At 44.0% G+C, this 72,089-nt stretch overlaps 1 protein-coding gene across 2 annotated transcripts; it reads right to left on the bottom strand.

Moving 5' to 3' along the window:
- Positions 1-13,620: 13,620 nt before the first annotated feature.
- LOC147607938 (vesicle-associated protein 1-2-like) lies at positions 13,621-62,721 on the bottom strand. 2 transcript variants are annotated; one of them, XM_086789597.1, is made up of 9 exons: positions 62,564-62,721; positions 62,162-62,326; positions 62,000-62,070; positions 60,827-60,908; positions 60,607-60,722; positions 16,281-16,433; positions 16,077-16,115; positions 15,885-15,962; positions 13,621-14,253 (listed from the first exon to the last, which is right to left on the bottom strand). In XM_086789597.1, exons 2-9 carry the CDS (start codon positions 62,208-62,210, stop codon positions 14,119-14,121), a joined length of 723 nt encoding a protein of 240 aa, XP_086645723.1. In that variant the 5' UTR covers positions 62,211-62,326; positions 62,564-62,721; the 3' UTR covers positions 13,621-14,118. The 2 variants fall into 2 exon arrangements, with proteins under 2 accessions (XP_086645723.1, XP_086645724.1); XM_086789598.1 differs by having other exon boundaries at positions 62,162-62,347; positions 62,564-62,709.
- Positions 62,722-72,089: the final 9,368 nt, after the last annotated feature.

Here is a 72,089-nt window from a genome sequence, read left to right as displayed (position 1 = left end):
TTTGTTGGCAAATTTTACAATCTGACAGGGACAGAGATGACATGGAACTTTTTTGGATCAGGTCATGGTTGGAAAGGGGGAACATGATGGCATTGGCGCTATGGTGAAGAGGGCCCTAACACATGAGCACCTTAAGACAGATGGTGTGATTCTTAGGCAAGCTGCAGATGTTGTTGAATTTTTTACAAAAACAATGTCACGTGGTGCATCGAGCTCCTATGCTTAGTCAACGAAAGCAGGCCCTAACATAAACATGACTTTTTGGATAATAAAGCCCAAAGATGCAGACAGGTCAAAAGTGTGGGGATGTGAGATTGTTAACGGGTCTCAATCGTTGCATAGCATTTATGAGTTTTCACATCATGATGCTACTCAATTGAAGACCAAGCGGCTATCATGTTTTTGCAATGCTTACATTAGAAGGAAGTGGAGGTCTTGCTACAACAAGGCCTATGTTAATTATATCATAGATTTGGTTGATGGCATGAATAGGTACCCCTCCCCTAGCAACACCTCGGTGATATGTGACCCTATACCTTTTCACAAAAGGCCATTCAAATCCATCACTAACAAAAGCAGGTCTTTGTATGTAGAGGAGGCACTGTAAGGTCATGTTGCTGCTCATGCACAGTGTCATCAGTCTGTTGTGTGTCATTCACCTAGTCATCTTGCTGCTCATGCATAGTAGCCTCTACATGCCGCCCTTGCTCATCCACCTGGTCACGTGACATGTGAGATATCATCTTGCGCACTAGCCTCGACATGCTCTTACTCATCAAACTGGTCACTAACCTTTGAGATATCATCATGCACAATAGCCTCTCCAATGACATGGGCCTGCGCGGGGAAGTCATTACATGTTGCATTTGAACATTAGAATTAGCAGGCTCCATATGGCAATCCTCATTCAAGTCAGGGCTCTTGCTCATCCACCTGGTCACTAACATGTGAGATATCATCTTGCACAGTAGCCTCAACATGCTCTTGCTCATCAAACTGGTCACTAACCTTTGAGATATCATCCTGCACAGTAGCCTCTCCAATGACATGGGACCGTGGGAAAGTCGTAGGGAAAGTCGTAGCATGTGCTAGCATCTGAACATTAGAGTCAGCAGGCTCCATATGGCAATCCTCATTCAAGTTAGGGGTGTCCTTCACTGTAGCCTCTACATGCTCTTGCTCATCCACCTGGTCACTAACATGTGACATATCATCTTGCACAGTAGCCTCGACATGCTCTTGCTCATCAAACTGGTCACTAACCTTTGAGATATCATCCTGCACAGTAGCCTCACCAATGACATGGGCCCACGGGGAAGTCATAGCATGTGCTAACATGTGAACATTAGAGTCAACAAGCTTCACATGGAAATCCTCATTCAAGTTAGGGGTGTCCTTCACACTGCAATCCACATTGAGGTCAATGGCATCCTTGCCAATACCAACATCCACATTCATATCAATGACATCCTTGGCCACAGCCGCACATCCAGAAAACCATTCATACATGCATCGAACTGTACATCAGTTATTTTACCTATAAGAGCATCCACAAGTGCATCAACATGCAAAAAAGCAGTAGCCATATCAACACCATCAAAAACATATGCATCAAACTTGATGTCATCAATAGATTTGTTGCCTGCATTCTGTGCATTTTGACATCCTACATTGTCACATGTGTCATCGGCTGGTATAGCCTCCTTGGAGGCGTTTGCCTACATGGGAACATTAACTTTACTACTTGCATCTGACACATTAACTTAAGTACTTGGAACCTTAGAACTTGTAGTAGGTATGGCCTCCTTGGAGGCATCTTTCAAAGTAGCCTTCTTGTCCGTGGCTTTTACAGGAGTAGCCATAACATTGGAGCCACTTGAACGGGATCTTTGCCCATATTTAGGCATAGGGGGAACACCTACAACATGCACAGGAGGTAAGCATACACCCACACATCACTGCATTCTACTCAAATACTTAAATTGCAAGTTGCAAGGAGGAGCAAAAAACATCAAAGGAATATACACTTGCACAAAAAAATGGAATACCAAATCAAACAAACTCATTCAAATTATGGCAATGCCTTTGGGCTACAAGAAGACAAATGAAGGCCTTTGGGCTACAAGAAGACAAATGAATGGATGTCAAATGGCTAAGGAGCCTCATTTGACATCTCATTAGAATACAACTTTTGCTTTGCAGAGGGCTTTTTTTTCGGTAGTTGATAAGAGGGACATCAAGTTCATCACCACCTAGGGTCTTTGAGGTTAACCGTTTGCCGGCGTGCCGCTTTGGGGTAGGCTTCACTAGCTTCGGGGTCACTCTTCTCTCCGGCTCACATGCATCCTCTGCTAACAGCTGATCAACTACATTATTGCCCATTGTAGATTTAGCTTCACTTGCCAGCTACATATATGGCATAAATGGGTCATCCACAGTTGTTGAAGAACTATGACTTGGTTCCATGGTGTAGGCGTACGCTTCTGTAATGAGCTCCTGTGGAGAGCAACACTCCTATTTACATTGTGTGTGCTTGTTATCCATGCTGATACAGTAAAAGAGACATGTCTTTATCACCAAACTACCTGCTTGTCGGTGTCATGGTCTGCTTGTCGGTCATGGTCTGCTTGGGATAAACCCAGCTCACGGATCAACGCAAAATATTTGAAACATTATGGCAATAGAGATGGTTTGACCACTTCCTATTGAGCGAACCTTGAGGCTCCTAGTCTTGGTCTCACTCCTTCACTAGAGTTGCGTCCAAAGATAGGGTGTTTGAACACCTTCTTCATAAAATTTAGGGTGTTATTAATTAATAAATCCAATTAGTGAATCCGGAGCTCGAAGAACTATGATGGCTCTTATTTCCAAGGGTTCTGTTATTCCTCCACTCACTTATAGGTTTCATTCTCCTCGTTTTGCCAAAGGAATCTAGCTTTCTTAATAGGGGAGCACTCTACTAAGTACTTTCTTAGATTGAAGGCTTGGTGGTTTTGAGAAAATATGGTTTCATGCATGACAGTTGACTAAACTATCATTTCCAATAAGTAGTCCAGATCAAGTTCGCATTAAAGGTCCATAGTACTTTTGTGAAAATGGTTTCATACACTTTTTTGTTTGGTTACTATACTCACATCTACAAGCTAACATGTCCAAGTTCACGCCTCTAGGCTCACGTTTGCAGGTTCACAAATGTAGGTTCACGTATTTAGGCTCATGTGTCCAATTTCATGCATCTAGACTCACACCTCTAGGCTTAGTATGTACGCTCACACCTCTAGGCTCACGTTTGCAAGCTCATATGTCCAGTTTCACACATTTACTCACGCCTTTAGGCTCACATCTACAGGCTCACATATCTAGGTTCACACCTCTAGACTCATGTCTATATGCTCATGTCTTTTTTATATGAAATCAGCTCACATACTTTTCTTACATGAAATACGCCTACCTAGGGCACGAAAATCTACAAAATAGGTACATGACAAGATTGGTGTACACTTATTAGTGGATAATAAGTGTGCTTTAATTTTCCCATAATGACAAAGAATAAGAATTTTTCTCGAAATTTGTAGCTAATCTCACATCTATGACTTGAATTCAAAGTAGGTGTGTCCATACTAGTCTTTATGGTAGTAATAATTAGGCCGTACAATATCAGGTATACCTACCTATAAACTCATCTCCAAGCTCACGTGTCTAGACTCACGGCTCACGTGTCCAAGCTAATGGCCCACGCCTCCAAGATCACGTGTAGTACAGGCCCATGTCTCATGTCCAAGCTCATGACTCAAATCTCTAACCTCACATTTTTTGACTCACACCTTTTTGCGTGGGAATGTGGTCTCATGTCTCCTACCAGATAGTTGGCTTCGCCTAGTTTTTTGTGATTTTTTAAGATTTTTTGGACCTAATGAGATATGATTAATGGTCCTAATCTTAGTGAAAAGTAACGAAACATTTTATTATTATTTTTTGGTGCATTTGCATGCTACTAAGCTATCATTTCAATAAAGCATGAAAAAAATATGAAAAAACTTAAGATATATGAGCAAAAATTGACTATCCCACTCTAATCAAACCTGATGGAGCTCAATTCTCATGTTTTCGAAGTGGATTCCGCTCCTTATCACAATTTCTAAGCTAATCCTTAGATCAAAACAATGAAATCTAAATAAATCAAAATAAAAAGCAACAAAGCCAAGTCCAAGGCTTCATTCAGAGAGGGTGACCTCTTAATCAACATTAGACAATATTGGGTAATCCCAATAGCTATAAACGAAATAAACTAAGCTAAGCCCTAGGCTAGTCCTTAGCAATGGCGTTAAATATGTTCAAGTCAAGAGCTTACCTTCGCCTCGCCAAAGCATGTGTCATTGGGTCTTACCTTCGAGCCACAAATGCATATTTCCCCGATATGGGTGCACTAGCTCCCCTAACACATTTTCACTACATTCACACCGGAATGCTCCTTTGCCAAGGGTGAAGGGAGAGCTCTCTATGCCTAGATGGAGGCAACAAGAGATGGTTCTCTCTCATAAAATATGGGGAAAGAAGAAGCTAATAGAAGAGGAGAACCTACAATCAAACATATTCAAACAAGCATCCATCTAGCATGTAAGAATCCAATAGCATGTAAGTAAGCAAGAAGAGGAAAGAAGGGGATCATAAGAAAACAATTACAAGGGAATGATTGTGTATAGCTTATTGTAAGGAAAGAAGGGGATCAAATGTAAGACAAATATTGCAAAGGAATGATTGTGTATAGCTTATTGTGACAAGTGACTTATATATAAATAACTAGTTTTCACATGGCCAATCTTAAAAATGATCCAACCAGTCGCGTAAGCAAGTATATACACTAAGCCCTATCAATATGACCATTCACTACAGCATTAATTGATGTCGGTTAAAATGTTTATATGCAATGACTCTATAAGAGGAGTCTTTTGTATTACCTACCCCATCTCGATAGATGTCCTTCTATAAACTGTGAGAATTCTAATAAATGTGCTTCTAACACCATCCTTATTTCCATGTTATTAAGCAATTGGAATCAATTTTTTTCTAGTAGTCTTACATCATTCCATAAAGTCATCCATGTTTCTTCATAGCTATATTGACAATAAGTCATCAACATATTAGTGATATGCATTTAAGTAGTATTGATAACATCGATACATGTGTTCCTACTTGCACTCTTCCAAAACAAGACTTGGTGGTGGAATGAGCACTCTAAATTCAAAAAAGAAAGGTAGAGCAAGGGGAGACAAAGGATATTGTAAGGTACCATTCCAATCAAAAAAAAACTCTCATCGCATGAAAAGAAAAAAGGCAAAGGGAGGAGGAGAAAGCAAAAGTACTTGGTTTGGAGATGTTGGCTCAAGAATAGCCATCATTTAAACTTTTGAATGTAAGTATTAATACTTGATTTTTAGGTAGGTTCTTTTTTTTTCTGAGAAAATATCCTTTCATTAGTTATAAAAAAACGCCCGCTGGGCTACAAAAACTCTCCTGCTCATAAGAAGGTAGAGCAGAGATCCAATCAAGGCAGCTAGGGAGACTCTCCCTAGGTGCAAAAAAGTACAAATATCAGTACAAATAACTGAGAGGCTATATCATACCATAGGAGGGAGGAAAATCCAAACAGGTGGCCTATAATGCCAGCGGGGGGTACCCGCGTGTAGGGTATAGAAGGGGCCGCTACGCCAAGTGGTGTGAAAGGCCTGGCGCCGCAAGATCACCACATCCGAATGCGGTCATACTGTCCTCGCAGGGTGTGGATCAACTCCTGCCAAATCCCCCGAACAATCTCTACTGGTGGCTCCAGTCTCCCCTCAAAGGCCCTGAAACACTGGGCCCTCCAAGTGAACCAGATGGTGAGGCTACTGAGGAGCTCCCATCATAGATCACTCTCCTGTGTCCAGCCGGCGGCGGCGGACGAGAAATCCGGTGAAGGAACAAGGCGAGGCTGGCCCCTAATGAATCTGATGGGTGGCCTGGCCGTCCTGCTCCGTCTCGTATCCCAGAGCAGGCCCTGACAAAGTCGACCAAGCAGCGGCACCCCACGTATACATGCCCTCTGGAGAGAGGGGGGCCAAAATGCGGAGCATCCGCAGCCAAATTTGCTGCGCCTATGGACAGTCCCATAGCCAGTGTCTCTGTGTCTCCAATGGGTGGCCGCATCGGACGCAGGCCACTGGAAGACCACTGTAGACAAGCCAGGTGCCAACTCCAGAGCCCCTGTGGGCAACCAGCCACCACTGGAAAGTCGAGATCCTGCGTGCCTGTCGACTAGCCCAGAGCCTGGTCCAAAAATCCTCCAGGAACTCCTGTGAGAGTCCCTGTAGCCGCCAATGCTCCGATGCAGCTGGAGAGACCATCCTCCTCGCATACAAAAAATATGCCTCCCCAACCGAACAGTGTACTGGAAAAAGGTGATCTCTGTGGCCTCGGGGACGCATAAATAGAGCATAAAAAAGGCAGGCGTCAATCCGTCCTGCCCAGGGCAACTATGGCACGGAAGGACCCTCAAAGCCTCAACAAGCTCATCCTCTGAAAGAGGCTCACCCAGAACTGTGCGCATACGATCTGTGACCCTCCTCTGCACATGGGACCACATAGTCTGTCTGCAAGCATCACGTGCCTCCGTGGCTGGCTCCGCTGAAAGCAAGTCTCTATAGAACTCAGTGGGCAATGGCTTTGATCTCCCCGAGCTCAGTGGCTAATGATCCGTCCTGCCTCCTGAGCTGGCGTACTCCTGCTCAAGCATGGCGGGGTCCGGTAATCTCAAAGAACTCCCCAGTCACTCTATCACCAAGCTGCGTCCATTGAGAGGCCTGGCGATGATAGTAGAACTCATGTCTCTGCTCCTCTGCCTCTCTAACCTCCTGGCGTGCCTGGCTCAACTGGGACGCCACCCACTCACATGTAGGAGGCTACTCCTGAAGGCGCTGGAGCGAAGCAAGGCTACGTCTCAAGCGATGCTCCTGCTCTCGTGTCTCTCCCAGCCGTGTCAAGGCTACAGTGTGCAAAAAAGAGCTGAGCTCGATGAGCCCCTAGGCACACTGGCCTGCTGCATCTAGGTCAGAGCTCTGGCTATCATGCCAGATCCTCTCAATGTCCTCATAAAGACTGGGATCTGTAAGTATCCTCTCTGGGATCCTCAACTCTGCAAGCTGGTCTCCCGTGCCCTCTCCTCAAGAGTCAAAATAATTGGCGCATGGTCTGAAAAAGAGGTGCCAGAGCGAGAATGCCAACGGAGCCCCCACGCTCCCCGAACCTGGCGCATGGCCTGAAAAAGAGGTGCCAGCGAGAATGCCAACAGAGCCCCCACGCTCCCCGAACCTGTCGCCCACATAAAGCGATCAATCCGTGATAGATTAGTTCCTCCCTGCTGTCGGCGATCCGACTGAGAAAAACTAAGACTGTCTCCTGAGAGTGGGAGAAAGCCTCATGCTGCCATGCATCAGTGATCCGCAGTGTCATGCAAAATCACTCCCAAGCTACAAGCTCCGTGCCGTGCACTGTAACATGATGGCCTCCCACCCTATCAGCTGGGTCCTCAAGCATGTTGAAGTCACCCCCGACACACCAATGTGCGACCTCGGGTAATGCATCTGTAACAAGGGTCTAGAACTCTGCTCTGGCACTAGCATGGTTGGGCGCAGACATTGAGCACGCCAAAGAGCTCATCGTGCATCCTCAGAATAACATACTGTGCTCTACCAGGCACAATGACCCCATGATCCACAATGGCCTGCTGCCGTACATACTCCTCCCTGCCCACTCAAGGGGGCAAACCCTACATACCAAAATGTGTCCCATCTACCAGGCATCATCGAACCATATCTCCAAATCTTGCTCTCACTCAAATGGTGCTCCTGCATCATCAGAATATCAATACTACCCCCAACCAGGCATCTCTATGGCTCCTGCCTCAAGCAACCACGATAACGTACATAGCGTGCGCCGCCAAGGCCCTGTACATTCCATGAGATGATCCTCATGGATGACCAGCTGAGGTGGAGGTTGTCTCAGCCATACAGCGGGCCTTCACAAGCGGCTTGGATGGAGAATATTCTGCATCCGAGCGGCTACGAATCTGCCCACCCGGTGTGCTGCAAGAATCTCGAATCAGGCGCCAGTGACTGTGTCCCATGGCAACTGCCTCCTCCCGCTCAGAGAGAGAAACCTCGTGTATGCATATATATCCAGGGTCGCGTGCTAGGTCTGCCACAATGCGAACCACCAAATGTCGAATCGCGAAGGCATCCACACTCCCGGTATCAAAGAAATGAGCCAACTCCCAGAGTCGGCCTATCATGTCTGTCATCTCCATATCGCTCACATGGTGAGAAAACTCAACTGCTTGAGTCTTCAAAATGCTAAGAGCGAGATCCAGAGTCCACTCCTGGTCGCTAGGGCCACAGAGAGGGAAGGAGAAGGCCACCGCTGAATCAAGTGTCTCCTCCCCTCGGGCCGGAGGTATCACCACATGAACTCTGATGGGTGCTGGCTCATGGGGGCCCTCCGCTCCAAAAAGCCGTGTGAAGGAGTAGTCAAAAGCCTCCAAGCGCTGTCTAGTGTCGTGACTACTCAGCTGACTGCGGATAGAGGATATCCGTGAAGCCCGAATCGGCATGGTAGGTCTCCTCTGCGGTGCTCGAGCAAGGTCGGTGCTGAGTGCCCACCGCCGGACTATAGGTGAGCGCCAGGGTGCTGCCAGGGAGCTGAGGCGAGCGGAGGGGGAGGAGGGGGGGAGAGGGGGTTGGAGAAAGAGCCGCTGATAAAACGGGAGCGGGAACAGGAGGAGGCGAAGATGGAAGCGAGGCGGGAGGGGGGGAGGGGGGAGGGGGGTGGGGGCGAAGGAGGGGATGCTGGCATCTCCTGATCCTCAGTCTGCACTGGGGTCTCCTCCTGAGGGGAGCAAAGCTGTTCCTCACTGGAACCCGGTGATGCTGAGACTGTGGGCGGTGCTGCATCGATCTCTGGGCATGCTACTGTGGCTCTCTCCCTCTACGGCGCCCCTGTCCAGGCTACCACTCCGAGGTCTCTGTGGGCTGAGTAGGTGTCCCGGAGGCTGCCTGTCGAGCCGCATCTGTGGGCGGGCCATCGGGGGCCTGCTGTCTGCTGTGGTGAAGGTCGGGGTCTCCTGCGAGGGCAGGCCTTCGCCATGTGGCCGATCTGCCTACATATAAAACACTGATTCGGGAGCCTCGAAAACTCCACTCTCTGTGATCGATCCATCCCCCCCTATTCTAGGTAGCTAAATGACCTTCGGAAGGGAGGAGATGTGAGGAACCAAAACTCTGACCGAAGGCAGGCCAGCTGCTCTAGCCACCACTGAAGCTAGTGTGGGGCCAGTCTCAAGCACCGAGCCCAACCAATGCTCCTATCCTAGAAAGGAGCGGAAGGTACTCGCATCGGAGTCCAAGGAAGCAAACTGTGACATGGAAAAGGCGCTCTCCCTTCTCGGCCGGCTGCTGGGTCGAAGCCATGCTGCCACGGTCTGAAGAATGCCCGAGCTCCCCTGATGTCAAGGGGACTCATGGCTAGGACCTGGGCCACGCTCTGGGCTGTCTCGAACTCAATCTGGTAGTGTTCGCGGCGGCCCAGTAACTGAACGTCCAGGATCTTGCCCACATCTGCAAGAAGGCGAGCCTGGAGAAGATCCTGGACCTTCCCTCTGCTGGGGCGAGTACCGACTATACGGCAGATGGTGGAATGTGCCTGGAGGCGTTCCACCTCTGCGGGCGGCAAGGCTCGCTTCCTCTTCTGGCGAAAGAGAAAGCCTGATGGGGGTATCCTCAGGGGCGGGCGAGGGGGCTGCAGAAGAGTCCCTTTGAGGTGGGGCGGGAGGAGCCTCCATTAGTGTCTGAAGCTTAGTCAAAGGCGAAGCGAATGCGGAGTGTCCTGCAAGAACCGAGCTGCGCACAAAAGGCGGAGCGAGGGGCGAAGGGGAAAGGCGGAAGACAGAGGGAGAGGGGGGAAACAGAGGGGAAGGGGAAAGGCGGAAGACAGAGGGAGAGGGGGGAAACAGAGGGGAAGGGGTTGAAAACAGAGGGGGGTGGAAGGAAACGCGAAAAGGGGTGGGGGAGGGGCGTAAGGCAAAGGCGATGAAAGGGCAGGGGGTGGAGAAAACGCAAAAAGGGGGGTGCGGGGGAGAGGGCGGAGGCAAGTGGAGGGGGTGGGTCGCGAAGGAAGGGGAGGCGCAGGGGGGCACAGGGAGGCACAGGGGGACGCGAAGGAGGCAGAGCAGGGGGCGGCGAGCGCGAAAGAGCAAGGGCGGGGGCGCGAGAAGACCATGCGGGGGGAGCAAATGTGAGGGCGGAGAGGACGAGGCAGGCGAGGGGAAGCAGACGCGAGGGCGGGGAGGGGGGTGTGCGTGCAGGCGGCGGCAGCACGAGCAGGGGGGAGCGAAAGCTTCAGCGAGCAGTTAGCTTGCAAGAGTTATGCGGTCAATGTATGTAACATAATACCTGCAACCTGCAATTGTCAGAGTCTTCCAAATTAATTTTAGATGATGTTCATCACATAAATTCATTGTCACATACTATCCTCAATAAAAAGTGTTCTTCCAAATGGAAGAATGGCACATTCCCTATGCTATGACTATACTTTTAAGAGGAGGCTTGTTCTTCTAAATGGGAGAATGGCACAATCCCTATGACTATACTTTTAAGGGAGAATGGCACATTCCCCTTGTGACTATACTTGTAAGGGGAGACATGTGCTACCATGTTCAAGTTCAATTCAATAGCTTACCTTAGCCTTGCCAAAGCATATGTCATTGGGTCTTGCCTTTAAGCCACAAATGTAAGTTCCAAATGTGGGTGTGCTAGCTCATCCATCAAACCCTCACTGTTGTTAAACCAAAATTCTCCTTTACCGATTCCCCCTCGTCTTGCTTGAGGTTATAGATTTGTGTGATGGGGCTATAGTGTCTAGACTTGTAGAGATGGTCATGAAGCCCCTTGCTATTTAGACCGATCACGTGACAAATCATCCAGTCTTTCGCGGGTGCTACATCTAATGTAGAGATACTTGGTTCTAGCAATGCAATCCCGCATTATTTCTCCCTCCTCTTACTTGAGGTTATAGATCTATGCCATGAGACTCCATCTGACTCCACGAGGTGAGAATCCCATAATGAAAGTGTGTCTCAAGACCTCGTATAGCTGGCCTTTTTAAGCAAGTTTATTAACCTTAACCATTGGCCCACTTTATCTTCAAGGTAGACCGAATGAGTAGACCTTGTGGGATCATCAATCCATCCCATAGCCTCACAAATTTAATCGAATTTATCTAGATATTAAATGGAATCTCCAATTCCATCAAATTTGGTCATCATCCTTGATATGTGAATTGTCTTGGTTTTGCCCAACTCTGAGCCTCTAAGTGTTAGGTTGGCTGCAACCCCCCTTCCCATTTCAAACGCCATTCTTTAGCATGTCTTTTATGTATTCAGGTGGCAGGGGAACATAAGGAGGTGGCTGCATGAACTCTTTTGCATTTTAGGGTATAGGATCTCTTACCCATGGGGTTGGGCTGTGTAGTTTCCAATATCACTTGCCATATAATGTCGACCTAGATTTAAGGCTGTAGTCTCACGGCCAAGAACACGTTATTATGTGAATGCCCTTATGAATCCCTTTGGTTTGAGATAGTCCCAGACATTTACTCATTACCCTTCCCTATCATGTTCATGTTCCTCATTCAAACGACGAAGAACTATGACTTGGTTCCATGGTGTAGGCGTACGCTTCTGTAAATGAGCTCCTGTGGAGAGCAACACTCCTATTTACATTGTGTGTGTTTGTTATCCATGCTGATACAGTAAAAGAGACATGTCTTTATCACCAAACTGCCTGCTTGTCAGTCATGGTCTGCTTGTCGGTCATGGTCTGCTTGGGATAAACCCAACTCAGGGATCAACGGGAAATATTTGAAACATTATGGCAATAGAGATGGTTTGACCACTTCCTATTGAGCGAACCTTGAGGCTCCTAGTCTTGGTCTCACTCCTTCACTAGAGTTGCGTCCAAAGATAGGGTGTTTGAACACCTTCTTCATGAAATTTAGGGTGTTATTAATTAATAAATCCAATTAGTGAATCCGGAGCTCGAAGAACTGTGATGGCTCTTATTTCCAAGGGTTCTGTATTGATAACATCGATACATGTGTTCTACTTGCACTCTTCCAAAAAAAGACTTGGTGGTTGAATGAGCACTCTAAATTCAAAAGAGAAAGAGAGAGCAAGGGGAGAAAGGATATCGTAAGGTACCATTCCAATCAAAAAAAAAACTCTCATCGCATGGAAAGAAAAAATCAAAGGGAGGAGGAGAAAGCAAAAGTACTTAGTTTGGAGACGTTGGCTCAAGAATAGCCATCATTTAAACTTTTAATGTAATAGCCATGCTTGATGCACTAATTCCAAGTCAAGTAGTTTTGTTGTGTTTTCCCATTTTCTTTTCATTTGATGATAGCTATACTTGAATCGTGTAACATACAAGTAGGGCTTATAACCCTCAATGGATAGATGAGGGTTTGATAGGGTGAGTTCCTTTGTACAAAAGACAAGCAAGTTAACCAAGGTATCTCACTATACATAATAAAACTGTCAAAGTGCAATCATAGATGTAATCTAGACCAAGGGATCATTAGGAGACTTGAGAGCATTAAGTCCTGGAGTGTCATTGAAGAGATAAGGAGCCATCAACAGACTTGAGACCATTAGGTAAGGCCTAGAGAGTCGTCTAATCAAAATGGCTTGGAGGTTTTCTGGAGAGACTTGAGACCATGGTGCTTTCTTAAGTTAACATAGGCAACATGGCTTAGCATGATACCAAATAGGGCTTCATGAAAAACTCGTGTGTTGTGATAAGTCAAGCAATGAGCTGACCAACATCATCCAAACCACAGTCCAATCTCTTGATTGTCATAGTAGCTGAGCTCATTAAGTGTTGATTAAAACTACATGAAAAAATTTTAAATTGATGTTAAACCTAGGTAATAGAGGATCATGTTGTGTGTCGTCAATATATACATGTAAACATAACAATTAAATTCAGAATTATCTAGTTTACATATCGTTAGACCACTTGTTTTGGAGTTTGTCTTCATTCTTCAAAAGTACCTTTACATTTTTAAACAGATTCACAGAATACCATGTGAGGGTGTTCCTGAAATTGTCAATGAAACACTAGAGTAGTTTATTACCATTTTAATCAAACATCTTTATGGCAATATTGTAAAACAAGTTTCTAGACTCTTGTAAGAGGTCCAAAATTAAGATAAATTTGATGAAAGTAAACCATGAGGCCACATCTTGAATCAAAAATCAACCCATCTCTTCTTGGGCTATACCTCAATAGTAATCCTATGCCCGAAGTAGATAGCCACCTCAATGAACATATTCTGGGAGCAGGTAACTCAAAACCTTTCAAATTGATTGACTCCATGCTTAATATATTGGCAAGAATGCAAACTAGCTACCCAAGTAACAAGATGCTTAATTACCATACAAAAATTTCTAATATAACCCTTCTGTAATTGGCTTTACCTCATGCCAATATGGTCCAAACGTTGCATATATTTCAACCGAGTGCTAATAATGCTGTGAACAACAAAAGCATTCCATTATTCCATCAACAGACTGCCGAAGTTGACTAAGAGTTACTTCAACTTTGCAACCAAAACATCATACCTTCTAACTGCTAATCAATGTAACGTCACACACTTCCTACTTTTTGACAAGTGACCTCGGAGTATGCTTTACACACAATATTGAGAAAAGACTAGATAAAGGCCATATTAGTCACCTCTTCCCACATGAGAAGTGGATCAGTACTATCCTTACCTCACCCTCATCAATTCATCACTTTATGGTTCAAGTACAAATAACCACAACACTTCAGACTGCCCAGCAAAAACCATCTTAATGATCAGACTCCACCAATTGAAAGACTCTTGTCCATCTACACGAGTGTCACACCCAAATCTAAGGAGTAAGCTCGTTTTGACTAGATCTAAACTGCTGCAGCAGCAAAATCCCAACATGCTTAGTAGTAGTGCAAGAATCATAGCTATCACTTCAAAAACTCATGGTGTATATGACTAAGGGCGCAGAATGTAGCCCACTATAATCCCCAACAAACCAACAGCCAAAACAAATAAGAATGAGAAGCCTGATGCTGTTTTCGGCTGCAATGCTGTCTGATTTCTCCCTCCAGACTTTGCTGCTATTGATGTCTGTGATTTCACCCAAAACAACCCAATCAGAAGATTGCATTTAAACCAAAAAAGGACACAAAGAAAATCAAGCTTCAATTGTGTTTTGAATACACTACCATTCGCTAATCGCAGCAAGCAATTAATTTAGAGACAAAGGCAGTAAATGGAACTTAGAAGGTTGGGATGGGATGCGCAAAGGAGGAAGAGGGGGCGGGGGGGGGAGGGGGGGTATTCCCAAATTTCTACTAGCAAGCATCAACAGGAAAAGGAAACCCTAAATCCTGAGGGAACGTGATCAAAAAGCATCCTCTGGGCCGGTGAGAACATGTCTTGACTCTCACCAGGATGTCTGACGATAGGTCTCTTGGTCTAAGGTCTTGGACGTGCAGTGCCAATCTTTAGAACGAGCATTTACACAACTCGAAATTGTCATCAACTTATGCACTGGTCGTGACTATTACAGACAACTCTCAAAGTGTTCCAACACTGCAACTGGTGTTGTTCTTGTCATGTTTGGGTAAGCTCTCGACCATCTTCTCCAAGCATGCCTGTAATTGTCACGTAAACATCTGGATGATTTGCTCCATTGCCATGACAAAAGTATGTTTCAGGTGATATCTTTGTTCTAAATCTCTTAACAAAGGAATATATATACATAAACCAATGGAAAGTTCAGGCTATTTCCCAAACTAAACAAAACTACAGCACAATCTTGACTCCATGAGAGTCTACTCACAGAGCTTCAAAACAAGACCTCCAACGTGCATAGCACAACATGCCTTCATGTTGCTCATCCATGCATCCACAAGACCTCCGAGTTTTTCAGCCACCTACTACAGGGCTCAAAAGAAGTAAGGTGTTATCAAGATAGCAATGGCGTGCTTCTCAGGCCAAGAGTTGCAAGCTACTCAACAAGTACCTGATAACAAAACAACCAATTCATATCCCTAGAGGTGGTGGAAATATTAATACGGGCCCTACCACTACCTTGCCTAGAGCCAGAGGCAAGTACCACATCTTGCACAAGACTGCCAAACATCAACAAACTTACAAAACCCTAAAAAAAGGACAAAAGCGTCTGCCCCTTGCGCCCTGAATCTACTTCAGCCATGCCTTCCCAAATATGATCGGCCCTAGTGTAACTTCCTGGGCACTAGAAAAACCCTATTTGCAACTAGGGTAGGGTCTGCAAGGTACAGTTCAGAGACTATCCCCAGCCAAAACCCCCTTGAAGCTTGCTGAGTGGTCTAAGAGACATTCCCTTAGAAACCCAAAGAGCAGATTCTGGCCCTCAAGAGCAGCACAAGGACCGCAATTAGTCACAAAACCCATCACAAACACAACAGGCAAAAAAATTTGCAAACTACGAGCGGAGCCAAGCACAACAGAAGGAATGAACCTAAGGGAGGGAGAAATCAGAGGGAGGGCTGGGAAACAGGAAACCCTAAGAGGGTGGCACCCCCTGTGCAATACTGTAGTTATTTACAGTATTATTATCCATTTACTTTTATTATCCGATATTAAAGTGACTCTTCTATCAAGTAAATAGCTTAATAAAAACCTTCCTCTTCCTCCTTGTGCACATTAAGTCTTAACTAGCAACCCCAACAATTCTACTCATATAAACTAGCAGAACATCATTCCCTTACTAGTTCTTCGTGCAGTTGTTGAGTCTTCTGTAAAGCAGCTTTCTTCTCCTCACTCAATCTTGCAACCTGTGCTCGTGTCTGGCAAAAAGAAACACCAAAATGAATCAAAGAAACAGCTATTTTTTAAGGTTACCAAATGCTGTACGAGTCATTGCTATAACAGAACTTCAGATAAAAGCTTGCAACTCTCACCTCAGCAAGCTTTAGCTTCAGATCACCCGTATCTCTTCCCTGCCAGCATTAGACCTTTGAGGATTAGGATAATAAATATTCAGCCTCTTCCGTTACTTCAATTGTTTGGAACAAGCCAGCTGAGCTTTGTGGAGGAAAGCCTAATTCTGCCAAACATACTTTCATGCCCAAGAAAGACCCCTTGTAAGAAGGTTTGCATCTTACAGAATCATAGAAGCTTCGATCACCATTGTCTAGGCTTCCAGGTGAAACACCCTCTTCTGCTGCTTCAGGAACAGGAGAAGGAGGCTGAGGTGGTGAGACATACACGACCTTCAATTTTGTCTCTGAAACTTCTTTTCCGGGTTCTTTGTTGAACTGTTCAAAAATGCAATGCAAATACAAACACATCAATTGTGTATAATGATCCAATAGTGGACTTTTTTCTGAAATACTAACTGTATCAACCCAAAGAGAGAGAGAGAGAGAGAGAGAGAGAGAGAGAGAGAGAGAGAAGTGTATAAAAAGCTTTCCCAAATTGAGTTCACATGTCAGACATATAGAAACAAGAAGAAAACAAAACTATTTTTGCACAAATGAGATGACAAATAGCCAAATATTCGCTTTTGGTATATACCGTCATAAGGCCAGATGAATCTGAACTTACGAATAATTTTAAAAGAAAGAAGAGAATCACCAAAAACAAACAAAATTTTAAAAAATATATAATATTATTATTATTAAATTAAATTAAAATAGAGACACCCAAGATATAATAATAATAATAACTTGCAAAAATAGACAAATACATAACTAAATCACACACGCCCATATACACACAAAAAAATTCTTTATTGAACCACAACAAAAGAATTTCTAACAATTTAATAACTAATTAGCAAAAACAAACTTTAAATGACTAATTCACTAAAACAAAACCAAGGTTGTTAAAGGCGTCAGAGGCGTTTGGTACGAGGCGCGTATGGTACGCGCCTCGGAAGACTCGTTATTTTTAGAGTCGTTAGAGGTGTGTTATATATATATATATATATATATATATATATATATATATATATATATATATATATATATATATATATATATATATATATATAGTGTGTGTGTGTGTGATAGATAGATATAATATATATAGTGGAAGTTGAGAGAGAGAGAGAGAGAGAGAGAGAGAAATGAAAAATGAAATGAAATGTTATATTAACGTCTTCAAAAGGCCATAGTGACCTATGAGACCAAAAAGTTACATCATGGTGGATCTGATACAATGTCTGGATAAAAAACCAAAAAATGAAAAATAAAGATGATACTACTGGCACCTAGAAAATGAAACTGGAACTGGAAGGTAAACAGAAACCCTTATAGGGTGTGAATATAGTGAGGGGGGGGGTACACTATGGAGGTGAGAGAGAGAGAGAGAGAGAGAGAGAGAGAGAGAGAGAGAGACTAGAGTGTGTATGTATGAGCCTTGAGGGAGGGAGAGAGAGGGTGTGTATGAGAGGGAGAGAGAGAGTGTGTGTGAAAGAAAGAAAGCTGTATTAAACGTCTGCAAAAGGCCAAAATGACCTAAGAGACCAAAATAGTCCATCATCATCATCATCATCATCTGGATACATCATCATCAAGATTCAAGGGTACAAAGTAAAATGAAATGAACTGAAATGAACCGGTAGAGTATAGAGAGAGCTCCAAAAGTGGGTATTAAAAACATCATCATCCTAGTGTGTTTGAAGTTTGAACTTTGAACTTTGGGTCTTGAGAAAGGCTTAAGGGAGGGAGGGAGAGAATGAGGGAGAGAAGAGAGAAGAGAGAGGGGCTGCCTTGGGCCCTTAAAGCCCCCATCTAAAGACTCAAACCAGCAAAATTTTAAAAATATATATTTTTATTATTTTTTATTTTTTTGTGGACACCTCGCACCTCGATCAAGCAGTCGTACGCCTCTAACCATTAGAGACGCGCCTCGTAACAACTATGAACAAAACAAGTAAAGACAAGAATACAAAAAGTGCGAACTTTACCTCAAAGATTGTCCAATCATGAAGTATAAGATCATCAACTTCATCATGCATAGCATGGACTAGGTGCTACGACATCCCTGCTCACGTCATCGACGCCCCAAAGTAGGTGCAAGTTTACATATAAAAAATTTGTCCCAACCAAGAGGACACAATTTTTCTACAGAGACCAACGAGCTAAGTTTCTATCACTTCTTCGGAGGTGAAGGGCAGACTCAGCCATGATGAAGACTAGCACTTACAACTAGACTAGCAAAAACAAATCACTTTCCTATTAAAGCAATGATTAAGCAAGACTAGAAGCAATTATAAATAACAACTAAGAGCTAAAATGATCTAAACAAAAAATGGACTTTTAAGCTCCCCATTTTTGTGAAACTTATTACTTATAATCTTAAACATTCCAAAAGCAAAAATCTCAAAGGTATATCTACTTCGATTCAAAAAGCAACAAACTTCGTTTAAAACCTTTTTAAAGCAATAATCCTTTTGCACAAGCTCGAGTAATAAAAGCAAACTTGTTTGAACAAATACGAGAGAATCTAAATAACTGAGAAGAGACAACACCACATTTAGTTATTTTAGAAATATTAGAAGTGAAGTGAGGCATTCTTATGATATTTAAGTTGGAATACTCGGGTTGTAAACGTTTATCATATATATCTACATCTAAACCAACACAAGATTGAGAAATCTTAGGGTCCAAAAAAGAACAATGGTCATTATTTGCAGTGCAGTAAAGTTCACAAAACTCTTTGGGATAAATTCCTCCACCTAGAGAGATAGGATTTAAATACATAAATTCTTGGAAATCAAGAATATTGGGAACAAAAAGATCATCAACAAAACGTCTCACTTGACAAAGATTGTGGAGAAAGACAAGACACGTATCAACGGAAACTAAGCGTTCCAAAAATTCAAATTCATATGTAAAAAGATAAAAGTTGGTAAGAAAAACGGCACAATTAGTACCCATAGGAATACCAATGGTTTGTTTAAATAAGGAATCGCCTAAGGTTATATATAGGTTATCTAGGAGAAAATTTAACCGTAACTTATTACCGTGCACTTCTGGTTTCTGAAACACAAACTGGCTACAGACTGTTGGCTGTGAGCTACCACCCAAGACAGTGGAGATAATAGAGATAATGTCTGCAATGCCTAAGCTGAGAGAGAATCAAAGTGTGCCAAGATGGGTCTTGTTTTGGAGAAGTAACCAGCCCCAAATCCTGCATCAGGCAGCCTGGCCAAACAGGTTAGGCACCAGCTCACTTGAGCACCCCCCTTCCTTACAGACATCATTTTTGGCTGCACACTTGGCTACCAGTATTTTCACATCTATTGTCAGGACTCACCATGTCCGCCTGCATGGTGCCCTACCATTTGCCAAATGCTTTATGCTCTATGGATCCGGAGAAGATTGAGGCCATTATTTTATGGCCAATATCGGAAAATATACACCGGCTTCGTGAATATCTCGGCCTTAAAACCTTTTATCGGTGTTTTGTGGAGCTGCAAGCATTATGCCCGGGGGACCAATCCTCTGACAGATGCTACATAGGAGGATCGTGTATTTTGTTGGACTCCAGTTGAGCAGGCCTAAGCTCAAGATTATTATGTCATATGCTACTGTTCTCTGGCTGCCGGATTTGGAATACTCCGGGATGTGAACAAGGGTGTCCCTGGATCATAGACAAAGCTGCATTTACTCCCACACACTTCAACTAGAACCCCAGAAATCACTAATCTTGTGCAAAAACAGAAAAGCCCCAAATTTTGATGTGCTTGATGGCTTTAATTTGAGCTTAACAGCAGAGATTTTAGAAAAGCCCTAATTTTAGTATTCAAGAATGCTTTACTTACAGCTATAAACCCAAATCTTTGGAAAAGCCCCAAATGTATGCTTTGTACCTTTTCTCTCTGATATGCACTTTGTAGCCTGTACGTGTTTGTGAGGATGACTAGCTACTACCAGAAGCTGCCAGCCAGCCAGCAAACCAACTCTATAGCCTGCACATACCACCGCTTCTGCTGTGCAAAGACAACTGCCACCTGTACAGCCTGGAACTGTTCGCCTCCCAAGCCACGTCCGGCTATGCGTCTGCGTTTAGCATTGACCATCTATGGGTCTACTCAAGACCACCAGTGGAGAGTGTTTGTCTAGGGACCTGGCCGACAAACCAGTCCAGAAGTGCTTCAAGGACCTATAAATAGCAAAAGTCTGGCCTCATTGTATTCGTTCAGTCCTTTAGGGGCTGAGTCAGTCGGATAGGTCCTGACATTGAGCGGCCGCACGATCTGTTTATTATACCTTCACGCTGCCCTGGCTATGCTTCACCTGCAACAGCGGATGCCGATACAGCACATCAGGTTGTATAGCCAACACTGACTACTTGAAGTCTGCACGCTGCCTTGCAATTACTTGCACACAGCCAATCAAAGTTATAGCTGCCTTGTGTCGTGTCAAGCTCTAATACCATATGTTAGTGTGTACAGGCCTTTGAGTGCAGTGATGGTGACGACCAGGCAGCAGTGATGATGATGGATAGGGATGAGAGAAAATGTGCAGAGACAGAAGATTATTAACATGGGATTAAGGGGTTAAGAGCAAGTTTAATATGGGGAATATCAGAAGACTAACGTGTACAAGAGTTGTGGAGTAAAGCACGATTTATCATTAAAGTGATAATCTCTTATGAAGAGATTTAAGCCATTACATAATTTTGGCAAGTATATGCCACATGTATACAAACAATTATAGCAAGTAAATGCTCTCTAGCAACGTGTACTCTTTCTACATATAAAGTGAGCTTATGTGTAGAACCTCCTAAATAGTGCTAGACTAAGGTCTGAGGACCTTTTATTAAACCATAGGTGAAGCTTATCGGCAGCTTTCCTGGTGTCTGGCAGAACCGTATATACTGATGCACATCCTGCTTCATGCAAGGCCAAAAGGAAAGACGAGATAACTTTTCCATGTCAGGATAAATGTGTAGTGGTGTAGTGTGCACATAAACACGCATAAAATATTGTAATACGTGCTAGGTGCACGTTGTACTAGAGTTTCAATGGGGGGACACTTCTATGGACTTTGTGGTTGCATTGACAAAGAGCCACAGGTTCCAAAATGACATCCTTACAGTTGTTGATCAATTAAGTAAGAAGACCCACCTTATTCCTTAACAGTCAAATGCAGATGCTCAAGAGTTGGCCATGCTTTTCATCGGGAGGTGTTCCACTTACAAGTTGCTTCCAAACTAGCTCCAAAGAATAAAAGTCCATTCAAGATTATCAAGAAGGTCAATGATGTGGTCTTCAAGTTGGGAGTTACCGACCCATTGGAGGATGCACCCAATGTCCCATTGGAGCAACCTTGTGGAGTGCCATGGGCAGGAGTTGAGCACTCCACCAGATGAGGATGAACCCGAGTTGGTGGATGATGGAGGATTACAGAAGGTCTTGGTACCTAAGCCACAAAATGTTGACAATAAAGTAACATTGATATCTACCACAACGCACACTTTTAGAACCTTCCTATGCAAGCGTGAAAAGTCCACACCCAAGCTTACTCTAGACAAGAAAACCGAGAGTAAGAGCTGGTCGCTTGTCGCAAGCTAATATATTAGCAAAAGGTCGCTGTTTCTAGTGCCATATAGTGGTACACAACATCAAAACTTGTCCCAAGAAGCCACCCCCAACGACTGCCCTTGCCTCCACACCTACTGTGGTTAGTCAAAGCCCACACGTCTCACGATTTGGTCCTTATCCCTGGGCTCTCTAGACAGCATCAATGAGACTAGATATCCTAAGACGTTGTACAAGCTAAGATTTCCATTGCATTAAAAGTGCTTTGCATGGGAGCATGCGCAAATACATACTTATGACCACGCAAGGTTTTTGCAATAGTCCAACAGAGAGCACCCTCTATGTGAAAGAGGATCATGGCACTTTAATTATGGTCATTCTTTATGTGGATGACATGTTGCTAACTGGGAATGATATGGAGAAAATTACAGCATTCAAAGCTGAATTGCAAACATCATTTGAGATGACAAATTTAGGATTGTTGCATTATTATTTGGGCATACAATTTGTGCTGACAGATATTGGGATTTATGTACAGCAATCAAAGTACATTCAAAAGCTGTTGCACAAATTTGGGTTTTAAGATTGTAAGCCCATCTCTACTTTGATGAAGCCAGGGCTAAAATTGAGCATGTATGATGTTGGAGAGCCTTTTGATAGGAGTGTTTACAGCCAAGCTGTGGGCTGCCTCATATACTTATGCAACACACACCCGGATATTCAGTTTGGGGTTTCCTAGTGTTCCACAGCCCAAGTACAAAGCATTGGCAAGTAGTGAAGTAGATCTTCCGCTATCTTCAGGGCTCCCTGGATCTTGCTTTGGTATATCCCAAGGGAGGCAACTTGCAGTTACTTGCTTATAGTGATTCCGACTGGGTTGATGACTATGATACACGACAATCCACCGATGGGAATTGTTTCTTTTTGGGGCATTCATGCATATCATGGTTGAGTAAAAAGCAACCCACTGTTCCCACATCTACTTGTGAGGCTGAGTACAAGGCAACCTTTACAGCCACAGTAGATTGTGTATGGCTGAGGAGATTGATGGCTCGTCTTCGTGAGTGTCAGCAGACACCCACCACCATACTCACTAAGAGTCAGAGTGCTATAGCTGTGGCAAAAAACACAATGTTTCATGCACGTACTAAGCACATGAGATTCATTATCATTATGTCAGGGAGAGGATTCATGCAAAGGAGATCTCATTATCTTACTACTCTACACAGGACAATGTTGCAGATCTGTTCATGAAGGCGTTGCCTCGGGAGAAGTTTGAAGCTTTCCGCAAAGCTTTAGGCTTACTCTCCTCCAGAGAGTGACCTGTTGCCAACCTTGTACAAGTTCACATTGCCACTACAGGGGGGGATTTATTGGCATATATGCTATGAGTAGTGCCACATGTGAGCTAACCAAGGGCACTTTTCTCCCTTTGGGTTTTTCCCCTTGGATATCTGGTGTGAAAGGACACCACTACTTTTATTGTATTTTGATATTATGGAGTTAACTCCCTAGCTCCACACATTCCAATGCAATCCATTGTGTGAGCATCAATCACCATCCACTGTGTACTTGCTTGTTGCTGTTGATTTAGTGTGTGTGTGTGTCTGTGTGGAACCCTAACCCTAATCCGTGCCAACATATCGTTGATTATTTAATGGACACACTAGGTTTAATACTAGATATCCTCACCTTTCACATCCCACCCAAACCCTTGGGGGCTGATCATGTTTGCCTAACCTTCTCCATAATCGACTCCTTCCCAAAGAAGCCCTACCCTAAGCCCATTAGTCACTATACCAAAGTCCATTTTCATCATGATGCAGATGTGGTTTATGGCTCCAACCTTTACTATCACCTCTCAAACATAGACCTCTCAGCCCCCTTGTCCCACACCATCTCACAACTTACAGATATTTTCCATGAATCAGCCCAAATCTCCTTCTATAACATGCGGAAGCTCTGGGTAGAGTCTTCTTTCAACCCCAAGCACTGCATAGAAACTCTTGATGCAAGAACAATCAACATAGACAGAAGAGAGAGAGAGAGAGAGAGTTGTGTATTCAGTATATTCATATGGTACAGCAAAATACAATGTTCTGCGGCCTTTGGCCTTCCAAAAGGATAATCAAAACACTTTCTATGACCTAACTCCATAGGGGAGTGAGATATCTAACAATGAGAAGTGTGATGTCTTTTATAGGCCTTGGAGGAATAAATCAACTCGCCGACCTACCATCAGCCAGTTCCATGGACATGAATAAATCTATATACTGCTGACTCCATCAGATAAACGCTAAACTGCTAACTAACAGGGCTTGGTCCATTGCACATGCCTAGTGTATTATGAGATTAGAGGGAGATTCCTTTTTCAAGAGGGGATTGGACCATTCACGAGAGTTCTAGACTATCCAAATCAGAGGTGTTTGGGGCTTTACCTACTAGAGATCAAGTGGCACAGAGACCATTTACTTAACATGAGACAGAGGCAACCCACATACACATCCTAGTTACCCATCATGAGCATCTTTGCACCCACCTCCACCTAGCGCCAAAGAGAGACACCTGGGATGACCAGCCGGTGAGACAGACAAGGCGGAGTATGCAAGCCCTAAGGTTTCCTAGTGTTTCCCTGGAGGGAGCTACTCAGATTCGGAGATCCAAACGGCTGCGACCGAGAGTACCATTCCCTTGCCAGCTCCAGCTTCGGGAGATCCTTCAACGATATCGGAGGGCGCCAACCCAAATTGTGGACATAAGACCGTTCTACCGATTGGCAAGAAGTGTGAGTTCTACAAAGGATGGATTCATGGAGATCTCGGGTTACATTCAAAAGCACACGTCACATGCTATGCGTATCATGATTGGCCAGTTCAGGGTATCCTCACACTGCCTCACAATAGAGACTGGTAGAGTCGACAATAACCCACAAGAGGAGAGAATATGCAAAGCATGCAACACGGGGGCTGTAGAGGATGAGACTCGTCATACGTTTAGCTGTCCAACTTACTATGAGATATGGGGGGGATTCCTTTGCCTTTTTCAAGAGGAATTCTAGCCACTCGCATGAGTGATATAATATGAGGTCAGAGATGCATGGGCATGTACTTGATGGAGCTCAAACAACACAGGGATGTAGTGTTGAGGCAACACCATGAGAGATAGGCCCATCCCTAACAGGACACCTGCCACAAAGCCATCACAGATTTCTTTGTGATACACGCATCCACATTAATCCACCACCCACTAGCCTTTGCTCCAATTTCAAAGCCCAACCCACGCTCCAGCTCCACACCCCAGAGGAGTTCTTAGCGAGAGTCTGATCCATTCTACAAGCCTGACACCCTAACCCAAAGCAGCAGGACCCTCCACCACGCAAAGACAAATTCGTCGAGAGGTTCTCCGCCGACAATGACATGCTCCCATCAAAGAGGTCTGACCCTCTTTCTACCCTGAGATTGGAACTCGATGAGGAGGTAGTATATCCATGGTACCATTGTATTACTTACAATCTCATAGACCCTTGGGGACTTCTGTAATCATCCCTTGGGGACCTCCTATGCCTGACAGAGGATGGGTTTATCATCCGTCCACGCTACATGGACATACACCTATCCTTTGGGGTGAGATGTGTGATCGGCCAGATCCGCACCTCGTCCCACCAGCTGAGAGTGGAGACTGCCAGATATGGGCCTAGGGTGGCCGCACCAGAGGACAAGATATGCCAGCCCTGTCACACAGAGCCCGAGTCAGAGGACCATTACATATGCCGATGCCCCGTGTACTATGAGATTCGGGGGAGGTTCCAGTGCCTCTTTTGAGCTGGGTTCATACCACTTTCTGGGATCATGGACTTCCCGGATCAGAGATGCCTGGGACTTTTTCTTCTAGAGCTCCGTAGACACAAGGAGTCCTTAGTGAGATTCGGATCAGTTGTACTTGTTCGAGGACCAACACAAAGAGCTCTCACTGACTTCTTCCATACCAGCTTTACGAGGGCCGATCCACCCATCATACCCAGACCACAGGCTAGTGTAGGAGCTCGGCCGAGAGGTGTGACACTCGACAGAGCCATTGAGTTATGCAAAGCTCGACGCCCCAGACCCCATGGCTCTCGCCCACGGCCACGCCACCACAAGAAGATCTCGGCCATCATCGCAGGACCTTCTCGTGCCAAATCAGTTTTACCACCTTGAGAACCATGTCACAGCGGCCCATGAGGGATGTATTAGGGTGATATGAGAGCTCTCTGCTCAAGTACCTAGATCAGATTTTAAAGTTCTAGATTTTTGTTATCTTTCTTTATTACAATTTTGTACCCAGGATCATGTACCTCATGGATATGATGTAACCTTTTGGTCTCATAGGTCATTTTGGCCTTTTGAAGACGTTAATACAACTCTCTCTCTCTCTCTCTCTCTCTCTCTCTCTCTCTCTCTCTCTCACACACACACACACACACACACACAAATTTGCATTGAAGTAGAGTAGCATTCAATTTGCCAATTGACAAGTAAGATCCTTGAGCTTCCGCATGTAGCATTTAATTCATTCGATATTCATTCTAAATGATTATTTTTCCTCTTCCATTGGCATGACTATGTGTGACGCAACATTTGGACGTCCATTCCAATCACTTATGACACAGATAATTTCATGAGTCTAATCACCACATTCTACCAAGAGGTGTTGAAGGTATTAAAGATCACTAACCCCAAGTCTTGGATATAACAAGAGATCACGCCCCCCAGGTATCTTTATTACCAACAGAAGTATGTATATGTACAAGATGCGGGTGCCCGGAGAGTACACACTCATCCAGCCGACACCAGATTTATCCAACTGTGAAAACATAGGTAAACACATTACCTGCAACTCCTCGGTCACCAACCACTCCTGTTGCAACACCCTCGGTCACCAACCAAGGTTGAGCGATCACCAACCGCTCGTGTAGAAATACCCTTGGTCACCAACCAGGGTAGAGTGATCACCAACCACTCCTATACTTTGATAGAGCGGTCACCAACCCTCTAACAAAGTGCTGTCCCAAACCTGCAAAACAGTAACCAACCATGGTTTTGGCTCACCGGCCATCCACAAGTTCCACCAGATCACATGCCCAGACCCGGTACTTGTCTAGGGACATGTTTGCTCAAGTTTCGTCGCGAGAAACCTCCTGCAAAGCTGTAAAAACAGCCAATAATGGCCCTTACAACAGTCGGCCAGATCCTGTTGAGGCTCTGTTCACTCCGTCCAAGCCCTGTTCTCAGCAGAGTAGCACAAAAACAGTCCCAACAGCCATGCGCCAGCTTCTCGAAACAAATCCAACAGCCTGCAGCCCTGTAGATGCAGTCGGCCAGCCCTGTAGAGAGAGAGAGAAAGAGAGAGAAATACCAGCCAACCAACCCCGGGACTCTTGCTCTTGGCATGTACTCCACCTGTAGCTCATGCAAATGAGTAAACTTGCTGTTTTTCCTGTCCAAACAGCTCCTAACAGCCCACGTTTTTCAGATGAGTGCTCTACAAGTCAAGGCTTCCCACTTTGGCCCTCCCACACCCAGAATAGCAACTCGAGGAGCTATTTGGGAGTGCTCGGGTGCCCATCTCTCATAATTGGCCTTGGTTCATTAAAAATAGTCGAGCCTAATGTGAACTCACTTATAAAATTAAGTGAATGTGAACCCTGCACCCAATAAACCTTATTAACATGAAATAATGAATAAATTGGGTTAAGTGTGCACACTTACCACATGCAAAACACATAAGGAAACCATATAAGTCCCAAACAGGTGTGCACATGCGTATCCACGGTTGTCCAGGCGTCCCCGGTGCCCATGGACATTCAGAGGCAAAATACCAAGAAATGTCCAAGCATCAAAAACAAGTCATCCATGCATGTGCAACTCACATACATATGCTGGAGCACAAACGTAGTGGATGAAATCTCCCAACTTACATCTTGTACATCCAACTAGCCCGTTCACAGGCGTTGTCCACACAGGACCAAAGAGTACTCACCAGGGTAACCACCCTTCCATGAGTCCAGAGTCACTCACCAGGGTTACCACCCTTCCATGAGTTCATAAATTGTCACGTAGGCTGTAACGCCTGTGACCGACGGCAGACCGGATGGCCAGACGGGGCTTTAGCATCAACGACTCGGCTAGAGCGTCGAGGACATGGCCATCCGGGGTTCAGTGGGAGAGGACGCCCATGCGGAGTCATGGGCGGCCAGGCTAGTGTGGACGGCAGGCCACACTATATAGCCTGGGGGATGAGGGTCAATCCTCATTCTTTCTCTATGGCTGGGTGGTGAGCCACAAGCCGTCCCCTCCTGTGGTAGCACCTGTAGTGGTGTTATGATGATCTAACATTGGTATCAGAGCGTCAGTTCCATTTAGTCAAGGTCCGTGCGTGACCGGGGACCGGAGCCCACTCAATGGTTTTCAACCATTCAATAAAAATCTTATCCTCATCTCCACAATTGAGTGTGTGGAGGGAGGCGGCCATAGCTAGAAGGAAGGGTTCTCTCTCTCTCTCTCTCTCTCTCTCTCTCTCTCTCTCTCTCTCTCTCTCTCTCTCTCTCTCCGTTGCACACACCTAAGCTCTCCATTGCAAGTTTCTTTTTTTTTTTTGCTTGGAGCTTGTCTGCGAACGAAGAGTTTTTCGTCTGGTGTAGAGAGAGAGGTCGACTGTGAAGAGAGAGAGGCGACTGGAGCTTTTCGGCTGGTGTAGAGAGAGAGGTCAGCTGTGAAGAGAGAGAGGCGGTTGTCTGGTGCTGTCTGGCGTGTGGAGGGAACCGGCGGCCTGCCCAGTGGGAGGCCTGCCTAGTGCTGCCGACGGCCAGCCCACAGGCGGCCAGCCAGGCCAACGCAGCCAGCAGCCAACCCACAAGCGGCCAGCCAGGCCAACGCCGGCGGCCAGCCCACAAGCGGCCAGCCAGGCCAGCGCAGCCGGCGGCCAGCCAAACTAGTGCTGGCAGCCAGTCCACAGGCGGCCATCCAATTTTTATTTTTATTTTTTTATTATTATTTTTTTTTGAAAAAAAAATTCAAACAAACACCTGTCTCCCGACAGTGGAGGGATAATCCGGGGTGGTTCAGGCAGAGTTGCAGTCACCTCTCTCTCGGATCGGAGCATCCCGGAGTAGCGACACTTGTAGAGGCTCGCAGCGCAACACAAATCGACAGCCGACGACAGTCGCGCAGGCGACCATAAGGGGTGTGACTATTCTCTCTCCACCACTGCTCATTTTATTAGAGTTTTTTTTTTGTAATTTTCGAGTTCTCGCATTTTTATTTGTGCAAGAATTAAAATATATCAGCTAGGCGTAGTGTGTCCCCACCGCCTTCTACTTCTCTAGGGTTTTCAGGTCTCTTGTCCTCGGTCGCGGGTTTGACCCCAACCGAATTGTCAGGCCACCCCGCCTTAGGACCCAGCGAGCCTGCAGCGGCCGCAATAGCATATGACCCCTTTCTGGCCGATGAGCCAGATGACATGAACACCGACGTCGCCGAGGGGACCGAGGAGGACCTCTTGGAATATGACGACAACGATTATGACCTATTGGACTCTGCCGACGTCCTGACAGAGACGGAGCCCCCTAGTGGACTTTTTAAATATCTTAATCCAAAACTGAACAATATGGGTAAAGTCCAGGCTGACTTAGTCACGATGCTACAGAGCATCTCCACACGGTTAGATGCACTGACAGCCGCCTCGGCTAGTACTCCGACTCCTCGTGATAGACGAGCTCCTACGACACGGGTGAGCGTAGCCTCGCCAGTGGTTGCAGGAGTACAGGCCGATGCGCCTGCGCGGCCGTTCGTAGAGACAGCTTCGTCGTTATTGAAAGACTTGAAGCCGCCTAGTTTTGGTGGCGAGGAGAAGGAGAGAAACAAGGACTCGGTCAACATGTTTCTAGCGAAGTGGTCAAACTTGCACGCCCTGCGACAACAGCCTAGCCGGGTGCAGCCCGTAGTCCAACAAAGCGTACAAGTGGTGGATGAGTTTGACAACTCGTCCTGCCACTTGGACGGAGTTTGAAACGATGTTTCGAAAAGAGTTCTTGCCTGTTAATGAGGCGGAGAGAAGCTGGGAGTTATGGGACAAGTGCTCGATGGAGAACAAATCCCTGACTCAGTACATCTCAGACGATAGGAAGATAGTACTCAAGCTAAAGAAGATCGATGCATTCCAGACATTGCGAGGCTTTAAAAGAGGCCTCAAAGATGATTACCTTGAGTACGTAGAGCCCTTACAGCCTAAAGACTTAGCAGAGGCAATTAAGTATGCGCAGATATTTGATGACATCAAACGCCGTAGTGCGCGTGGTGGTTCGAGCAGGGTCGAGGGTAGTGAGAAGAGGAGGTCAGGCCTTAAAAGAAAAGGGTTCCACAGTGATAAGCAGGGGGATAGGATGGACCAAGGAGGACAGAATGGTCATTGGTCTAAAAAACCACGACCATCCAGGAAGAAAAGAGACAACGAAGTCCAAAAAAAAAGAGGAGTATATTAAAGCGCGAAAGGAAAATCGCTGCTTTAATTGCAACGATGTAGGGCACACGAAGGCCGAGTGTCCAAAGCTTAAAGCCAGCACGAGCGGCAACGAGCCCAAAAGAGATGGTAAATCCTCTAGGCAGTTGCATACAGTGCAGAGACTCCCTCTCAGTTCCACAGAGTTCAGAGAGGTGACAATGTGTCATTGTGATGAGCATCACGCTTGTTCGGTGACACCAGCGATGTGGCAGCCTACTGTAGGTCCGCATGACATGGTGCGCATGTATGGCACCATAGGTGGCCGTAGAGTCACAGTTTTTATCGATGATGGAGCTAGCCACAACTTCTTCAACTACTCATTAGTCAAGAAGTTGGGGTTGACTGAGACCCAGAGCGATCATGAGTATACTGTTGGCCTAGCCAACGGGTATGACAAAACGGTATGGAATACCGTAGTATTGGGATCCCATTATCTATGCAGGACTACGAGGCTCCGCTTGACTTTCAGGTCATGCACTTAGCCAGAGCATACGTATATCTAGGCAGGGAGTGGCTGTATGGCTTGGGCCCTAGTCTAGCTCGGAGTTACCTACATAATACGCTACGTTTGAGCATGGAGGTAGAGTCATAACCCTGCAGGGCGACCGTACTATCCCCGCCACACCACTTATTTCCTCCATGGAGCTGTGCACAGCGGTCCGCAGAGGCCAGATAGCAAAGGTTATGCTTGTTACCCTCTTTTAAATTCTGTTTCCGTAGATGAAACTGTAGATGATGTTTGCGTAGACAAACAAGGAAAACAAAATAGCCTTGGACGAGACCCACTGTTTGAAAACCTTGTTTGACATGCATGCGATTCAAACAAGAAAAAATCCAAGGTAAAAGAGACATTAAAGAAAAAGTACATAGATACTTTAATGAATTTATTAGAGGAATTTCAAGATGTTTTTCCTGATGATTTGCCAGATGGCTTACCACCATCTAGAGAAGTAGACCATGGCATCGAAGTTATGTCAGGATCAAAACCTATAAGCAAACCTGCTTATAGATTAAGCCACTCCGAGGCACAGGAGGTGAAAAAATAATTGACGGAATATTTGAACAAAGGCTTTATTCGGCCTAGTTCAAGTCCGTGGGCATCGCCTATTCTTCTGGTAAAGAAGAAAGACGGATCTATGCGAATGTGCATAGACTATAGGGCTCTTAATCAGATAACGATTAAGAACAAGTATCCCATGCCACGCATGGATGAGTTGTTTGATCAACTCTATAAATCGAGATACTTTACAAAAGTAGACCTGAGATCAGGGTATCATCAAGTTAGAATTAACGCAGAAGATGTTGCGAAGACAGCATTTAGGACCCGTTTCGAGCATTTTGAGTTTTTGGTTATGCCATTTGGACTAACCAATGCTCCAGCGACGTTTATGACGCTGATGGACAGCATTTTACATCCATATCTGGGAAAATTCGTAGTAGTTTTCCTAGATGATATTCTTGTGTACAGTAAGACACAAAAAGAACACAGAGCATTTGCGTCTAGTGTTCGAGTTGTTGCGAGAGCACAAACTATTTGCAAAGAAGAGCAAATGTGAATTTTTTGAAACAGAAATTCACTACCTTGGCCATATTATATCCGCCGATGGTACGCGGATGGAGCTAGAAAAAGTAGAGTGAATGGGAGAGTTAATTAGGGTTAGAGTTCATGTGTATGAGACATACACAGAGAAGAGAGGGAGAGAGACAGAGAGTTGTGGGGATAAGTCAACTCATGGGAATTGAGTGTGTGACTCCCCTATCACACATGTATATTGCACTAGTACACATAGTGCACTTAGTACATTAAAAGTACTAAGTGTACTATGTACTATAACTTATGGGCTAGTACACACTATAAGGGTGGGCGTAATGCCTTTACCCCAACAACCTCCCACTTAAAGGCAAAGTGCCCTTAAATGAAGGAAAAGAAAAATCAGCATGTACATGATAATATACAAGGCCATATCAAGGCTAAAACTGGCCTCATCCAATGCCCATCAAGTGTTTGCAATGAGCAAACCACTCCGGAGGCAAACTCTTTGTCAACAGATCAGTCGGGTTGTCATCCGTATGAATCTTAACAAGCTGAATTTGCTTGTTCTCTATCACCTCTCTGATGAAGTGATACTTCACATCCACATGCTTCGTCTTTGCATGAAAGACAGGGTTCTTTGCCAACTGGATGGCACTCTGACTGTCACAATGCAACAATGGAATATCCCCTGTATAGCCCAAATCAACCACTAACCGAGATAGCCATAATGCCTCCTTGCAAGCCTCTGTGGCTGCAATATACTCGGTCTCTGTAGTAGATAAGGCAGTGCACTTCTGCATCCTGGATATCCATGACACAGCACCTCCTGTGAATGTAAACACATAACCGGTAGTAGACTTCCGGTTATCTGGATGACCGGCATAATCCGAATCCGTGTAACCATGCACTAATGCATCCTGTTTGCCAAAACAAATGCACATATCCTGTGTGCCCTTCAGGTATCTCATGACACCTTTCATTGCTTCCCAATGCTTCTTGCCAGGGTTGGCCATGTATCTAGAAACCACTACCACTGCAAATGCAATGTCCGGCCTAGTAGCAACCATGGCATACATGAGACTGTCACAAGCTGAAGCATACGGAATCTTGGCCATATCAGCCCTGCCACTATCTGACTGTGGGCTGTCCATAGCACTGAGTTTCACATATGGAGGCAAAGGAGTACTAGTCTTCTTCCCCCCGTCCATATTGAACCTCTGCAAAACTTTGCCAATGTATTCCTTCTGAGACAAATACAACACATGCTGATTTCTGTCCCAAAGTATCCGCATACCCAAAATGTAATTTGCATCACCCAAATCCTTCATATCAAAGGTTTGATGCAGCCTCTTCTTCAAGGCATCCATCTCTTTACGAGATTTTCCAGCAATCAACATATCATTAACATACAAGATGAGGATCAATAGACTGCCATCCAAAGCTTTCTTGGTGTACAAGCAGTGATCTATGTCACTTCTCCTGAAATTCTGGGATTTCATGAATGTATCAAATTTGTGATACCATTCCCTTGGTGCCTGTTTGAGCCCATAAAGACTCTTTTTCAGCTTGCATACAAGCTTCTCCTTTCCACTCACTGCATAACCCTCTGGCTGTTGCATATATATCTCCTCATGGAGATCACCGTGAAGAAAAGCAGTCTTCACATCCATCTGAATCAAATCCAGATCATCATGAGCAACCAAAGCTAATACAGCTCTAAGTGTGGTCATTTTGACCACTGGAGAGAAGATCTCATCAAAGTCCACACCATATTCCTGCTTGAAGCCCTTAGCCACTAACCTAGCTTTGTACCTTGGCTTTGCATCAGGTGCAACTTTGAGCCTGTATACCCACTTGCATGGAAAAACCTTCTTGCCTGCAGGCAAATGCACCAACTTCCATGTTCCATTTTTGTGCAGAGAATCCATCTCTGACTTCATGGCACGCTCCCAAAGAGCCTTGTCTGCCCTCTGTAAAGCCTCCTTATAACATGAGGGCTCCCCACAGTCAGTGAGCATCAAGTAGTCAACCCCTGGAACAAACCTGTCAGGGGCTCTGGAGGGTCTTGTGGACCTCCGTACCCAATGACCATCATTTGCAGGTTGCTGTCCAGCCTGCATATCACCCATTAGTGGCTCTTGTTCCATGCCATAAGGCTGAAATATCATGCCCGGTATCTCCTCTAACTGTGGAATATCCATAGGGATATCTTCTGCCATCTCTAGCTGTCTATTTGGACCATTTTCAGCACCATTTAAGGGCTGGTTTTGCTGCTGTAATGGCTGATTTACAACCCTTGGTTGTTGTCCATGATGTCCATCATCATCAAAGATGACTCTGCCAGGCTCCTGTTGCCTTGCAGGCTCCTTATACATGCATGTTTCATCAAAAATGACATCATTGCTGCGTATAATCTTTCTATTCACGGGATCCCAAAGTCTATACCCCATTTCACACCTGTCACCATATCCTAGGAATATGCATTTGTGAGACTTAGGATCAAGTTTGGTGCGCATTTCCCTGCGTATGTGCACGTACGCAACACAACCAAACACTCTCAAGTGCTTGTATGACGGAGGCTTCCCTGTCCATACTTCCTCTGGCACTTTCCCACCAAGTCTCGTGTTAGGTGACCTGTTTATAAGGTGAACGGCTGTCATAACAGCTTCAGCCCAAAAACCATGAGGTAATGCAGCATGTGACAACATAGAACGGACCTTCTCCTGAATGGTCCTGTTCATCCTCTCTGCTGTCCCGTTTTGTGGAGGATCATAAGGAGTAGAGAGCTCCCTTTTGATGCCTTTAGCATCACAAAAGTCCTGAAACTGTTTCGACATATACTCTCCACCATTGTCGGAACGCAAAGCCTTCAGTGTTTTGCCAGTTTGATTCTCAACAAGAGCAACAAACTTCTCAAACACTGAGAATGTATCACTCTTCAAACGAAGAGGATAAACCCACACCTTTCGTGACATCTGTATGCACAAGCTCTAACTGAGCATCTTTCTGTCCAAGAGCTTTCTTGTGGGGGCACTGGAGTTGCCTGCCATATATACAATGCTCACAAAACTGAAAACTTGAAAACTTTAGAGAAGGCAAGTAACCCAAACGAGACAATTGCTCCATTCCTTTGACACTCATGTGTCCCAACCGGCTATGCCACATAGAGATTTCCGGCAGCTCGGTTGCATTTACATTAGCATGGTGACAAACACCTGCATGCATGAAGTAAAGAGTGTCCACCTTAGAGCCTCTGGCAACAACCAGTGAGCCCTTACTAATCTTCCACTTTCCACGACCAAATGTGGTAACATAATCAGCATCATCAAGCTGTCCAGTAGAAAGCAGGTTCTTCTTGATCTCAGGCACATGCCTGACATCATGGAGCATAAGCTGTGAGCCATCTGAAAACACAAGCCTCACATCACCTCTGCCAAGAATCTTGCATGCATGGTTATCACCCAAATAAACTAGTCCTTCATTGCCAGCAGTATACCTGACAAACAAGTCTCTGCAACCTGTGACATGAAAGGAGGCACCTGAATCAATGATCCATGAGTGCATACCATGACCATCTCCTGTAAGAAGTGAATGGGCATCAAGTGAAGACGTGAATAGGACCTCATCCTCACTGTCACCTGCATGTGACACATTGACTTCTTCAATCTTGACTCCACTTTTGCCCTTTGGCTTTACATCTTTGGCTTCATCTTTGTCTTTGTCTTTGCCTTTTCCCTTTTCTTTTTGATCATTCTTCCATTTGTAGCATTGCTTTTTGATGTGTCCCTTCTTGCCACAATAATGGCATTCCAAGTCCTTTTTGGAGCGGGACTTGCTCCTTCCCCGTTCTTGGCTTTTACCCCTTTGCTGGGATCTCCCACGTGCATTCATTGCATTGGACTTTCCAACACAATTGTTTTTCCTGATCATCTCTTCTTGAAGAAGAGCACCCTCAACATCTGCATATGACAGCATAGCATTCGAATTGCTAGTGGCTGTCCTGAATGTGTCCCAACTCTCTGGCAAAGTGCATAAGAGAAAAGTGGCTTTGAACTCATCGTCCATTGCCAACTTTTGATTAATGACTTGGCTGACAATACCATTAAACTCATTTAGATGGGCTGTCATAGACGCCCCTTCCTTCATCTGAAGACCTATGAGTTTCTTCAACCAATACACTTTGCTTGAGGCACTTTGCTGAGCATACAAGTCCTGCAATCTATGCCACATTCCCCAAGCTGTCTTCTCTTCACGAATGCTGAAAAGTAAAGAGTCTGACAGAGACAACATGATAGTAGATCTTGCCAGCTCATCCATATCTTCCCACTCTTCAGCAGTAAGAGAAGCGGGCTTTACACCCCTTTCTTTGATAGGCTTGTTCTGCTTCTTCTGGAGCAACACATTATAGCACTGGGTTTGCCAAATATCATAGTTATGTGAGCCTTCAAGCTTCTTGATGTGAAGCAATGAAGAGCTCTCACCTGTGGTTGCCATAGCAATATGCAACCTGTCAATGCCTGACTCCCTGCAAGTGTGCAAACACTGCACCAAAAGCACACAAAGTGCTCACAGTTGTTCTCCCAAGCTTTATCTCCCACTGCGGAAGCACAAATGCAACTCTACTCCCACTTTATGTGATGAAATCACCAAAATCTGGTTGCTGCAGATTTAGGACAGCACCTTAAATGTGCTCTGTTGCCCTTCCAAAGTACTGTACAACAGTACCAAGTGCTCACCAATGATGTACCAAACCTGTACCGGCAAGTACAGCAGCTGAAATTGAACCTTTTGGTCACTCAAATCAATGTGCAGCCATGCCAAAACTTGTACAAAGCTGTACCAAATCTGTACCAACAGGTACAGTAGCAATAAATGCTCTCCTGGCTGTCCAAATGAGTGAAAATCAGACTTTTACAGTCCCGAACACTGCATACAACAGTCCCGAACAGAAATTGGGCAAAAGCCCCTTGACTGCAAGCTGATTTCTGAGGATTCAAGGCATAAATGTCTTGCCTGCTGCTTTGCCAAGCTCAACAAGCATACGATCTTGAAAAGCCCCTTGATTTAAGATCAATTGCTGATCATACATGGTACATTGACGCACATGAAGGCATCCAGAGTCTTCGCGATGCTTCCCCCTGGCCACATATACATCCAATACATGAAAGCCCCTTGATTTACAGGCACATTGAGTGCTTGCCAGGCATCAACACGTTGCCCAAAGCATCAACTGCGAGTGCCTGAATGCAAATCAATCCAATCGGCACAAAAGCCCTTTGATCTGCACTGCAATTTGTTGCAATTTTGCCCGAATGTACGATTTCTTACATCATACAGCATGTATGAATGCTTAATTGCACAATTACATCAAAAGCCCCAAATTTTGACATCCAATTTCTTGCAAATTGATCCTGATTGTGACCAATGTCACCCAATTTTGCCAATTTTGCTCAAAAATTGAGCAATTCGGCACCTGTACCTGCTCAATTGATGATTGTACCTGCTCAATTGCAAATTGGACATGCAAATTCCAAAATTGAAGCAAATACCTCAGGTAATTTTCTGATTTTTTTTGTTGCAGGAAAGGGGGGTTTGCTGATGCTGCTGCAGAAAGAATTGTGCTGATGAAGGACTCCTCACGCTTACCAGTTGCTGATGCTGCTGCTGCTGAAAAAGTACGGATGGCTGGGCAGCCCTCTGTGCTGCCTGGTTGCCTGCGCCCAGCTGCTGGTCACGGTTTCAAAAAAAACGATGGTCACGGGCCTGTGGACAGCGCTAAAGTAAAGCCCAGCAACGAATAGCACACTTTGGTGTTGCGCACATGGCTGAGAGAGAACCATCAGAGAGCCGGCCATGGGACGCGAATCGCCAAGCATTGAGTCGACATCTCCGCCAGTGACACGCGGTGGTGGTTCGATGAACGCCCGCCTGCCTAGTGGCCAGCGCTACACGCTAAGGCTCTCACCGAAGCTATTCGTACTGCAGGAAGCCTGCTCCGCCTGCATTCTTGATGCTTTTACGTGTCCGCCTGAGTGTACACACCCGCCTGACTACCTGCAACTGGTTCAACGGAGAAATGGCTGCCCGCCACCTTCTCTTTCCGCTCACCTGCCTGCGATTGCTGCGAGTGCTTTGCTATGCTGCGCTGCCTGTCATGGCAGCTTCTGACACCTGCAACACCCAAGCCAGTCACTTGCTTCGCTTGTAATGGGAGCCTACAAATACGGCATCTAGAGCCGTCAATTTTACTGCCCTGCACTGGAGGTGTGTGAAGCGAAGGCTACAAAGATGAAACCGGTGGCACTTGCTGCAAGCTCTGATACCAGTTGAATGGGAGAGTTAATTAGGGTTAGAGTTCATGTGTGTGAGACATACACAGAGAAGAGAGGGAGAGAGAGAGAGAGTTGTGGGGATAAGTCAACTCATGGGAATTGAGTGTGTGACTCCCCTATCACACATGTATATTGCACTAGTACACATAGTGCACTCAGTACATTAAAAGTACTAAGTGTACTATGTACTATAACTTATGGGCTAGTACACACTATAAGGGTGGGCATAATGCCTTTACCCCAACATAGAGGCTATTCTTAAATGGCCAACGCCGAAGAATCTCGAGGAACTGCAGATTTTTCTTGGCATGTCGGGGTTCTACCGACAGTATGTGAAGGACTACGCGAAGATCGCAGTCCCGTTGACTGACCAGTTACGGTCAAAAACTAAAAACATTAGTTGGGGGGAAGTCCAACAGAAGAGCTTTGATAAGCTCAAGGTGACCGTAGCAACTGCACCTGTTTTGACTATTGTCGATCCAAATGAGCCGTTTGTCTTGGAAACAGACGCTAGTGATGAGGCCATTGGGGTCGTACTTACGCAAAGGAGACGCCCAATTGCATTTGAGAGTAAAAAGTTAGATCGTGCTCAGCGTAACTACTCGGCTTACGAGCGAGAGTTACTATCGATAGTTCATGCACTGAAAAAGTGGAGACACTATTTATATGGTGCTTCTTTTGAGGTCCGGACGGACCATGAAAGTCTGAAATGGCTTTCAAGTCAAAGTGAACTGAAGGGTAGAAAAGCTCGGTGGACGGAGATTCTAAAGGAGTTTCACCTTCAGATACGTTACCAGAAAGGTAAGTATAACGTGGTGGCAGATGCACTTAGTCGCATGCCACAGATTAATGAACTTAGTTTCACAGTCTTCAAGAATGATTTCTTGGAGTCACTACGTGGTTTACGTGAGCACGATCCATCTTTTACAGAGGTCTGGCGCGTTGTACGCGTACGCACTTCTTCACAGACGCGACCACCTCCCTCGTTGGCACGGATTGCTAGTCCGGAGAGACTGGCCGGAGGTGCAACGGGAAGGGAAGCGAGAGTTAGTCCGGAGAGACTAGCCGTGTCTTCTGGGTATAGTTTGGAGCCGGAGAGCTCTGACGTAGGCCCTTCATCGCCTTTGACTGCCACGGCTTCAAAGGGAGGTGATAAACTTCGTCGGGGGGAGAAATATGCTAATTACTCCATTGACGACGGGTACTTACTCTACAAGGGTAGAGTATGTGTACCAACTATTGGTGACTTTCGGGCCCAAATTCTTAAAGAAAGTCATGATAGTCCAAGTGCAGGTCATCCCGGGATTCAGAAGACCTATGCACTAGTAAAAAGACAGTTTTATTGGCCTAGTTTGTTTAAGGACGTCCGGACTTATGTGCTGAAATGCAATAAGTGCAAGGTCAATAAACACGAACGTCTCAAGGTTGGAGGACTACTCCATCCGCTGGAGATTCCTCATGGGAAATGGGAAAGCATTTCCATGGATTTCATTACCGGTTTACCCAAGACGAGTCGAGGGAATGACTCGGTGTGGGTGGTAGTGGACAGGTTAACTAAAATGGCAAAGTTTATCGCCACGAAGAAAATTGTTAAGACGCCAGAGTTGGCAAAACTTTTTATTGAACATCTCTACAAGCTATATGGCCTGCCCGCCGCAGATATAGTGTCGGATAGAGATAGAAAGTTCAACAGTCATTTTGGAGGGAAGTCTTCAAAAAGTTGGATACTACTCTGAGTATGAGTACAGCAGATCATCCGGAGTCTGATGGTCAAACTGAAAGAGTTAACCAAATTCTAGAGGATATGTTGCGTTCTTATGTTAGTAAGAAGCAATCTAATTGGGAAGAGTACTTGCCCTTATTGGAGTTTGCCTGTAACAGCTCCAAACACTCAGCAACTAGATTTACACCATTCATGTTAATGTATGGATTCCAGCCGAGATCTCCGATGATTATAGGCCTAGAAAAGGAGAAGATTCAATCTGTCAAGGATTTCCTTGAAGATATGAATGATATGCTCAAAGCCGCACGTGAGAGCATTCGTAGCGCTCAGGATCGCGCTAAAACTTATGCGGATAAAGGACATAGAAAGGTGACCTTTGCAAAAGGTGACTTTGTATTCCTCAAGGTTCCTGCAAGGTCAGAAACCATGAAAACGGAAAAGTGTGATAAACTTTCTCCGAGATATTGTGGTCCTTTTAAAATCCTTAAGAAGATTGGGGACGTAGCATATAAACTTGAGTTACCAGAGAGTTCTCAAGTCCATCCTGTCTTCCATGTCAATAAACTGAAGAAATCAGTTCACAGGTTAGAGAACGCAGTTTCTCCAGAGATTTTGGTGGACTTGATAGAGCCACCAAAGATACCACATGAACCTGAAAAGATTCTAGGGTATCGTGACAAACAAACCCGACATAAAGTGTGCCAAGAAGTACTTGTTAAATGGACACACAGGGATGAGTAGTCAACTACTTGGGAACGCCGTAATGCAATTTCCAAGAGGTTTCCCCAGTTTGTTTTCGAGGACGAAAACTCTTCTTAAGGGGGGAGTAATGTCACGTAGGCTGTAACGCCTGTGACCGACGACAAACCGGATGGCCAGACGGGGCTTTAGCGTCAGCGCCTCGGCCGGAGCGTCGAGGACGTGGCCATCCGGGGTTCAGTGGGAGAGGACGCCCATGCGGAGTCATGGGCGGCCAGGCTAGTGTGGACGGCAGGCCACACACTATATAGCCTGGGGGATGAAGGGCAATCCTCATTCTCTCTCTATGGCTCGGTGGTGAGCCAGAGGCCGTCCCCTCCTGTGGTAGCACCCGTAGTGGTGTTACGGTGGTGTTACCGTCCCCTCCATAAATCATGCCAGGAACTCACACCAAGATACCAATCCTTCCATGGAGCCCTTCCACATGTATATGACATAATTCCAGACATCTGCCAGAGAAGTCGTAACATTCTCCCCGGCTTCTAATCAGTTGCCCGTAACTGAAAAAGCTTCCAAGTAGACCGCAAGAAGATCTGGATAATCTTTAAAATATGCCTCGTCCATCCACTTCGCACCAAGTGCTGGATAGTTCCTGAACTTCACAAGGTACTTACGGACAAGCATGCCTCTAGCAACTTTCCGTTCCTTGTGAAAAACAATATGCTCAGGCTACAATACCTCTTTGAGCTCATCAACCTCGGGTTGTCTTCCATAACCGGCTTCACCGGCTCAGGACCAATATATCTCTTCAAGAGACTGACATGGAAAGCATTATAAGTCTGCCAATGAGCTGGCAATACCAGCAGCTTACTCATTGATCTTTTCCAAGATTTGAAATGGTCCATAATACCTGCAAGATAGCTTCGGATAGTTACCATCTTTCTCAATTTGCTTGCGAAGGCGAGCCTTTTGGAATTTTAATAAAACCCAATCTCCATCCTTCAAATCCAATTGCTTTCTATGCTTATCTGCAGCTTTCTTCTGCTTATCCTGGGATCTTTGTATGGCTGTCCGGACCTATGCAAAGGCCGTATCCAAATCCCTTACAGACTCATCTGCTGCAAATATCTCATCCTTCGTGCGAAGGATAGGTGGCAAAATAATCTTGCCATAAACAATCTCAAAGGGCGCCTTGCCCGTATAAGTATGCATTGTATTGTTGTAAGCAAACACTACCACTGACAAATACTTCTCCCAATCTGATTTGTACACATAGCATTTCAAAAGATCAAGCACTGCTGAATTTGCAATCTCACTCTGCCCATCTGTCTCTGGATGATATGCAGAAGAGAAATTCAGCTTCGTTCCCATGTTATCAACAATGCTCGCCAAAAGAGACTTGTGCGAGGATCACAATCCCCCACAATCGTTTTTGGCATACCATGATGCTTGAAAACCTGTGCCATAAATATCTTTGCCATATGCTTTGGCTTTATGGTCTTCCGTATCGGAATAAAATGTGCCTGCTTACTGAACCTATCCACAATAGTCCAAATGGCATCATTCCCTTGCTGCGACTTAGGAAGACATGTGATAAAATCCATGGCAATACTCTCCTAAGACTGATTTGGAATCGGTAACGATTGAAGCAACCCCGTAGTCTTATGCCTGTTAAACTTAACTTTCTGGCAACCATGCATTGGCGCACATAGTCATCTATGTCTTTACACATTCTTGGCCAGAAGAAGCATCTCTCCAAAGCCTGTGTAGTGGCAAGGATTCCTCTATGCCCCGCATAAGGCGGTGCATGGCTTTCATCCATTACTTTCTGCCTCAAATCCTTATGTACACATAAGCGATTATGAAACATCAAATACCCATCATGTATGGAGTAATTCGGGGCTGTTATACCTTGCTGAAAACTAGCCCATCATATATGCTGAAAATCATCATCCGTATGATAAGAATTTCGCATATCTGATAAGTCCTGTTGATAGGCTACTGTAATAGCACTTACTTGAGGCCTTCCGGATAGTGCATCGGCCACTACATTCTTCTTACCAGGAGTATGTAAAATCTGAAACTGAAACATAGATAGAAAGTCTGCCCATCTCATATGTTTCTCAGTGTGTGTGTGTGTGTGTGTGTGTGTGTGTGTGTGTGTGTGTGTATAAATAACAGACGCCTCTAATACGCCTCTAATGTCTCTTAAAAATAGGAGTCTTTCGAGGCGCGTACCATACCCGCCTCGTACCAAACGCCTCTGACGCCTCTAACAACCTTGGTGTTGATCATTCTAGATTTGCATAAACCCTTCTTAGTGGAATGTGATGCATGTGGGAGTTGTATTGGTGCAGTGTTGAACCAAGAAGGCCATGCAGTGCCATATGAGAGCCGTTGGTTGCAACATGCCGAACTCCACTTGCAAGTTTACGAGAAAGAGTTATTGGCAGTGATTCATGCTCTCACGATGTGGAAGCATTATCTTTTGGGAGCTGAATTTACAGTTAAGATTGATCATCAGAGTCTACGGTATTTTCTTATATATATATATATATATATAGTGATAGATAGATATAATATATATAGTAAAAGTTGAGAGAGAGAGAGAGAGACTACAGTGTGTATGTATGAGCCTTGAGGGAGGGAGAGAGAGGGTGTGTATGAGAGGGGGAGAGTGAAACCGATCCCGTCAAGTGGGAAAGACTCCGTTGGACACCCACACACGTAATAGCACAACTTAATACCACAATTTGAAATGGACAACTTAATTACAACTTAAAATTGAAATGAAATGAAATGAGATAAATGGACACCAGCACTGGGGCCAGAACGGGCCGACTCCCCCCTCAATATATGATATATTTATTGGGAGTATTTAACAAATACAATGCTCCATGGGTTCAAAGAACCAGATGATGTCCATGTACAAATGAATACAGTACCAAACAAAAGACTCGAAGTAGATATTCGAAGCAGAACGACCACTAGCGTGGTCCAATCTCTACGGTCCTGTGCTTTCACTGGACTCCGCGGAGAGCGCCCAACTGGTGTTCCAAGACCACGCACAAACAGGCGCTCTCGTACTAACACCTGGCTCTCCCGATCTCAGCACCTTTGGACCGTGGTTCTCCAATATTCACTTACTTGTGGATGGCGGATGGAAGGCCAATACCCATGGTGTCTTTCTGTGTGCAGCTACTAGTGGGAGACACCAAGGTACAGCAGCATGTCGGGAGAAGTGGCTGCCTGGAGTAAAGTATAGTCTCCTGGCTGCAGGAGCACAACCACCAACAGGAGGAGATGGAGGAGTAGCCGCCGGCCGCCTGGCTGTCACAGTCACTTGGTTGCAAGGAGGAGATGGAGGTGCCTGGTAGTCTGCTGTAGACAGGCGCACAGTCGCCTGGCTATAGTGGAGAAGGTGTAGGCGCCTGCAGAAAACAGGCGCAAGCTGTTGGTCGGGTAAAACATGCACAACCTGCTGGAGATGGCAGCCCGCTGGAGGTAGAGCCACCTGTGTGCAGAGCACAGTTGGCTGGTAAAGTCGCCTGGCGAAGAGGGCAGCCTGCTGGAGAACCAACGCCGCTGCCAACAACAGTTATAGCAGCCGTCTGGTTGCAGCACACAGCCGCCTGGCTTCAGCCTGAAGAAAAGATGGCGTGGAGGAGCAGCCGTCTGTAGCCTGTAACATAGAGGAAACAGCCGCCTGAAAGGGCTGAGAAGCATGCGCTGATGGAAGAAAACAGCCACCAGCTAAAGCATGCGCAACCGTCTGTGGATGAGGTGAAGGTGGCGCAGTTCAGTGCAGCAGTCGACTGGGAGAGCATGTACAGCAATTCAGCAGCCGCCTAGGTGCCACAAGGAGTAGCAGGCTGGAGGATGAAGCGTACAGCCTGAAGCGGAGAAGCTGTTCCCTCAATCATCTGCGTGGAGAGATAGTCGTGGTACTTCTTTTTGTAAATATTAAAGTGGAGTAAACAAAAAGTGTTGGCTGGCTCCCCACGTTTGCATGTGGGCGGCCAGTTCCAAGGGGGTGTGGGTAGGTGACCATGCACCCACCCCCCCACACACACAACTTAAGTGTGGCTCCCCACCTTGGCCCCTAACTGTGTATGTGAACATACAACCTTATAAATCAAAAGGTTAGAGATTAAAGTATTAAACTAACATGTGCAATATACTTAGCACCTGTTCACATGCACCAAAACTCGTCAGAAGACAGAGCAAACTTCACGACTCACTGGCAGGCGTCCCCGCTCAGTAAGTAATACGTCAAGCAGGCAAACACAAAAATACAAGTCATGCGAAAACAGTTTCAAACATGCAAAACATGAGTGCATGTGCAAATAGTATCATGGACATATCTCCCGTTCATGGAACAAGTACAAAATATCTGTCGGCACAAAAATGGCATAACGTAAAACATAAATCCTGGTCTTCCTATGGAGTGACAGTCCCATAGGTAAGACACAGTTCCAGGCACGAGCCTCCCTATGGAGTGACAGTCCCATAGGTAAGACACGGCACGAATACTGACTCTTCCATGGCGTGACAATCCCATGGGTCAAACACAGTCCAGGTCATACACGGGTGGCACCAGTCTGGCTCCCGTCCATACGACACCATCCTGCTAACACACGGGTGGCACCAGTCTGGCTCCCGTCCATGTCAGCAAAATACTGGCCTCTTCACATGAGACACCGGCCTAGCCTCAAGTGAACGAGACACAAAAACTGGAGATGGACCAAATGGTCGGCCAATTGGTGACAGAGAGAGTGTGTATGCGAAAGAAAGAAAGCTGTATTAAACGTCTGCAAAAGGCCAAAATGACCTAACAGACCAAAATAATCCATCATCATCATCATCATCATCTGGATACATCATCAAGATTCAAGGGTACAAAGTAAAATGAAATGAACTGAAATGAACCGGTAGAGTATAGAGAGAGCTCCAAAAGTGGGTATAAGAAACATCATCATCCTAGTGTGTTTGAAGTTTAAACTTTGAACTTTGGGTCTTGAGAAAGGCTTAAGGGAGAGAGGGAGAGAATGAGGGAGAGAGAGTGTGTGTGAGAGGGGCTGCCTTGGGCCCTTAAAGCCCCTGTCTAAAGACTCAAAAAAAAAAAAGTGGACGCCTTGATCAGGCAGTCGTACGCCTCGAACACCTCGAACCGTTAGAGGCGCGCCTCGTAACAACTATGATCAACACCGGTCCCGTCATGATTGCTTCCTTTAACTTAAGAAAGGCATTCCTTTGCTTGTCACCCCAGTGAAAAGTAGCTTTCTTCTTTGTTAAATTATGCAAAGGTGAAGCAATCTCAGCGAAGAGCTTAATAAACCGGCGATAATATGAGCATAATCCCAAAAAACTCCTAATTCATGTACATTCTTCAATTCGGGCCAATCTTTTATAGCCTGCAACTTGGCGGGATCCATACGTACTCCTTCCTTGGATACAATATGACCAAGGTAGTGAATTTCAACCAAGAAAAATTCACTCTTCTTGCCATTAAATGAAGCTCTTCAAACACTATGGCCAAATGCTCCTTATGTTGCTCTTCATCTTTAGAGAACACAATGATGTCATCAAAGAAAGTACCTATGAATTTTCTGTGTGCTCTGCAGATACGATCCATCATACGGTTAAAGGTGGCAGGAGCATTGGTAAGTCCAAACGGGACCACCAAGAATTCACAAAGCCCAAACTGCGTACGAAAAGCAATTTTATGAACATCCTGAGGATCTAATGATATCCACTCTTAAGATCGATGCGGCTAAAACATGCTGCACCCTCCAACCTATCCAAAATATCATCGATACGTGGTATCGAAAACCTGTTCTTTATCATCACCTTGTTAAGGGCACGATAATCCACACGTCTCGTCTTTCTTTTGCACCAGCAACACAAGTGAGCAATAAGGAGATGAGCTAAGACGTATCAACCCTTTCTCAAGCAAGTCATTAACCTGCGCCATAATCTCTTCTTGCTGACTTGTACTCACCCTTTAAGGAGGTCTATTCAGGGGCGTACTCCCAGGTATCACATCAATACGATGATCCTCGGGACGCTCAGGTGGTAATGCATCCCTGAAACAATCACCATAACCACGCAAAAAGTCTATGCGCTCTCGGGTTAGATGATCTACATTTACATTCTCATGTTCAGATTGTTCTCGTACAAAAACCAAGTAAGAACAAGCTGACTTCTTCATTATTTTGGAAACCTAAACATGACTTACAATAGGTATGGTACTACCTGGAGCACCAGCTTCTATAACAAGCTCTCTACCTCTATGAACAAAGCCGATTTTCTTGGACTTAGTCTTTCATGGGCTCCATACGAGCATGCCAAGGCATCCCCAACAAAACATCACATCCTGTGAGAGGAGCAACTAAGAAACTCTCATGATCAAGATATCCCTATATATGTATTTGGAGTTTGCCAATGATCAGCGTTACATCAACTCCTTTACCCTCAAAAGCGGCATCTGCATTCATTTGAGTCCCAAAATCTCATACATCCAAGCCTATGGCAGCAGCCATCTGTACCGAAATGAAATTATATGTGGATGCATCATCAAACAAAAAGAGTGCAGGCTGATCCCTCAACTGTCCCCATGCTTTACATATTGTTCTATGATCTGGGGATTGCCCCGTGTTTCCCTGCACATCGGGCACAACATTCACATGAGGCTTTTCTGCATTAGAATCTGCATTCTTGGGGTTCTGCGGGCATTTAGTAGATATGTGATCCTTACTGCCACAACCAAAACATTTCCCATCATGTAAATAATCAAGCCTCTGCTGTTTTGACAGCCCAAAATCATTGCGTTTACCCCCCGGCTTCTTAGACGAGTTTCCCTTTGTATCTGAGGCATCTTTCTGCTCACTTTTATAGGACTATCCACCCTTTTTCTGGTCATAGCCAGCCCGTCTCTTGCCCTTAAATGAATCTGAATTTGACTTACTTTTAACCCACTTCATTTGCAAATTTTCAACTATGAGTGCCGAGTTTATCAACTGCTGAAGAGTCTGATTTGGGTACACCTGTAAGCTCTCTTGAATGATGGGGTGCAAACCTGATTCAAACTTCCGTTTCTTCTCCCCATTAGAAAGAGACAAAGGGAGTAACTTTCAGCAGTACCTTCCAATACTTAGCTATATATGTCTACACTCACCTTCATCCTGCTTCAACCAATCCCACTCTTTGCATACATTCTTGGCAAAGTTTGGAGGCAAGAATTGAGCATAAAACTGAATTTTAAAGTCATCCCATGTGCGGGCAGCACTTGCATCTAAAAGCTTGGCCATCCACCAATCACTAGCTATCTCTTTGAGATGCATACCCACATGCCTGAGTTTAGATTTCTCAGAGAAATCTTCATTGCAAAAAGCAATTTCAAACTGTCTCACAAAAGCAAGCGCCTTCGTAGTATCCATCTTGCCATAGAAGTTCTCAAACTTCACATCTTTGTCTCCTGACTTGAACTCTCGGCTTTTCTTTTTAGAACGAGACCTGTCTCTAGCCTCATGTCTAGGCTTAGGAGACTCATGCCTGGGTCTCTTCCCACGTACTCGAGAGACATGTTCCTGGAGTAGTGAGAATCTTCACTTGAAGAACGCTCTCGGCGTGAAGATGCATAACGGTGACGAGGATCTACATCTCCTGATGTGCTGGAATCTGCATGTTTCCATGCGGGGAGTCCTCTTTGTACCTGCATCACCCAAAACATCCTTTTTGCCTTTCAAATAAGATATGGCCAGCTCTTTAGAATCTTCATATCCCATCTCTGTTGCTATGGCCTCAAAGGCTGCATCGTCATCTGAACCCTTCTTTTTCTTTTCATTCAAAACCCTTTGCACATCAGGGTCATTCTTGAGAGACTGCAATTCAGCTGTCTCCTCACGATAGCATCTAACTTGACGCTTGAGAGCCTATAGCTCTAAAAGTACATCGGCCTGGTCAGAATATGCGGATTTAGCAGACCGTTGTGCATCTGAATGCTCACCAGACCTTGCTTGCATGCTCATGTCACACAATCTGTACGCTCAGCAAAAAGCTTTCTGTATGCCCAAAAATCGTCTTTCTCAAGCAAAGAAAGAAACCAATGCTCTGATACCACCGTCACAAACGGGCACGTGTATACGGAACCAATTCACTACCGAAACAGCATACATACATCAACCATTCCTGGCATATACATGATTACCATCATTGTGAAACATTACATGAGCATATACATCCTGCAAACATAAACCAAGTTGCACATGACACAGCACTAGGGACTGAAGTTGCACCACCCCCCGAGGTATCTTTATTACCAACAAAAGTATTTATATGTACAAGATGCGGGTGCCTGGAGAGTGCACTCATCCAACCGACACCAGATTTATCCAACTGTGAAAACATAGGTAAACACATTACCTGCAACTCCTCAAGTCACCAACCACTGCTGTTGCAACACCCTCGATCACCAACCAAGGTTGTGCGATCTCAGCACGCGCTGCATTTGGGAGTGCAATTCATCAAGAACCCACAATCAAATGAAGAACAGCTTGCCTGTAGAAATACCCTCGGTCACTAACCAGGGTAGAGTGATCACCAACCACTCCTATACTTTGATAGAGCGGTCACCAACCCTCTAACAAAGTGCTGTCCCTACAAACAGTAACCAGCCATGGTTTTGGCTCACTGGCCACCCACAGGTTCCACCAGATCACATCCCTAGGCCCGGTACTTGTCTAGGGACATGTTTGCTCAAGTTTCGTCGCGAGAAACCTCCTGCAAACCTGTAAAAGCAGCCAATAATGGCCCTTACAACAGTCGGCCATCTCCTGTTGAGGCTCTATTCACTCCGTCCAAGCCCTGTTCTCAGCAAAGTAGCACAAAAACAGTCCCAACAGCCATGCGCCAGCTTCTCGAAACAAATCTAACAGCCTGCAGCCCTGTAGAGAGAGAGAGAGAGAGAGAGAGAGAGAGAGAGAAATAGCAGAAAGCCAACCCTGGGACTCTTGCTCTTGGCATGTACTCCACCTGTAGCTCATGCAAATGAGTCAACTTGCTGTTTTTCCTGTCCAAACAGCTCCTAACAGCCCACATTTTTCAGATGAGTGCTCCACAAGTCGGGGCTTGCCCACTTTGGCCCTCCCACACCCAGAATAGCAACTCGTGGAGCTATTTGGGAGTGCTCGGGTGCTCATCTCTCATAATTGGCCTTGGTTCATTAAAAATAGTCGAGCCTGATGTGAACTCACTTATAAAATTATAAGTGTGTCCGCCCACACTTTAAGTGAATGTGAACCCTGCACCCAATAAACCTTAGTAACATGCAATAATGAATAAATTGGGTTAAGTGTGCACACTTACCACATGCAAAACACATAAGGAAACCATATAAGTCCCAAACAAGTGTGCACACGCATATCCACGACTGTCCAAGCGTCCCCGGTGCCCGTGGACATTCACAGGCAAAATACCAAGCAATGTCCAGGCATCAAAAACAAGTCATCAATGCATGTGCAACTCACATACATATGCTGGTGCACAAACATAGTGGATGAAATCTCCCAACTTACATCTTGTACATCCAACTAGCCTGTTCACAGGCGCCGTCCACACAGGACCAAAGAGTACTCACTAGGGTAACCACCCTTCCATGAGTCCAAAGTCACTCACCAGGGTTACCACCCTTCCATAAGTTCATAAATCATGCCAGGAACTCACACCAGGATACCAATCCTTCTATGGAGCCCTTCCACATGTATTCAATCATGACATCATTCCAAACGTCTGCCAGAGAAGTGGTGACAACCCCCCCTCACCTAAAGCAGGGGCAAAAAGGAAATGAAGGAGAGGAGCTTTTTATAGAAACAAGGTGCTACAAAATCCAAAAGGATCCAAAATATATAACACAGATTTTGGAGGACTACCCAGGCAGAGAACCCTACAATAAAACTGAAAAAATAGATTTTGGAAGTTTAACAACTCCTTAGGGTAGAACATTGATGATGATTTAATGCAGTCTTCTAGAGGTGATGTTTCCAAGACTCCGACACTTAAATACTTTGTGATGATGCTTGTAGTACTGATGGTAACAAACCTTTTTGGCATAATGGCCAGAGCAAAGAATCCAAGGGGAAGGATGAGAATTCCCATGATATTTTTCCTCAAAAAAGCACTGATATGATCACTTAGTACCTTGCTAGCATATGCAATGTTGTTGCGTAGGTTTTGTTCAACTCACCTTAATGACTTGGATTGCTGGTGATGACGTGTAAATTGAAAGAGTGTGCACGAGCTGAAGCAAATAAACATGAGAGAGAGAAAGATTGCAAGCAAGAACAAGAGCTTTATTAGCTTGAGGTTACAGAGTACAAGAGCCAGCAAATAGGGCATTGTTGGATGATTGAATGAATAAAAGAGAGCAACTCTTATATACTTGTGCATGAACTAGGTCGGCTGTAGAAACAGGCCGACAAGACCTCCACGACAGCATAAGAAGATGCAATATTTTAACATAAACTAGCAAAAAAACACACTTTTTTAAGGAGAAACATTGATTGTTGAAGCGTAGACACACCAACACTGCACATGGGTAGAGCTGCTCGACAACTTGCAAGCAAGCAAGAACAAAGTCACAGAAGCAAAGGAGCGGGCGTTGAGGTCGTCGCAGATGATCGAGAACAACAGGCGACGCATGAGGTGACACCGACAGTGTAGGCCAGCTCAAAGGATAGGCTAGACATCAACCAGGAGAGGAACAAAGATAAAAATGTAATGGGCTGAGGAAGCCGCATTGTAGTTTGAAGAGGGCAATGCAGATGTTGGAGGCATGAGCCGTGCAGACAGACGGAGAAGCAGCATGGCCAAAGGCGCCCTAAGCGCAAGCGGGTCGCTTGTCCTCAAGCCCGTCGACGGAGGTAGTTGGTGCCGCACAGGGAAGAGCGCCGGCGTTGGTGGCCTGCTAAGCACTAACACCGCCAACTACAAGTTGGAAGGGGCGGTGCAAAGGTGGACATCGGTGGATCAAGAACAATGGTGGCTCCGCAAGATGGTGGTTGGCCGGTGGTGTCATGTGCACAGTGGGTATCTACCGTGTGCTATACGCATGCAAGACTAGTTTCGAGGCTTGGGGAAGCTTGGAACTAGGCAGGCTGATTGACGAGCTGAGTTAGGGATATACTAACGGGCGGGCACCCAAGTATGGACGGGCGGGCGGCCAAGTGTGGACGCCCGATGACCGGCCAAGAGCCTATAAAAGGGTGGCCAAGGTTAGTTATTGAACATAGAGAGTCTCGCGAGTTTGTGAGAGCTCTATGGTCTAGGAGCCTGGATCTAGTGCAGACGTGCACCTGCTTTATGCAGCCGAGGCCGGCAGCAGTCTCGAGGCCCGCGAGGGCAGCTTCGTGGCGGTATGGGACGTCGCGAGGAGAAGATTGGTCGGTACGTCAACCTAGTTAGCTCAGCTCGTGGCTCGGTGGGGACAGCCAAGACTGTGGGCTTGCCCACGGCTGTCATGGTTGGGAGGTGAGTCAGGCCTGCACCCCCTTTGTTGTTTGTTGTTCGTTTGTTTGCAGGATTCGAGTTTCGAACCAAGATCGATCACGAGGGGATCCGTGGGGATTTGACAGTGGTATCAGAGCATACCTCGTGAACGAGCAAGTCGGTAGGTAGAGAAGAAGAGGTCGAAGTACGGTATGTGTTAAAAAAGCTTGCTGTTTTTTCTGTGCATACTGCAGATTTCAGTTTTGTATGTGTTTTTCCTTCATCAAAGAATCCCATGTTGATGGGAGATGGTAGTTTTGATTGGGTTGATTGCTTTTGCAAAGAAGAGGCCTTGTGTGCAGTCGCATGTACAGTCGTGAGAGAAAACAGAAAAAAAAAAAGCATGTTGATTTTTGTTGCTTTTTGGCGCATGAGAGAGAGAGCGAGCGCAGAATTGCTTGAATCGTTGCTGGCGGGTGTGCGTTTTGGGCCGCAAGAGAACCTGTAGGCAGGCGCCTAAGGCCATGTAGGCCTACGCAGCCTAGCGCAGGCAGCCAGGCGCCTAGGCTAGCGTAGCCAGGCCTACGCAGCCTAGCGCAGGCAGCCCAGGCCAGGCCGGCGCCCAAGCCAGGTAGGCTAGGCGGGCCAGCGCTCATGCCAGGAACCGGCGCCCAGTCCACGTCCAGCAGGTTGGCGCCCAGACCATGCCCAGCAGTCTGGCGAAGCGCATGCTGGCGGTCAGCGCTCGAGCGAAGGTGCAGCCGACTACGTCAGCAGTCCACGATGGCAACCGGCAGCTAATCCAAGCGCCGGCAGCTCACCGACGGGTGAATTCAGGAGAGAAAAAAAAAACAGAAGTAAAGCTTACGTTTTTACAAGCTTTCGTTTTTTTAAAAAAGTTTAAATTTTTTATAAAAATTTAAAAGTCATCTCTCCTCCAAGGTCTTTAAGGTTTCCAAGGTTTTTATTTTTTATTTTTAAAGACAAGAGAATATATATATCCATATATATATATATTAATATATATATATATATTTATTTATTTATTCCAGAAAAAGAAAAAAAGAAAAAAAAACACAAAAGCTAAAGCAAAAGCTAAGCCTAGCTTTTCGAGTTTTTTTGGCTTTTGGGAAACCTTTATAAACCCCTCTAGTGGGCTTCTTGCCACACATCTCTCGAGTTCTCGAGTTCTCAAGTTTTCGAGTTCTCAAGTTCTCAAGTTTTCAAGCTCTCAAGCTCTCGAGTTTCGCTCGCACTTTTGTTGTGCAAAGACCAAATTTTCTCTCCGCGTACCCTCTTCACGATGTCGACCCAAGAATCAGAGTTGGAGCCCCTCGTGGAACGCGAAGGCTTGCCGGCTACGGAAGGCATTGATGCCGATCTTTTTGACGAGTTTGTGTCAAAATCAGATTTCCAAGAGTTCAAAGTAGCTCTCGAAGCTTCTTCAGCGGAACGTCAGGCACAAATCGCAGCCCAGATGCAGGCTTTGCAGAACTCCATCGCTCTATTGACCACTACCCTCTCTACTTTCTCGGGAATGGATACCTTGGCTTCAGCTTTAGGCCCCAATATTACTCCGGAACCGTTCGGGGGCGAGCAAAAGCAGAGAACCAAGGAGATCGTGGACACTTGGCTACACAAGTGGCAAGTTCACTTTCAGTTTCATCCATATGATGATGGAAAGAAGATACAGTTAGCAGCAGGTTTCCTGTCCGGCAAAGCTTTGCTTTGGTGGAAGGAACTGAACCCAAAGCCAACGACTTGGGCACAATTTGAAGACATTTTCAAGAAAGAATTCCTCAAAAAAGAGGATGATTATGATGTTGTTGCCCGGTTTTCAGCTTTGACCATGACCTCGCAGCACCTCACTTATGAGGTCTACCTCCAGAAATTTCGTGACTTGCAGATGAAAGCTACAAAGATGGATCCCACTACTCTGTTGGGGTTTTTCGTAGCTGGTTTACTAGACTCGTACCGATTACAGGTTAAAAATAACAAATGTAAAACATTGGACGAGGCCATTCATTCAGCTCGTATCTATGATGATACGATGGTCTCTTCCAAGTCAAAACCCGCTACCGAGCAGGGGAACAAGCATAAAAGAAAGTTCTCCGCACCTATGGCTAACACGACTGAAGGCAAGTCTTCGGACCAACCTTCGAAGAATTCCAGTTCGACACCAGCGAAGAAGAAACGACTCCTTAGGGCTTTGAAGCTCAAGAAGGAAGGACGTTGTTTTATCTGCGAAGAAAAAGGACACATGCGTAATGAGTGCCCGAAGCAAAAGGGTACCAAGTCAAACGCAGGACCCAAGCCAAAGGCAGCTAACCAGTTGTCTTTGACAGGTACGTCAATTACTGTACTTTCTCGCCCTAGTACTTGTTCTGATTGTCTGTTCAATTCTAAGGTATTTGGCATGCATGATCTTCTCCGAGTTTATGGAGAAGTGAATGGCCATAAAATTCACATTCTTTTAGACCCTGGCAGTTCGCATAACTTTGTTAACTACAAACTTGTGCAGAAATTGAGTCTTGACACGACACTCAGCGACCATACCTATGAGGTACGTCTACCTGCGGGCAGACAAGTTTGGGATCGCAAGGTCGAGATGCTTCCAATCCAGATTCAGGACTACAAAGATACTCTGGAATGCTATGTCATGCATCTGGAAAATGTAGACTTGTTATTAGGGATTGAGTGGTTTAAGACTCTTGATGTCCAGATAGATTGGTCTAGTCATATTTTTTCTTTTCAGCATAGGGACACCAAGTATAGTATTTTAGGTGATTGTATCCATCCCTCTCAGGGACCTCTTGTAAATACAATTGATTTTGGAAATATAATGAATTCTTCTTTGTACACCGCTTTCCATTGTGTATTGATTCCACTTTCTTCTTTTCTCATCCCTTCATTGGATGTGAATGAATTAAGTGTGTTTGAAAGCAAAGAATTACAGAAGATACTTGATTCGTTTCAAGATGTATTTCCTAAGGAACTGCCATCGGGTTTACCACCTGAGCGGGCAGTAGATCATCGTATTGACTTGATCCCTGGTGCTCATCCTGTGAGTATTCCACCTTATAGGATGAGCCAAGCTGAGGAAGATGAGTTGGCTAAACAACTCGAAGATTATCTGAGGATGGGCCAGATCCGTCCAAGTAAATCACCTTGGGGTGCACCTGTGTTGCTTAGGAGAAAGAAGGACAATACTTGGAGAATGTGTATAGATTACAAAAGATTGAACAAGCTGACCATTAAGAACCGTTATCCTCTCCCTAGATCAGATGACCTAATTGACCGGTTAGCAGGAGCGAAATATTTCACGAAGATAGATTTGCGTACTGGCTATCACCAGATACGTATTCATGAAAGGCATGTCGAAAGAACTGCCTTTCGGACTAGGTATGGCCATTATGAGTTTCTCGTATTACCTTTTGGGTTAACCAATGCTCCAGCCACTTTCCAACAAATGATGAACGATCTTTTTCGTGAACATTTGGGGAAATTTGTGGTGGTGTTCCTGGATGATATTTTGATTTATAGTCGTACTCTTGAGGATCATGTCAGACACCTCACGATTGTCTTATCTATTTTAAGACAGAATCGACTATATGCTAAATTCAGTAAATGTGAGTTCTTTATGACCGACATCATTTACTTGGGACACAAGATCACTAGAGATGGATTGAGCATTGACTATGACCGAGTTCAGAAGGTTTTGGACTGGCCTATACCACGAACAGTGAAACAACTTCGTTCTTTTCTCGGTTTTGTTGTTTTTCTTAGGAAATCTGTACGGGAGTACTCTCAACTCACACTACCGATGACCGACTTATTGAAAGGTCGTGGACGTAAGTCCAATCAGCCTATCACTTGGAATAACGATTTGGATATGGCCTTCAGACTTTTGAAAGATAAAGTCAAGGAAGCACCTATCTTAGCATTGCCTGATCCTAGTCGGCCTTATGTTCTTGAAACTGATGCCAGTGACTATGCTATTGGGGCTGCTTTATTTCAAGATGGTAGACCGGTTGCTTTTGAAAGTAAAAAGCTAGACGAAACTCAATCTCGTTGGCCAACCCTTGAGAAGGAGCTTTATGCTGTGATTCATGCTCTCAAGGTTTGGAGACATTATTTATATGGCTCCAAGTTTGTGGTATTGACTGATCATCAGTCAATCAAGTATGTGTGTGATGCGGATGATTTGAGAGGAAGGAAAGCTCGTTGGGCAGAGTTAATGCAAGATTTTGATTTTGAGATCCGTTATCGGAAAGGGTCCATGAATAATATTGCAGATGCGCTTAGTCGGATTAGAGAGGTGAATACTTTGTCGTTCACCGAGATTTCTACTGACTTATTTCAGTCATTGAGAGGGCTTTGCAGGACTGATAGTTATTTTGGTCCATTTTGGCAGAAGATCCAGGACGGGAGCTCATTGATTGACCAAGACTCGGTGACTGAGCAGTACTATTCAGGCTGCAGGAGGTCAGTGGATGATTCGGAATGGTTTACTATTCCGTAATGACAAAATTTGTGTACCACAGATCCCGGACATTAGGTCCAAGATTCTGAGGGAGTGTCACGACGCCCCTTCTGCTGGACACCCTGGGGTACACAGGACACTATCATTAGTGAAACACACTTTTTATTGGCCGAAGATGAAAGGGTATGTAGAAGATTATGTTCTCAAGTGTCAGATTTGTCAGGCAAATAAAGCTGAACGCTTTAGACAGGCTGGGTTGTTGCATCCTTTGCAAATCCCAAGTAATAAGTGGGAAAGTATTTCCATGGATTTTATTACCGGATTGCCAAGAACACATCAAGGCCACGATTCTATTTGGGTTGTGGTAGATCGCTTGACAAAGATGGCTAGATTTTTACCGACCCGGAAGACTATTACAGCTACGCAATTAGCTCGGCAGTTTATCGAGCAATTGTTTAGACTGTACGGGTTACCGCAGGACATAGTCAGTGATAGGGACTCTAAGTTTACGAGTGACTTTTGGAAACTTGTTTTCGAGAAGTTGGAAACAACTTTGAATTTGAGTTCCTCTGATCATCCTCAATCTGATGGCCAGACTGAAAGAGTGAATCAGATTTTGGAGGATATGCTTCGAGCATATGTATCCAAAAGACAAAGTTCATGGGAGGATTATCTTCCTATGTTAGAATTTGCATACAACAGTACTAAGCATACGAGTACAGGGTTTAGTCCTTTCATGCTTATGTACGGTTTTCAACCAAGATCACCTGTTACAGTAGGATTCTCAGGACTTCAGCATGATGCAGCACGTAATTTTTTGCAAGATATGCAGGAAATGTTACAAGTTGCGAAGGAATCTATTAGAAGTGCTCAAGATCGAGACAGGTTTTATTCTAATAGACATCGTTCACCCAGAGAGTTCTCTGAAGGAACGATGGTATATTTGCGAGTTCCGAAAGATTCCGAGACTTTACGGACAGGTAGATCTCCGAAATTATCCCCTAGATACTGTGGACCATTTCGTGTTACACAACGGATTGGTTCAGTTGCATATGAATTGGATTTGCCTTCTCATGTGAAAGTTCATCCTGTATTTCATGTCAGTAGACTTAAGGAAGTACTGGGTGGAGCAGATCAGTTAGTTACTCCTCAAGAAATTATAGATGTCCAGGACATGACATTTGTTCCGCACGAACCTGAAAAGATTCTTGGCTTTCGTGAACGAAGATTGCGTCATACGCTTATCACGGAATACAAGATCAAGTGGAAGGATCGTGTTGAGGAGGACGCTACATGGGAGACATTGACTTCTCTTCAGAGAGATTACCCTGGCTTTTTAGTGAGCTCAGGAGTGAGCTCTTAGAGGAAGGGGAGTATGTCATGTGCACAGTGGGTATCTACCGTGTGCTATACGCATGCAAGACTAGTTTCGAGGCTTGGGGAAGCTTGGAACTAGGCAGGCTGATTGACGAGCTGAGTTAGGGATATACTAACGGGCGGGCACCCAAGTATGGACGGGCGGGCGGCCAAGTGTGGACGCCCGATGACCGGCCAAGAGCCTATAAAAGGGTGGCCAAGGTTAGTTATTGAACATAGAGAGTCTCGCGAGTTTGTGAGAGCTCTATGGTCTAGGAGCCTGGATCTAGTGCAGACGTGCACCTGCTTTATGCAGCCGAGGCCGGCAGCAGTCTCGAGGCCCGCGAGGGCAGCTTCGTGGCGGTATGGGACGTCGCGAGGAGAAGATTGGTCGGTACGTCAACCTAGTTAGCTCAGCTCGTGGCTCGGTGGGGACAGCCAAGACTGTGGGCTTGCCCACGGCTGTCATGGTTGGGAGGTGAGTCAGGCCTGCACCCCCTTTGTTGTTTGTTGTTCGTTTGTTTGCAGGATTCGAGTTTCGAACCAAGATCGATCACGAGGGGATCCGTGGGGATTTGACAGGTGGAGCAACACCGATGCTAGAGCCACGTCGGGACGGAGGTGCGGCTCAAAAAAAACGCATCATGGCATGAGAAAGCGGAACCTAGCATAAGAGAAGAAAGGATGTAGAGGTGATGATATAAAACGCAACATGGATGGGGAAGCTCACAGCAAAGGTAGCCATTGCTCTGAAACCATCTTGGATATCACAGGAGATATCACAGGAGATGACACATGGAGTTACGGAGAATGAAATATCATCATCATGGTGGAGTGTGTAAGAGAGAGAGCTCAAGTATGAGAGAGAGATTGCACAACTTTAATGGTACGCATATACATGAATAAAGGACCCAAGTACATGCTTTTATAGGCACCAAGGCCTTATCTTTTGACCCTAAATAAGAGTGTTCACACCACTAAGGACACTTGACTAGACTCCCATACTCACTCCAAAATATCTTGAAGGGAAATTGGATTTACCTTCGGAGTATGAAACCAAGGTTGACAAGGATGTCCTTCTCACATACAGTAAAAAGTAATGACATCAAGATGAAGTCCTAACTTTCACCAAGTTGGATTTTGCAATCAAGGGGTTGATATTGCATGTGGGTCCTACTCCTTTCAAAGTTTCGCATAAAACCAAGCCACGAGTAATCAAACAGACAAAAGTGTTATAATACCCGAGCGATCATCCTCCACTCCAGCCATTAAAAGCATCAATACCTTACAAAGTTTCATGATTGAGGAACACACGAGGCAATTCGGTTTGAGGAAGACTTCTTCCACAAGTATCCAACATTCATGACACACCATCTGGAAGCAATGCAAATCCACAAGCTAAGCAACACGGGATGTCACTTGCATCCCACACTTGGATGCCACGTAGACAAGGCCGTCCAAAGAAGTGCAAGAACCTAAGGTTGGGCACCATGCAGTTTCATTGTAAAGCCTTGTCCAGGGATGTGTTGCTTTTCCGCCAAGGGTGGTAATCCAATCAAGCAAGTGTGAAAGTCTCACATTATTGACTCTTGCCCTTCTAGCACTGAACTTGTAACACACAAGTGTACTGAAGAACAAGGTGTCTTAACACTTATTAGACGTAAGTCATGTTAGAATTTGTGCATCTCACTATTGTGTGGGACCAGACCTTTTAATTGGGCATATATGTATTCTCACATTTATGCAAGTCGTGGGGGTTATTTGCTGCTGTCGGCCAGCTCCATAGGTGCAGTCAGCCAGCTTCACTCTTCCCTATATAAAGGGCTCTTCCTTTCTCACTTGTTAACTCAGTTCATTCATTCACAGGCACATTATTCTACACCATCTGTTGGGTGGTATTGCCATTGTAAAAGCCTCATGCTACATAATAAGATGTTCATTGTCTGATGTCTCCCTCTCTCTACCTCTCTCCCTCTCCTATGTTTTGCTTCCACATTGTGCAACTTTATCATGGTATCAGTCCCTTAGGTACCGGCGTCCACATAATTGATGATGTGGCAGCCAGGTACATGTGGCTGCCAACAACAATACTAGTGGCTGACTAGGAGCATTCATGCATATATATACGTGGGCAGCCAAATCACCATATTCAACTACTTTCATCAGTGTTGCACTTCACAGAGTATTTCTATGTAGGTGAAGTGCTAGCCAAGAGTGCCCAATAGGTCACAAGGCTGGGTTGTGATTCGACATGTTCATTCTCAGTCACTTGTACTTGAATTTCAGTTGTATTACTTCTTTCTTGTACATAATACAAAGCAGGAGTTTAGGACTCGTGTGTGCTACATGTGTGATTCCGCTGCACTCTCCTTTCTATCTTTGGAAAACCCTAGCACATAGGCGCAAGTGTTCTACAGTCTCTCTCTCTCTCTTCTCTCCCCCTCTTGCATGCAAAAACACTCAACGTTCTATCTGTAAAACTGAAGCTTCCGCATTGTAACACTATAACTTTGAATCCCTAATCCTACAGAAATTGTGCCAACAACCTATCTCCTACTACTGCTCCAGCACGGTAAAAGCAGCATCCATGCTCTTAAAGAGACCTTGTGGCATCATGAATACAGGTCAGAATATGTACCAAGTGAAATGACTGTTGTTGAAGCCTTCACATTGTAACTTCAACGTGATATTCTTCTTAAAAGCTTTCTAGAACACTATGATGTAACATAATCTACCAGTTCTGCTATATATAAAGAGCCATTGGAACCAAACTTCAAAATTGCTCACCAGATCTTGGGAAACCTCTCCCTCCTGAGCACCATCTGGGACTACCACACTCTGCACAAGAAACTTATCTTTACACTGCATGTCTGGAGGGGCGTCGCGCTGAGCTTGCATTGTAACTGCAAAAAACAATTTTTTCTCCAAATCATTGATTTAGGATTGAAGAGGAGTCATGTTTAGTTAGTGTGATGAAACTAGACAAAGCTGAATAGTTAGCTTTTACCTGTGACATCACAAATGGCCCCAGGCAAGACCAGTCCAGTATTTGGCCGAACACAGTACTTCTTTGGAGAGGTAGTTTTTACCTACAACCATTAAAAATAAGCTTGTGAAAGGTTCCATTTGGTGCCTTGCCAAAGCCCTCCCAAAAAAAAAAAAAAAGCAGCAATGCGATAAAATAATGATTGAAAATGAAGCTGTTTTTATTCTCGTAACACAGTTCTTATTCTGGTAACACATAGACGATAGGCCTTGACACCAACATGGAAGACTTACCTAGCAGCCAGTTCATCACTCATAGATGGGAAAAGAGAGAAGTGAGCAAACTGATCCTTGGCTACATTTGATCGTTCTACACTATATGGTAACAACGAGAGCAGAATCTGACAGGCACCAGATGCCACATGTGCACTTAACATATACGCCCGGTTACTATCTAGCCGATTAACCTAGCTGCCAGTTGGCCACTCACAGATGGAAAAAGAGAGGTCAGCCAACAAATCCTTCGATAGATTTTGATCATTTTACACTACATGGCAACAAGAAAAGCAGAATGACACAGCCACCAGATGGACACATGCATACAAAAAGCTTTAGGGTAACACCTGGCCATCATGATAGGAGCTTTACCTAGCTTTCAGTTGGCAACTGATAGATGGAAAAGGAGATGTGAGCTAATGGATTTTTAACTAGGTTTGGCCACATGTGCACTGAAGCAAATACCTCTGACCACCTTAACCTAGCTGTTGATCAGCTACTCATAGATGGCAAAAGAGAGATAAGAGTGAAGGGATCCTTAGCTATACTGCAAGATTTCAAAGCACCACACGTGTGCAATGACCTCTTGAGCAAGCAAACAAACCCCATAACAACACAGCAGCAACAAACACACTCTGATTAATTGCAAATCTACTTTTGCAAATTATCATGAGAGAATAACGAACGTTTCAGGATTAGATATGAATGAAAAGTCTGTTCCCATGATACGTTGAAATTTAAAGTGTTGATTATCAGATAATTCATTTGGTAACCCTTGACAACAGAAGAAAGATACCCAAAAAGTGAAGACTACAAAAGAAAAGAAACCTAAATCTGTTACTTGGCATTGAATTAACTGGGTATCCTTGAAAACAGAAAAAGGCACCCTAAATATGTTTACCTGAGAAAGGTAACCTACCTTGAAGGCGACATAGTTCTCAGTTGTATTGACGAGCTGCAAAGAGCATGAGACTTGCTTTCTGATCTCAACTGCATGCAAGACATCGCTGTAAGAAAGGATAAAGGAAAAGCGGAAACAAACTCTACAGGAAAAGCAACAAGCCTGTAGAGCCGAACTCACATGGAAACTGAAGCTCTCCCGGCTGGATAGAGAGAAGCTCGGCAGGCATGATTCTTTCCTCTGTTAGAACAGCTTTGGATACCAGCTATGTCAGAAACTGCAGCTATGGCATGAATGCACGACTGAGATCATGCTAGTTTTCCAAATCTGCTTCGAGCTTTCTGCCTGAAAAATGTAAAACATAAACTGAAGAGCGCAAAGGATACTAGGATCACACATCTGTAGCTATGGCTGCAGCAGGCGAACGTTTTTGCCCAAAAATGGGCACTAGATTACAGCAGAAACGATCGATTTCGAAGATACTGAAGTGCAGATTAGCATAATCGAAGTGCGATCGACGAATATGAAGAGCTGGAAAGGCCTGGAAAAGGCAGGCGATCGGTGCAGGAAAGAAGGGCGTACCTGGTCGACGAGGAGGCAATGCAGAGAGGGGGTGCAGATTGGAGACGAAGATCCGGAGCTGTGCAGGATTGGGGCGTAGCGGGCAACGGGGAGATGTTTATGAGGAGAGGGGGGAGGTGAAGATGCACACTGGCAAATACGAAAAGACAAAAAAACACACACAGATACACAAGGGCTTATGACGGCGTTAAGCCCCGGGCCGTCATCTCGCCGTTAAACCTACCGCGCTCGTTGAAGTCTCCCCCTCATGCATTCCTTATGGACCTTTGATTCAAAGACTTCTTGGCATAGTGGTGTTATAAAATTAAAAACGCACCATCCCACAGGGGCTCTACATGACTTTGCAAGTATAGATAACATGCCCAAACTTACCAAGTGTTGTAGAACTAACCAATCTCAGAAGAGCATTTAATTCACCTCCTTTACTTTCCAGACTAATGGTGTCTCTGTGCGAGTCGTAGCCCTTAGTGACAAGTATGTCTCCCTTGCAAGTATGGGGCTTTTCATACTACAAGTGGCAAAACTGCATCATCACGTCATGACATGTGTAGGGCTAAGTGTAACAGACGGGCCCCTTAAGAGTAGCCTTTCCAAAACTGAAGATGGCATTTCCCTAAAAACGACTTTAATGCAGACATCCTTCAAACTTTTTTTGGGGGGTGGGGGTGGCAGGGTGCACGCGTGTATTTGTTGCTTCTACTCCCAAGGGGAAGCAGTTGGGTCTAGCTATGTGATGAGCCATGGCTTATTCAGACTCTTGCTTTTTGTGGTAGTGGCTCCCTCACCCCCCCTCCACACACACACACACACACACACACACACACACACTTCCTATTGCAATGCCTCGAAGTTAACTTCCTCTCAAGGTGCCTAAAGAACCTACCACAAATCATAATGACTTTCTCAACCTCTTACTTCTTACCCACAACACCTCCCTCATCCCCCCTACTTGCAAGTGTGATGCCTCGTGGTTTCAACATCACCTCAAGGTACCCAAAGAACCTACCAAAATTGCTTGAAGAAGCTACCAACAACGACATTTAGTTGGTGAGAGAAAATTTCACTTATAAGTTTATGTTCTTCAATTTCTCTACCTGATTAGTTCATGTTCTCCAATTTGTCTACTTTAATTATGGTTTTGACTACAAGAAAGATTAGCACTCAATGAAGATGGAGTGCACATATCCTAGCATTCATTGCATGGAATGCACACATGAGTAATCATACCACCATGAAACCTTGAGCTATTAGCTTCAAGAGAGATAGTATATTCCAAAAGTTAGTAAATGACCATATCCATGGGCTTATATAGTTGGTGGACCCTTGTATACTACACTTATTAATGTCCCATTTATACTTGTCTATGGCCTTTGGCCAATACCATTAGCTACATGGAATTAGTAACTTTGTTATAAAATATCCCTTCCCATTGGTTTTGTCCTTGAAACCATAAAAATCCAGCTCATAAAATGGAATGTAACTCCAATAACCACGTAGGCCACATGCAGCGTTTAATGGCCTTGATGCACATGGCTCCAAATCTGTCTATAAGAACATAATGCCTCTTTCATACATCAAGAATTGCATAATATGCTCTCAAATCACTTCCAAAATGATCCCCAATGTCAATGTATGATCCCTCTATGAAAGAATCCTTGCATGAAGACTCAAATCTTCCACTTATAGGACCCCAAAAGCTGTCATAACAAAAAATTCTAGCAAGAAAGTAGCTTCTGTTTGGCAACCATATCACTCATGATATGTGTCCAAAAACCCTTCAAACCTTTCCAACATAAAATCAAGTTTCCATGAAGACTCCTCAAGAGGTAATCCATGCCACTTGACTAAATACTCAACCATCTTTCACGTTTTCCCATTATGCTCTCTAGCACGTATTCAATCTTTCCTTCTCTCATGCATTGGTGCAACTCATCAAAAACTTATACCTCCAATCCAACATAAGACTTCAAATCCACTTGGGCCTTTGGAAGAGACATTCCCAAATCTGAAATTTGGCTTTGTATCTCACTCATAAACTGTAGGGTATCTTAGAATAGAAGATCCCATTGTAGAAATATTTGGAGCCTTCACATAAGAACTAGGAGTTGAATGATCCTTTTGATGAAGAGCTTTGTATTGCCAATTGTGAGTATATTTCTCCTCGTATATCTTAGCCAACATCATAGCTTCTTTGAGATATAAAGGCCTTTGAGCATTTACATCCGAACCAATGTTAGACTTCAAGCCCTTAATTTACTTGATCATTTAGTACTTCTCACTCACCCCTTCTACATGCAAAGTAAGCTTTAGGAACCAGTAAGAGTACTCCTTTACACTTAACACTCTTTGTTCGAAATCATTCCAAACATCGATGACCTTATTGTTGTGCAATTCCAATGTAAATGTATCCCTCATCTCATCTTTAAAAGCTATGCAAGTAGTGACCTCATAACCATGAGAAGAAATGTGTCTCCACCAAGTGTGAGCATATCCTTCAAGGTGAAGAGTTGCAAAATATACCTTTTCCTTTCACTCCGTGGATTGAGCTAAAAGTACATATCCATATTGTTTATCCATTCTTCAAACTATATTCATTGGAAGTGCTTTCTCCTTTGAACTTGGTGAGAACCTCTTTGTCCTTTACCCCTTTGAATTCATCCCTTTCTTCAACATTATCGTCCCAATGCATCCTTGTAGAAGACATTCTATTATCCTAGGAGCCATCCTTATGTGAGAAGTTAAAAGACACATGTTTACCTTTGTCTAGATTGTCCAATGATGGAGGCCCTTGATAAGCATCTCCTCCCTTAAACCTTGACGATGGGGCAGTGGATTATACTCCTTGTTAGCATGATCAAATCCATTTGTATTGGCAAAATATACACCACTGGTTTGTCGTGCTTAAGATGTCTTCCCAAAAGATGTATTTGCACCTCGATAGATATAACCTATAAGGTCATTCCTATGAGATGGAATTTCCTTTCTCATTTCATTACACACTCCTTCCATCATGCTTTCCAACATAGATCGCATGACCATCACCACCATGAAGTCCATGTTAATAGAAGGATTCATATTAGCTATACTCGCATAAACATCCACATTGTGATTATCAACATGCATTTTACTTCCTTCACCCAAGTGCACTTGGGTATCTTCTTTGACAAATGCTTCTTCATTATCGTGCTCTTCATTGGCTTGATCCTCCCCTCATTGGCATCTTGCACTACCTCTATAAACTTTCTCGATCTTCCCCTAGGCATGGCTGAAAACCAAATCCAAATGGTTGAACCCTCAAATGATGTCCAATTTTGGATGTCTTTAGTTGTAGAGAAAGCTTATAATGCCTACTATCCAAGTATATGGTCACCTTTGACTTAGTCAAACATGTAGCACTCTCTATTTTGACTTTTTTGTAGAAAGTCAATTAGTAGAGTAACCCCCAAGATGGTATCAAATTTAGGAGTTCTTTAGCTCTATAGGATGGTCTAAGAGTGTATTATCGAGTTATGAACTCAATTTTGGTTCAATTAAGGTGAATCAAAACTATAAAAAATAGGGCCGGTACAAAATGCAACCTAGCTGGTTACTCGAGTGTCTAAATGGAGACGTTAAGGGCTAGAATTAGAGTTTAAGCGATGGGCAATCCAACCCTATATTCATTCTTCTACTAAATTAGGGTTTTGTATTTTGATGTGAAAACTGCCAAACCCTAAAATCATGCATCCAAAGCATCCCATTGTTTGTGATAAACATTGCATTGATCAATAACACATCAATTAATGTCCATCAAGTGATTCCAAGCAAATTTTACATAAATTTTTGCATGACCTATCTTAAAATCTCAATGAAACCAACTATGATATTTCAATTGTATTGCCTTCCATATTCTTTGGCAAATGTTACCAATGCCAATACTAATTGATATATGTCGATGGAGCACTAATTGCTAATCTCCCAGCCGAGTCTTCCCACCTCCTTACCAAACTTTATGATATAATGGCAAGGACCGGGGCCAACAAGTCTTCACCTCCATGTACCTAATCCTCCATCTACTCACTTTTCCAATGTACTCACGGATAGATGGATTCAAGCTATGCTCCCCTTTGGCCTCTTCACCAATGCTAAAGGTACCATCTCAACATACTAGATTCTATAAGCATTTTTGGAATTGAGATTTGTATATAATCATGAGCTTGCAATCACATATGTGAGAGTTCATTGCAACATAGGTACATATAATTGTATGCCAACACAGTCCATCTTAATATAAGATTTTAATGTCGATGGTGAGGTTTGCAAAGGTGAGCTCCAAATTTGTTTGCTAATATACAACTTCAAGCATTGCCTTGCACAATCCCCAATGCTATAGCCAGTCCCGCAATACCAATTATGTAAACTCAAGATCACATGCATGCGCAATTCCACGAAGAACTCATGTCTTTGATAAAATCAAGAGAGAGAATCATGCATTGATGTTCATTAAGCTTGATAGGGTTGCAATTGATCAAAAAATCCCAATTTTTGAAGAAATGCCCCAAATTTGCAAGAGGGAATACATGTTATCAAAATGATTCAAGATTTTGGCTTAATGGATAATTAATGCTATTGAGCCAAGATTATGATGAAGAAAAGAAGATTAATGGTCATTAGAATCCTTAAATCTTGATTCATTGTCTTAAATTTTCTCAAGAAATGCATCTACCTCAAAAGAGAGGAAATGAACATAATGCCCAATATCTTTTTGGCACATGAATCATTACTCTCTCTCTCTCTCTCTCTCTCTCTCTCTCTCTCTAGTTTTGTTCTTGCTTCTATAAAATATGGCAAGGGTTTAATTTAAGTATTTTATTTTGATTATGCTAGAACAACCAAGGATCTCCACATGAGATGCAATCTAAAACTACCTTACTAGAACCAAGGATCTCCATAAGAGATGTAGCCCCCGCAAAAGGCTGGATGAATTATTCATTGATTAACTTATGATCAGTCTCGAGAGCAAGAGGCTTCATCATCATCTCTACAGGTCTAGACACTACATTTTTTATGAGTATTGAGCGAGGCAGTAAACATAGGAGATGATTTGTAATGCATGGATGTAGAAGTCTTCCTCCCAGATCAAGAGATAGGGAATGTGTCATCCAAAGCCTCAGTGCCCAGCCAACTCACCAGGGAGTCTTAGTGAAGGATATGATCATGGATAAGTTGGTAAAAAATCTCCTCAACCAAGTAGGCTAGCACTAGGAGAGTTATCCCCAAGGGAAACCTTAAGGCTGGCCCTAGCCAGCTCCTCAAGCTAAACACCCACACTTATTCCCATGAAGAGAAATGGTTTGGTGTGTAATTTACTGCCTCTAACAATAAGCACACATAGTGCAAGCATGAATCCCACTTTCTACAAACTTGGTTCCGTGGTGGTGAAAGTGGGACAAGAATTCCACAAAATATTTAACAATAAACACACATAGTGCAAGCATAATTCCCACTTTCTACAAACTTGGTTATGTGGAGAAAGTGGGACTCCTACTTGTGTGCTTGTTGTTGGGTATTTTTTTGTGGAGTGCGTCTCTAAAGGTGGTGCAACAAAAGAGACATGTACCTGATTACCATAAACTATGGTTGTTCGGCTAAGATGACAAGCAGGAGTCCCACTTTTTATAATAAATCTATTATTTAAGTAAATACCTTATTCTAAAGGAGATAAAGAACATATAAAAAGATAAAGAACATATAAAATCTATTATTTAAATAAATACCTTATTCTAAAGGAGATAAAGAACATATAAAAAACAAAGTATTTCTTATTCAAGTAGATTAAATAAAAAATTAGTATTTTTATATAATTCTTTATGTTAAATAATCCTTAAAAATTTATAATTAAAAAATAAAGAATAAAACATAAATATTTTTATTAAAATACCACATGAATATCTAAATATAAAAATAATTAAGAAAGAAATTATGATTATAATACTAATTGTGAGATATATTTTACATAAAGTATCACTAATATAAGGTTTGTGCCTTTATAAAAAAAAGTTTTTATTTTAAAAAATTCTATTGGGATGTATACAATTTTACCCCTTCAATGTTTTCAAATAGATTTTGAGTGGTTGAATGGCTATATTTGGACACCAAATGTAGAAGTTATGAATACTTTGAAAATTTGCAAACCTAGTTTTGCTGTTGAAACTATGTTTGAAGAGAAAAAGTCATGCATTTTTACCTTGAGGTACATATAAGAAGACTGTATCATATTGTTTTGTATGAAAAAGCATTCAAAGAGAAACATTTATATTGGTTTTCTCCAAAGAACTTCACATAAAAATCAACATCTTATATTATGCTTCCTATATTTTTTAAAAACATAATTGTTATGCATATTTAAAGAAAACTCCACCTATTTTTAATTGTCTCATACATATTTGTTACATAAAAAATAAGGTTTGAGAAGAGGTGAAGGATCTCTCAAAATTTCTTGGGAACTTTATAATTTGGAAAATTTTTATTATATTGAAAACATGCATAGTGTACGGTTTTAAAAGAAAGAAAAAACATGAGAAGAATAGTTTTAAGGACAAAACCTATTTTTTAAAACAAAAAAAGATTTTGAAAAGAGGTGAAGCACTTTTGAGAATATTTAAAGGAAAATTATAATTTTGAGTCTATTTGTATTTAATCATTGTGTATATTTATTTAAGAAACTAAAAAATAAGGAAGACAACTAAATGGATAATGTCTCACTCAGATGTTGAAAAGTTTTTACTCAAAAAATGCTTGTCCCCTCTCAAACCTAAGGTATCCATAAGAGTAAACACATAACATGTCCTGAGCCCATCGGGCACAACAAGCTTATAGCCTCAAAGCTAGGTTTGTGTAGGACAAATTTGAAACCACACAACCCAACCTAGGGCCAAGTGTCAGTGGAAATCCCACAACTCGACCTAGGGCTACACTACTAGAACCAAGTATCTCCACATGAGATAAGACCCTAAGACTACCTTGCTATAACTAAGGATCTCCACATGAGATGCAACCCCAAGACTACCTTGCTAGAACCAAGGATCTCCACATAGATGTAGCCCCCCCAAAACTGGATGAGTCCAGACACTACATCTTTGATGAGTGTTGATCGAGGTAGTAGACCTAGTAGGCAATCTATAAGGCATCCTCCCAAATCAAGAGATTGGGAATGTGTCATCCAAAGCCTCAGTGTTCCCAGCCAACCCTCTAGCAAGTCCAAATGAAGGATATGATTACGGATGAGTTGGTAAAAAATCTTCTCAACCAATGAGGCTAGCATTGGGAAAGTTATACCCGAGGGAAACCTTAAGGCTAGCCCCAGCTAGCTCCTCAAGCTCAATGCCCACACTTTTTTCCATAGAGGGACATGGTTTGGTGTGCAATTTTCTGCCAATACCATATAAGTATGGAGTGTCTATTGATAAGATCTTGATAATAACAATATTGTGCTCATTTATAATGACATATGAACCACAATGTTAACCCATTCCTGGGATTAACAAGAGCTACCGCCATTATCTTACATTAAGGAGTCAAGGTAGATACACCAAAAGGTCATACATTCAAGATATGAAGCAATGGTGTCCAAAGCTACAGCTTGGACGGGCGCCTATAATGGTCCGATAGAATACTTAAGGTGATTCCTGCTTCAAGAGTGTGTGGTAGCAAGTTAGGATGAAGTCCTAAGTGATGTACTTCATGGATATATTATGAGAGTAGTCATTATAATAGCATTAGGCCTCTTATGAGCCTAAAGTGTCCGGCCGGCCACAATTTAAATGAGTGTGAACACTTATGGCCATGTATATAAGTGAATTTCTCTCATAATACAACATACTCTCCCATTGTGCAATTGAGTCTTGCTCTTGCTAATCTCTCTCCCCAATGCATGCTAGTGAGTGTGTGAGTGATGTGAGGTAAAAGGAGAGACGATTATCCTTAGTGTGTAATGCGGCAGTGTGACAACACTCGCGGAGGCATGATGAAATTGCTTCTCAAGGAGTTGTAGAGCTTGGAGACGTCAAGGGTTACGAGCTTGGCCATTGGAAAGACCCTCATGACAGTTGCGGTTCACCATGTAATCTCTTGTTTGATGTGTTTTAAGGGGGGTTAGGGTGAGCCATAACATTATTGGCGCAGCTACCCCGGGGAGCCATCCCTTGGATTTTTTCATCGTTTTTTCTCTGATCTACACATTACCCATTGCCCATTATCTTGATTAATGGTTTCCCATGAAAAAGATGTGGATTTTTGTGTGATTTGGTGTAGAATATCTCTCTTTTTTATTTTTGTAAAGAATGTTTTTTGCTTAATTTTTAGCTTAATTTGTTGTTTTTGTTGTTGTTAATGTGGTTTTCCATGTTCTTAGGACTTGCACATAGAGTGTATTAGGTTTAGTTTGCATCCATTGCGTCAAACAATATAATAGAATGCATTTTCTAGTGAATGTTAGCTCTCTTTAGTGTTAAACATAGAACTAAAATCATTAATTTTAGTTTTTATTAAAATTGTTTGAATTAGAGTGTTAGCAAGCATTAGGAGTATTTTAATCCTTCAAAAAATTTCTCAAAACCATCAAAAAACCCGTGAATTCGATTAATTTCTCTTAATGGACAAGTTTTTGTTGTTAAGAGTAATTAATCCACTTCAAGAGACAAAAATTTAGAAAATGTGTTATTTGGGGTCTAAATTGATCATGTGAGTAGTAGAAATTAGTGTTTTTGAGTGTTTTGAGAGCATCTAGATGCATCAAAATACCTAATTACATCAATTGGAGAAATTTGACTGTCTTTGCTTAATTTTACCTTAAAAGAAGAGATCAAAATTAAGAGTAATTAATCTCCTATTTTAGATTAATTTACACATTTGTTGATGCACATACCTTAGCATTTCCTTGCTCTATCCAATGATGTGCTCAATTGTGTGAATTAATTAGAGATTAGTGGTTAATTAGAGTCCTTGATTAGTGTAAAAAAGGGGAAAGATTAGTGAAAGAAATAATCTTTGATTAATTCTTAATCACTTTTTTATATAACTCATTAAGGCTAATGAGCATTCAATGAGTAGATGCTCATGAGTCATTTTGGGGGCATTTATGAGACGGGTGTTTGGGGGTGTCATAAAAAGGTTGACTTTTTTGATTCCCACTTAAATGTCCATATCTCCTTAATTTAAAATTCAAAAAATATCCCCCTCCCAAACAAGGAAATTTGAATTTCCTACTAGACTAAAAAAAAATTGGTCCACATGTGAACCATTTTCTGCACTCTCACGCCTAAGGGTTCACACCAAAAAATAAAATAAAATCGGTTTACGTCCTATGTGGTTTACAACGTGAACCCTTAAGTGTTTCACGACGTGAAACACTCCTGCGCCCAAAAAAGTAAAAAAAAATCGAAAAAATGGTTCACACGTGAACCATTTTTTGCACTCTCCTTAAGGTCTCATGGCCTAAGGGTTCACAAAAAAATAATCAAATTTAACTTTTTCGTGAAGTCTGCAG

This window comes from Cibotium barometz, chromosome 54, assembly GCF_041138505.1.
Source record: "Cibotium barometz isolate CiBa-2024 chromosome 54, ASM4113850v1, whole genome shotgun sequence".
NCBI lineage: Eukaryota > Viridiplantae > Streptophyta > Polypodiopsida > Cyatheales > Cibotiaceae > Cibotium > Cibotium barometz.
The sequence above is the reverse complement of the archived record's forward strand: the minus strand, read 5'-3'. Positions and strand labels throughout refer to the sequence as shown.

What these genes read in the sequence shown, in the direction of transcription:
- LOC147607938 (XM_086789597.1), bottom strand. Translation starts at nt 62,210, where the DNA reads ATGCCTGCCGAGCTTCTCTCTATCCAGCCGGGAGAGCTTCAGTTTCCA. An exon ending in AGAACTATGTCGCCTTCAAG is followed by an intron (nt 60,909 to 61,999) that starts GTAGGTTACCTT and finishes TAATGGTTGTAG; the next exon opens with GTAAAAACTACCTCTCCAAA. An exon ending in GGCCATTTGTGATGTCACAG is followed by an intron (nt 60,723 to 60,826) that starts GTAAAAGCTAAC and finishes TGTTTTTTGCAG; the next exon opens with TTACAATGCAAGCTCAGCGC.